General features: G+C 33.6%; 1 protein-coding gene and 2 pseudogenes across 1 annotated transcript; 2 read left to right on the top strand and 1 right to left on the bottom strand.

Annotated features, from left to right (window-relative positions):
* Positions 1 to 20,997: 20,997 nt before the first annotated feature.
* On the top strand, positions 20,998 to 52,940 carry LOC127557067 (creatine kinase U-type, mitochondrial-like; annotated as a pseudogene).
* On the top strand, positions 52,926 to 55,678 carry LOC127553339 (ubiquitin-associated protein 1-like). The gene is given in 2 exon segments (XM_051983984.1): positions 52,926 to 53,135; positions 53,137 to 55,678. Coding segments are annotated over 2 exon segments (1,542 nt in total). The 5' UTR covers positions 52,926 to 52,940; the 3' UTR covers positions 54,484 to 55,678.
* A 15,674-nt stretch (positions 55,679 to 71,352) lies between these two features.
* The window catches only part of LOC127557066 (elongation factor 1-alpha 1-like), a 4,727-nt pseudogene continuing 3,990 nt past the window's right edge, over positions 71,353 to 72,089 (bottom strand).

Here is a 72,089-nt window from a genome sequence, read left to right as displayed (position 1 = left end):
CTTTTCCTTCCCCCATGGCCATAAACTGCATCTTTAAACTTAGAATATAAAATTGGATTTATTTTTACTCTTTTCATCTGTACTGTCAGTGGTGAACATGTTAGGTGGCACATACTAAGAGCTTAATAAAATGATTTTTGGTTAATTGTGATTGAATAATAATCTTGAAAAATAAATTCTTAACATAGAGGAATTAAGGAGAATATGAGTGCAAGTCATTGTAAATACCCCATCACTATGAGATAAATATCACCAAGTGAATTTACCACTGAAATAGCTAAGTAGAATTTAAACAAATATAATTAGATATATAAATTATATGGAAATTTGCTTTGTTTGGCTTCATATATTTAATAGATATTATGTCTCTTGCTTCCTCAAAAAAAGAAAAGTGAGGAGAAAGGAAAGGAGAAATCTGGAACTGAAATTAAATAAGAAAAAAAAAGAAATGTACTAAAATTTGGCAATAACAGTGTTAAAGTGCACAAGCAGTCAGTTGTTATAATCATTATCAGAAAAGAACTGAACATTTCAGATATATCAAAGGTAATTCTGGTGAAAAAAGGAGATTTCCTTTTTCTTTTAAAAAAAATTTCTGATTTTTTTCCCAATTTCCTTATCTCCTAAATTTTATTTTTAATTTATGAAACAAAACAAGCGTTTTCATAACATAGTACAAAAAATTATGATTGCATGTAAAATTGTAAATCTGCTATGTATAATTTGCTATTACTTTCAAATATACAAAAAATTATCATATAAATTTCTTTTTTTCTTCTCCCCTCCCCAGAGATAGCTACCATTACACACACACACACACACACACACACACACAATAAAACCTTACATTTATTATATATATAAATATAGGTTTATATGGATATATGTGTTTGTATGTATATTATTGTGCATTACAAGTGTGATATGCTCATGTAGGAATGTAAAAAGTTTAATCGTTATTAAATTCCTTATGATTTCTCTTTTCTGTTTACCTTTTTATGCTTCTCTAGAATCTTGTATTTGAAAGTCAAATTTTCTATTCAGATCTGGTCTTTTCATCAAGAACACTAAATCTTTTTTTCATTAAATAATCCTTTTTTTTTTTTTTTTTTTTTTCCCCCATGAGGGACTACACACAGTTTTGCTTGGTAGGATATCCTTGATTGGAATCCTAGATCCTTCACCACCTAGAATATTATATTCAAGGCCTTCAAATCATTCAAAGTAAAAGTTGGTAATCTTTTGTTATTCTGACTATAACTACAAAATATTTGACTTGTTTCTTTCTGGCTACATATATTTTATCCTGATCTTTTGACATATCATATTCCTAGGACTTTTCATCTGGGCATGTCTTTTCAAAAAGTGTTTGGTAGATTATTTCAATTTATATTTTACCTTCTGGTCCTGGGATTAAAAAAAAATTGTGAAGGAATATCAGGGCAATCTTCTTTGACAATTTTTTTAAAAAAGATTATATTTAAGCTTTTGTTTAGATCATGGCTTTCAGGTAGTCCCTTTCTTAAATTTATTTTTATTTAAAACTGAATGCAAAGTAAGAAAGAAACAAAATAGAAAAAAGAAAGGCAGAAATGGAAAACAAAACAAAACAAAATAAAATACTGTCATGTGCCCAGCAAAACATCATGTAGGATTCAAAATATGTAACAATAAATTTCTATTTCAAGAAAGCATATGTAATAATAATATGTAATATAAATAAATAATATGTAATAATAATAAAAGTGCTTTACACTTTTTTTATTTATTCCTTCCACTCCCCTTTTATCTCCCTTCCTTTACAAAGTAGGAGACAGTTAAGCATGGGAATATTTATACATACATATATACATGTATATATATACAATATGTTTTCAAGATATTGAGATATCTCAATAGATAGATATAATATTTTTTCAAAACATACATAGATCTATACACACATGTACCTACAAGAATATCTACACACATATGCATACACATTTACAAATATGTTGAATGCATCATAATAATATTAATATGATTGATATATAATGTAGATCTCCCTTGATTGAATCTTTAAGTTTGACTTTGTCTAGATCAATGATTTCTAGCTCCTTAACTTCCCTTCTTTAATTTCCTTTCCCATCCTTTTCTTCCCTCTTTTTTTTTTTTCATTCAATTATCTGTTTAAAGGCTTTCCAATTAAATCTGAACTAGTAAGATAGAAGGTAGGGAAGAAGTGCCTAAGAAAATACACCAGTTTCCATAATTTCCTATTTCTTCCTCCCTTTCTTTTTTTTCTTTTTTTTGACCAAATCTAGAAACAAAAACAAATCTAACAAAGAAAAGTTAGAATAGTCTGAGATAGAAAGACTAGTCCATAAGCACTGCTATAAGATGTGGCCTCTCATTAGTTATAAACTTAAAAAAAAAAAAAAAAAAAAACCTTGACTATCAGGATACAATATCTAGTAACCAATAGATGATCAGAGTAAATACTTATTTGCTCAAGTATTTAGGATATAATGATTACATGTTACCAGATTTGAAACAGCAAGGTATAACATAATTGAATTGCGTTAACAATTTCTTATTGACCATTGCTCTGATTATAGAAATCAGTTACAGGAGGAAAAAAATTGCAGTGGCATATTAACTACAAGCCAAGAAATTTTACCTCCATTAGCAAATCCTATTAACCAAAGTTTTGGACAAATCCTAAACAGATATTTACCATAACTTTATATTTATACAAATCAGTTTGCTCCTTTTAGCCAAGAACCAAGTAGCTACAACTTGATTTAAAAAAAAAAATGTCTGGAATAGTTTAGAGGGAGGGGGGAGTAGAGGATTCCATGTGGTCGCTGTTCCCCCACTCCACCTCCAAAGAGATGGAGGAGGGCAGAGGGGGAGGGAAGTCGAACTAAACTTCTCTCCAGGCTAACTAGATGCTCCAATGGCTAAAGTAACAGGAGTGGGGAGTAAGTTTAAATCTTTACCTTTGAGGACAAAAGATCCCTATCCCACCCAATCTTTAAAGTAACAGAAATCAGTGGGGGAGAGGGGGAAGGTTCCACAAAACCCACATGTCCAGCAGAGCTAGATTTAGGTATTATTTCATTTCATTTAAATTGTTGAATTTATTGGCATAAAGTTGGGCAAAGTAACTCCTAATTATTGCTCTAATTTCCTCTTCATTAGTGCCAAGTTTTCCCTTTTCATTTTTAAGACTAACAATTTGATTTTCCTCTTTCCTTTTTTAAATCAGATTAACTAAGGCTTTGTCTATTTTGTTGTTTTTTGCATAAAACCAACTCTTAGTTTTATTAATTAATTCAATAGATTTTTTTTTTACTTTCAATTTTATTGATCTCTCCTTTTATTTTTAGAATTTCAAGTTTAATGTTTGACTGGGGGTTTTTAATTTGTTCCTCTTCTAGCATTTTTAGTTGCAAGCCCAATTCATTGACCTTCTCTTTCTCTACTTTAGGCAAGTAGGCCTCTAGAGATATGAAATTTCCCCTTATTACCACTTTGGCTGCATCCCACACATTTTGGTATGATGTCTCATTATTGTCATTTTCTTGGGTGGTTATTAATTATGTCTATGATTTGCTGTTTCACCCAATTGTTGTTTAGTATGAGATTATTTAATTTCCAATTTTTTTTTGGTGTACTTTCCCCTGGCTTTTTGTTGAATGTAATTTTCATTGCATCGTGGTCTGAAAAGAATGCATTAACTATTTCTGCCTTACTGCATTTGAATTTGAGGCTTTTATGTCCTAATATATGGTCAATTTTTTTATAGGTTCCATGAACTGCTGGAAAGAAAGTACACTCCTTTCTGTCCCCATTTCATTTTCTCCAGAGATCTATCATATCTAACTTTTCTAGTATTCTATTTACCTCTTTGACTTCTTTCTTATTTATTTTGTTGTTTAATTTATCTAATTCTGAGAGTGCAAGGTTGAGATCTCCCACTATTATAGTTTTGCTGTCTATTTCTTCTTGCAGCTCTCTTAATTTCTCTTTTAAGAATTTAGATGCTACACCACTTCGTGCATATATGTTTAATATTGATATTGCTTCATTATCTATGCTACCCTTTAGCATATCTCTAATTAGATCGATTTTTGCTTTAGCTTGATCTGAGATCAGGATGGCTACCCCTGCTTTTTTGACTTCACCTGAAGCCTAATAGATTTTGCTCCAACCTTTTACCTTTACTCTGCATGTATCTCCCTGCTTCAGGTGTGTTTCCTGGAAACAACATATTGTAGGATTCTGGCTTTTAATCCATTCTGCTAATCACTTCCTCTTTATGGGGGAGTTTACCCTATTCACATTTATGGTTAAAATTACCAATTCTGTATTACTTGCCATCTTGTTAACCCCTGTTTATGCTTTTCTTCCCTTCTTTCCCCTTTACCCCTCTCCCTAGTATTATACTTGTGAGCACCACTTGCTTCTTACAGCCCTCCCTTTTTAGTATCCCTCTCCCACCCCACCCCCGCCTTAGAGTTCCTCCCCCTATCTTACCCCTTTCCCTCCCCATTTCCGTATGCCCTTCCGCTTAGCTTATTCCTTCCCTTTTCACTTTACCCTTCTCACTTTTCAATGAGGTAGGAGAAGTTTCACCATAAATTGAATATGTCTAAAATGTTTTTTCTTAAAACCAATTCTGATGGCAATAAAATACACAGTGTATTCATCCCCCTCCATTCTTTCTCTCAGCTATAATAGGTTTCCTTTGCCTCTTCATGAGATGTAGTACCTCCACTTTACCCTTGTTTTGGTATAATGCCTTTCCACCTCTAGTTTTTAGAACAAGGTATACATGTATTGTTTATACATCTTTATAGCAGAAATATAGTTCCCAAGATTTCTTTTTACCTTTTAAGGTTTCTCTTGAGTTCTATAGTTGTAGATCAAACTTTTTGATGATTTTTTCATCAAAAATAGGTGAAATTTGCTTATTTTGTTGAATGACCATCTTCTTCCCCGGAAAAAGATGCTCATTCTGGCTGGATAAGTTATTTTTGGTTGCATACCAAGTTCCCTAGCTTAGAAGTCAGGGAGGGCATGACCACCTATATTCCAAAAGAAAAGAAAGTGGGAGAGGTAAAGGGCTGAAACTATGAAAAGGTGTACTTGAATTACACGACAGAGCACTTGAGGCTAATTACCTATGTGATGTGAGATAATGGCTCTACATACATATATTTAGATAAGATGGTGATGTGATGGCTTTCCTCACCATTGGAGCTTGCTGAATGTTTGGTGGTGAAGTAATCATAGGCAAGGATTGGAGGGCTGAGGGAGAGAGAAGTCGTATTTACTTGGTGGCAGGATGAGGAGGAGAGAGGCTGGAGACTCTGGACTCTAGAATCCAGAATACATTTTTGGCAAGCTATATGGCAACTTGCTTTCCTCCTTCATTTCTCCCTCTAAAGACCAAGAACTTTGTTTGATCCTGACTGACTAATCCTGAGATCCTCCAGGGAGCTAATCCAGACATTATAAATATCATGGTTCGTTTTATAGATGTGACATTTTTGGGCAGCAGTCCTAGTTCTTTAGATTGTCAGTATATTTTATCTCCCATCACCTGTAGGTTTTTATTATAACTGCTGATAATCTTGAACAATTCTAACTGTACTTTTAGAATATTTGCATTATTTTTGTTTGTTAGATATTTTCCTTGTAGGATTTCTTTGAGAAAGTTATCAGTAGATTTTCTTTTTCTATTTTGACTTTTCCTTCTATTCATTTACTCCCAGGCAATTCTCTTTGATTATCTCTTGAAGTATTGTGTCAAGGTTCATTTTTTTTTTTGGTCACAGCTTTTAAGTCATACAATTATTTTTATATTTTCTATTTTTGAACTGTTCCCCAGATCTATTATTTTTCTTATAAAATGTTTCACATTCTGTTCTATTTTTTCATTCTTCATATTTTAATTTATTTGTCTTATGGCTTCACTAACTTCCCTTTACCAAATTTTAATTTTTAAAACCATATTTTCTTCTTTAAGACTCAACTTTTATAGTTAAGTTAATTTTTCCCTGTAATCTTGTATTACATGGATGGTTATACATACATTTTTAGATCAATATCTGCTATTTGATTTTTATAGTCTTTTTTGAGGTCTTTTTAGGCAGGTAGCCATTTAAAATTACTCTTTAGTATAGAAGAGACTTTTTTTTTTAACTTCACTGTCCTCTCAAGATAAGACCCAGTCTTTCCTATTCTCATAGTAAGTTTCTGTGTTTAGATTCTTTATTCTCTGCCTGTTTATTTTTTTAAAAAAAGAACTATTATTGTAAATACCTTTTATCCTAGTATGGGGAGGAAGGTACCTCCAGCTTTCCTAAAGCTTTCTCTTCTTTTCTGGAACCTGAAACCAAAAACATTATCCTCTGAAAGTATCCACAACCAGCAATATCACTTCTCCACTGTTTCTGTACTTACATGCTAGGCTGTTCTTTTCTTGCCCAGAGCCATACCTTAGCAGCACAACTGGGCCTGGCATTGCTAATTAGCTGAGTTTCCCTAACGTCTCCTGGACTCAGGCAATCTACTTTCTCTATGTGGGTGTTAAAATTTCTTGTGTTTAGGATCAAGACTATCTTAACCTCAGTTAGGGGTATTTTTTTTTAAATATTCTTGTGTTGTCCCAGCATAACCTCTGTTCTGTCCCAAGTCTTATTTGTTTTTCATTGATCTATATTCACCCTGAAGTGCAATTTAGTTTTGTTTTTTTGGGGGAGTATCTACAGAGCTTGGAATATTTTTATCCACTCTGCCATCTTCCTAGAATACTCCTTCAGGGTATAGTCCAATATTTTAAAATTATCTCTCCTGAATTTATTTCCAGATTAGTTGTTTTTCCAATGAAACATTTCCTATTGCTTTCTTTTTTTTTTTTTTTTTCATTTTTTGGACTGTTTTCATTGTTTCTTTATTGCTCATAAAGTCATTAGCTTCCATTTTCTTAATTCAAATTTTTAAGGAATGTTTTATTTAATGAACTTTTGTATTTCCTTTTCCCTTTGGTTAATGGTACTATTTAAGGAGTTATATTCTTTTGTATATTTTCTTTTTCATTTGGCCAACTCTGCTTTTTAAGGCATTCTTTTCCTCATGTATTTCCTTTGACATTTGGCCTAGTTTGTTTTTTAAGATGTTATTCTCTTCAGTTGTGTGTGTGTGTGTGTGTGTGTGTGTGTGTGTGTGTGTGTGAGAGAGAGAGAGAGAGAGAGAGAGAGTCTCCTGTGCTAAAATGTTGATTTATTTTTTCATGATTTTTTTGCTTCACTTTCATTTCTCTTCCCCGTTTTTCTCAATCTTTTTTATTTGATTTTTGCAATTATTTTTGTGCTCTTTGAGGACCTGAGGCCACTTCATCTTTTTCTTGGAGGTTTTGAATGTAGGAGTTTTAACTTTGTCTTCTTCTGAGTTTTTTTTTTTTTTTTTTTTTTTTTTATTCCTTGTAACCATGGTAACTTTCTATGTTCAAAATATTTTTCTGTTGTTTGCTCATTTTCCCAGTCTCTAAGTTAACTTTTAAATCTTTGTAAAAGTAGATCTCTGTTTCAGGACGTAAGGTTTACTGTCCCAAGCTTTTTAAGGGTCTTGTACAGCTGTTTTCAGAAATCCTTCTAGGGACAGAAAGGTTTTCAGTTCTGCCAAAAGATATGTACTTAGGAGAGAAGTATTTGCTATTCTCCTGGTTTGTGCTTTAGTCTATGAGTGATCACAAACAAATTTTTATGCCCTGGAACTGTGAGCAGGTCTCCTCTTCTCTGGTGTTCTAGTGCTCTACTCACCCTGGGACAGTCAGTCAGGACCGTAAGTGATAACCACTAGCAAAGAGACCCTTACAACTTCCTTTGGACCAATTGTTCCACCTCCTTATTGTACTTGAGCTGAGAGCTCAGGAAGCTGCTGCTGTTGCTACTGCTACTGATTCAGTAACTCCCAAGGACTGCTGCTGATTGGCTTGAGCTGAGGTTTTCCTGGCATAGCCTATGCAGGACTGTGCTCCACTCTCCCAAATGCAACCAACCCGAGATGGAAATCGTATAAGTTGTCTGTGCTCTCTGTGGGCTTATCGGTCTGGACGCTGCCACCAGTGTCAATGATTCAGAACTTTAAATTTTCTACCTGGTTTGCTAGAGCTGCATTATACTGTCATGGCCCATGCTGGATTGTACTCTATTCTTAACTATGGTGTGACAGAGCTTTCCTGCTGACCTTCTAAATTGTTTAAGTGGGAAAATTGTTTCATTTTGTCATTTTGTGGGCTCTTGTGTTACAAAATTTGATATATTTGAGTTTGTCAATACCTACAAAAAACACACAATGAAGCAACATCAAAAAATTTAAAAAGTAAAATATACATTTTTAAATATACTGATTTATGCCCCTGAGAAATGCAGTTAACCTCTCAGTATTCTAGAAAATACTGCAAGAATATAAGCTGCACAGAAGCCACTAAATGGTATGTTAAGGAGTTTCTCTGTCAAAAGTTCCCTGTACTCAGAAAATCATATCTCTATCTTAATTTACCTATCTTTCTATCTATCTTCATCACAAATCTATCATTTATACATATATACATACACACACACACACACACACATATATGTATACCTGAAATCTCTGTGTAGATAAATTTATCATAACATGTGTATTATGAATAATACAGATTATGAAAAAAACAACAAAACTTACATTCTGTAGACAGCAGACCTTTTCAAACTATTAAGAATTTCACTTATGATTCTGTATTTTAAAAAACCCATAAGAAAAGGAATAATTAACAGCTTATTTATCTGTTTAGTGGTAATCTATTTAATGTTTATTTAAATGCGGATTGTCTGATTTGCATTACTCTTTCAAGATACAGGGGAAGTATTAGATATTCCTTCTATTTTAGAAACTTTTCCAATGGTAATTTAGCGATGTATAAGTCATTTACATGATTTAAGTATTAAAAAATGAAATAAAAAAAAAATCTGTAATTCTGGTTATATGTTTACCAGAAAGAGAAGTACTTCAGTCTCAACTGATTTGTTGCAAAGAAAAGCATGTTCATTGTAAATATAGTTTGCTATGTGACTGTATTCAGAAAAAGTAGAATTTATTTTGTTCTTTTTAAAAATTTTCCTTTCTTTGATCCAGAGCCATAGCCTCTATTATAAGGCTCTACCTTTATTGACCATTCAGAGATGTGTCCCTTTCAAAAATAAAATGAGCAATTTAAAAAAAAAATAAAGACTCTTTTGACTTGATTATAATTTTTTCTGAATTAAATGTAGTTCATCTGGCATGTGACAAAGCCACAATTTTGGGTAAGGTTACATATTTCTTTTTGAGTTATCTTCTCCAGTAGAAGGGTGGGAGATGATATCTATTTAATCCAGACCTAATTTATAAATCTTAAAAAATGGGAATTGTGAAATATATAATGGAAATTTCATAATGTCAAAAGCCCTGGTAATAATCCTCATCTTCATCTGTTTGCACATTTTTGCTAAAATAAACACAACATAATTATCGTAAATAAATTCATTGGCTTCTTTTCTCAGGAAAAAATACATTTTGAGTGCATTGTTTTATAATGAATTTTGCTGAGACTACAACATAAATTGAACACAGCTGGTCCATCATACAGATGGCTAGAAATAATTGCCGAATATGCTTCAACCCTTGAATTTAATTCAATAAAAAGAACATTGTAATTGCATATAGCTCAAGAGTTTACTTGCACAGTAGATGGTCTTTTTTAAGGGAAAGTGTTTGAATCTAGGACACAAATATTATATAATGATGTTGATTATTTCACATTCTATCCTCAGTAAAAGTAATAGTAGTCAGTTAAATAAATAATTATGATGTCAGAAAGACATGAGAAAAAAAATGGCAATATCTTAAAATCATCCATAAAGTCTGTTATATATCAAATGAGATTGGAATCATGCTACTTATCATAAAATTTGCATCTTCGCAATATGCTATTCCTTTCAGATAAAGTCAGAGTATTTTTTTTTTAATTATAGACCATTATCATTAATAGTGTGGGAAGAAAAATATCATGAAGTAAAAAAAAAATAATTGAAAGAGGAGTCATTCTACCTATTATTTCATCATTTTAAGAATCTGAATCCATCTTCTTTATTTTTTTCCCCTTAACTGTTATGAGTTCAAATGTTGGAGTTCTTGTTCTTCTCAAAACACAGCCGGTTTAGCTTAGAGCCCTCCGGATGTCTCCAAATCCAAAGGTTCTGTCCTTCAGCCTCTGCCTCTGCTTTCTTCAGCCTCCGACCAACACAGAGATGGAATGAATCTCTTGTCTCCTTTACTTGGGACTCGGCTAGCTTTCTGGTGAGTCTTTCAGACCAGCTTGGTCTCAGTGGGGGGCGTGCAGGAGCCCAGCCACCAACTACTGTGGTGTGAGATGAAGATGAATCTGGTTGTCCACTGAACTCTCCACTCGTAGCTTTATCCTCTGAAAACTCTTCGTCTGCCACCAGCCAGCCAAGTGGAATATATTCTGCCTTCTCTCAGAAAGAGGGCTTCTGGCATAATTCTGCTGAAATCCGTCAAAGTGCTCTCTGCACCAGAGTCGCTCCTCTCGAGTCCAGCTGAACTCTCCTCTGCGACCAGCCAGCCAAGAGGAAAAATATATTCTGGAATGGCTCTCTCGCCTTATATGTGAATCTTCTGAGAGAATGGGATTATGGGTTTTCTCCCATAGTGCTCTCTGGCCCAAAGAGCTTTAAGGGAGGTGTGAACTCCCTTGAAGTTAGAAAGTTTACTTTATGAAGCTGGCATACTTGTGGACTCCAATGAGTAAAGGTGTGAACACAAGCCTTGTATTAATTAGTTCTACTTAGTACCTTGTTTCAGGTTCTGCCCAAAACATCTTCTTGTAAGATTAGATCAACTCTAATTAGTTAGCAGTTAGTAAGGATTCCAACACTTAACTATTTGTAATCCTCAAGGTAAAGCTTTCAAAGTATAGTGGCATAGGGGCAGCTAGGTCAGATCAGAAGGATTTGAGTTCAAATTGGGTATCACACATTTAACATTTCCTAGCTGTCTAATTCTGGCCCAGTCACTTAACCACAATTGCCTCAGAAAAAAAAATGAAAACAAACAAACAAAGTTACTAAGCATACTGGATTGAAGTCTATTTCTCAACTATTGAAACATATCTAGAATATTCAATTTTATCTACAGATGACAAGTATGTTTCTGACTAAAAGTCAACACTCATACATGGTTAAAAAATACTTAAGAATTTTGGTCGTGAAAGGACCATTGTTGAATATCAACTGTTTTTCTTTTTTATATTATATGTTAAAAGGGCACCCAAGTTTTCTTTTAAATTCTAAATTTATTTGATTATTTATTTATGTTATATGATGTTTGCTCTTACAGCATTTTCTGACTACTTTCTGATTCTAAATGAATCTTGTTCATTCTGTAGCATACTCTCTTTTAAAATCATCTTTACAAATAATTTACAATGTTTTTGATATTTTTGATGTCAAAGGATTCAAAATGTAGTTAATTTCAGACATAGATAGATATATAGATGCACACCCTCATAGATTATGATATATAATTATGTGTGATTGCATGTATGGGGGGATTGCAATATAATGTTTTTTCTCAATGTCATGGATTGATATTATAATTTCACAATTTATAATTTTATATAAATTATACGTACAAATTACATATATATGCATATATATATAAATTATGTAATTTATATACCTTTATATAATTTGTAAATATTATAATTAATGTGATTTAGAGATTCATTTTTATCCAGTTGGTTTCTCCTGAGATTCGGCTCGTGCTTGCTTTGTGTTGAAAAACTGTAACTGTTGTCTAACAGTGATCATATAATTTCTAGCCCATTGTTAATACATGTTGTGTGATACAGTGCTATAAATCCATTTGAGGCCAAGAATCAATGTCACCATAAATTGTTCTTATTATTGTTGTTATTCAATCATTTCAATTATGTACAAGTCTTTGTGACCCCATTAAGGATTTTCTTGGCAAAAACATTGGTGTGATTTGCATTTATTTCTCTAGCTCATTTATAGATAATTAAACTGAGGCAAACAGGATTAAAATATCTGCCCAGGTCATACAGATAGTAGATATTTGATGCCATATTTGAACTCATGAAGATAAGTCTTCTTGGCTTTAGGCCCAGCACTTTGTCACTTAACTATCCATAAAATGTTTTAAGCAAAATATATTTATCTTTACTAAAATGACAAACAATGTTATGTATATGCTGTTTCATAGCCATATCCCATAGCTTTTGCTTCTTTAGCAATACCTTTTAAATATAAGTTGAAAAATCAAAATTTAAGTGCAATGTATTTATATTTAAATAAATGAAAAACCAAAGGGTAAAATCTCTTACAGTTGGAATAATTTTTACAAAGTTATTTTGGACAAAAGTATACTTGTAAGTGTTTAAGGACTCTGACAAAATTCAAGTATCAAGATTTTAATTTTATTTTGCATCATTATAATGTTCCCCATCATTTTTTAGTCTAGATAATTAACAAAATAATAAATCAAATCCTGATTTGTTAATTCCCAAAGTATATTCAAAGTGAACATTTAACAATTAGATATAGGAGCCAACTCCCAAATATGTCTCTGTTACTTTCCCTTTCTTTAAAATGATATTATGCTTTTAGAATAGTCATTCTAGTTTCCTCCTAAGCTTTCTTAAGCAAATAAAAAGATGTTTTCATGATTTGTAATTAGATTGTTGTCACTCTAGCATCTTTTTTTGGTAATTAATAAGACTAGATTCATTGCAGTGAACTGAAGACACAATTTGCCAGGATGACAGGTTACCAATTGGAAGTAAATGGCTAGTGCCTTGCCGGGGTGTGGTGATATAGCTCATAGTTAATTTTAGAGATTATATAAAGAACATAGTTGAAAGAGGTTATTAATGTATTGTGTATCAAAAGATCAAAAAGATTAAGTTCAATGGAGGATATCAAAAGACAAAAGGGAATAGAATGGACATCAGGACCCACTTTTGAAATGATATTTTTGTTCATGCATATTTCTTAGGTATATGTCTTTTCACTAGTGTACTACTCTAAGTGGGTGTTGACTTGTGTTCATTTATGCTGTGTGTATTTTGATAACAGTATATGTTAGTTTTGTAGGAGAGATACTTTTAGCTTTTTTCCCTCCTAAATAATTTTGATAAATACTTTTGCTTTGAGCAATAATTGTGTGAATGTAATGTCTATTAAAGTTGAATATCATGGTAAAAGCTCAGGAGGTAGATAGTTTGGGAATACAAATCCCCAAAGTAGCTTTGACTTGTAGTAATAGTACTCCAGTAAAGTTAGCCAGTAAATTAAGGGATGACAGAGAAAATATGATACAATTCCTTATCAAATATCCCCAATTATATCTTATCAGTTTAATTTCCTTATCTTTTAAACTTTTTTCTTTGAGGAAAATGAAACAAGTCCTACTTATCTTGAGTAGATAAGAGTAATCTGAGCATAACTTATAAGTATACATTTAAGAATTCTATTATAAACATTTTATTATATATCATGAGTTATTTTTTGTTATAAAGTACACATATTAATGTTTGGAGTTGCATTATTTTCTTGTCTCCAAGCTCAGCATTCACAACTGCCTACTACTTTGGCCATATAAGTGTTAATGACATTTAATTAAATTATTTGCCCCGATGCAAGGTTCTCAGGGTAAGTTTTCTGAAGTTTATTTCACATAATATTATTTATTTAAACTTGGAAAGAGTCATTGCAAATAGCACAAAAAGAGTGGTGATAATTGCATATGGTAGCTGAACTAAACAAACAATTTTAAAATGTTTATTTTCCAATTATTACTTTTGAAAAAAATCATAATTTATCTTCACACTGACGTAGCCTTTGATGTTTGTAAACAAACCAAAAAAAAAAAAAAAACTAAAAAGAATCATCTTATACTCAGCAATGTTTTACACATATTCATTCATATTATATGTATTTGTGTATGTATACATGTTCATATTTGTGTGTAGAGAGGATGTTGCCATATGATGTTTTATGGTACAATTGATTAGTTTTTGCTTCTCTCTCCAACTTTATTATTTTAATTTTTTAATAATAGCTTTTTATTTTTAAAATGTGAAAAGATTTTCCCCAAAATTTTCTCCCTCTTTTCCACGTTACATCCCTGGATAGCAAGTATTCCAGTACAGGTTAAACATGTGCAATTCTTCTAAACATATTTCCATATTTGTCATGTTGCACAAGAAAAATCAGAACAAAAAGGGAAAAGTGAAAAGGAAAAAGATGCAAATAACAAGATAAAAGGTGAAATTACTATATAATGATCCACACTCAGTCCCCAAAGTTCTCTCTCTCAATGCAGTTTGTGCTCTCCATCACAAGCTTATTAGAATTGATGAGTCACCTCACTGTTCAAAAGAGCCATGTCCATCACAATTGATCATCACATAATCTTGTTGTTTCTGTGTACAGTTTTCTCCTAGTTCTACTCACTACATTTAGTATCAGTTCATGTTAGTCTATCCAAGCCTTTCTGAAATCATTCTATTAGTCATTCTTATAGAACAATAATATTCCATTACAAACACATACCATCACTTATCCAACCATTTCCCAACTAATGGACATCCATTCACTTTTCAGTTCCATTCCAGGATAAAAAGGGCTCCTACAAACGTTTTTGCAAATGTGAGTTCTTTTCCCTTTTTATGATCTCTTTGGGATACAAACCCAAAATAGACACTGTTTGATCAAAGAGTATGAACAGATTGTTAGCCCTTTGGGCACTATCTCCAATTTTACTATGTGCAAATAACAGAAAGCATTTTTTTGTCGGTTGGCCCAATCATTTATCTGTTCTTTTTTTTTTTTTAACTTATTTATGTTTATTTTTCAAATCCAAATACTTTGTATCAAGTTTGATAATCAAAAAGCTTCCCCATGGAACTTACATGTGTTGCACATGAGAACGTGTTAAATGTCAAAATGGGAAATAATTGTAATTTCCTTGAGGAAAATGTAGCTTTACAAACTTTAATCCTATGCCCTCTCAGTACATTAGGCAGCATATTTAATTCAATTGAAGTTTCAGATCCACAGTTCATTGTATTAAATATATATATATATATATATATATATATATATATTTAATTCCTTATTATAATTTTAGAAAATCAACAATGTGTGTGGGTTTTGGAGAAAATTACATATTTTCAGTACTATTTGTTTTCTTGCAGACATATTTAGAGGAAGGATAACAAACAAAATAAGTAAAACAATTCAAATGTTATAAAAGATATTTTCATGTGTCTACCAAACTGGCCAGTACCTTAATAGAAATAAAGTCAGCTGCTATCATTACAATGAGAGCTCTCTAGGTTGTCACACTAATTTTGCTTATGATAACAATATTGTAAAGTGAAAAATCCAAACTTCTTTCAAATAACTAGTCTCATTTTCCAATCAAAACAACATTAAATAAACATCTTATTACATAATTATTCCATGTCATCATCTTAAGTTTTGAAGAAAGCCTGGAATTGTAAAAAGCAAAAGCTGAAGTAGCATCAGAACTCTGACTTTTCAGATGAAAGTGAGAGATTTAAGCAGTTGCTCATGATCGCACAAGACTGTCAGTTCTTCTGAAATTAGGTCTGGGCCTAATATTTTTATTCATGAGATGAAAGTATCTAAACTCTCTTTAACATATTATTTTAATCTAAAATATTTTACTTGAATTTTAATTTAAGGGAGAAAGATATATCCCTTTGAAAGAATTTTATATTATATACAGTCCCCAAATCTGTTTTCTCTGAAAGAAAAATAGTGATTATTTTGATCCTCTTATAATAATCTCTCTTTTAACCAATAAAATTATGTCTATAGAAGGTTCAATCAATAATTTACTGACGGGGGAAAAAGTAGGTCAGATTTCAAAACAAGTTTGCTTGTTTTTTTTTTTTTTTTCATGAATGATAAAGATATTTTATTACTATTTTAGAAGTAATCCAGATAAAAGGATTCTAGTTAATGTCAGAACTCAACAAAATTCAAAGTGATTACATAAATAAGAACATCTATTTTTGTAACCAGAAATATTAACATATTACAATAAAATTAATTGAGTTATTTTAAACTACAGAATGTGGATTACAGCATGTGAATCAGATTGATTGTTTCATAAAAAAAGAAATTGTTTTAACTAAAATAATGTTATATTCAAGATAATTGAAGTGACTTTGATTTAGTCATTATAATGTAATATTATTAATTAAAATTAAAGTTTAATGAGCATGTAATATAATATGGGATTACAAAAGGGGTCAAGCTCTATAAATATCTGAAACAATCTAAAGTAAACAAACATACTCACATGATGAGTTACAAGGATACCTGCGTTCTCATTTTAATTAGATAAAAACTGTACATGAACAATAGATTTTCTATGTATTCTCAGGTAAGTCATTCTCTTTATCTTCTGTTTCAGTTTCTCAGGAATAATGGGAAAATCAAATCTGTTTTTATTTCTTAAGATAGTTCTTGCATCTTTTTTTTTTTTTTTTGCACAGGTTGATTCAACTTCAGGGAAAGTCAATATAATGAATATGATAAAAACATAACATTTTAAGCTACATAATATTAACAGATGCAGAGAAGGCTTTTGATAAAGTCCCACAAAAACATAGTTTTATGCTCAAAAATACAAATAGTAGACTTAGAAGATTATTTTGGTATGATTGTTTGTATGTGTGTGCTTGTGTGTGCATGTGTTTAGGTATCTTGGTATTTATTGTTAATTGGTTCTAGAAAGCAAGACAAATGGTGAAAATGAGGAGTATGGAAGGAATTTTATTTCCATAATACTCTTCACTAAATTTCCCAAAAGGGCAAGTGGGGCTTTTCAGAGAATGAAGCCAGCCCAGTCCAGCCCAGTCAAGATCCTTCCTTCTTGACCTAACTCATTTTTTGAGAGGAAATTGACCTTTATACTACCTCACCCCAAACACATTTTGTCCAAAATTCCTTGATTAGGAGTGTTTGTATTTAGAGGAGGTGGGCTGGATGTGCAAGAAGAGTCTGTGATACTATACACTTTGTTTCCTGGGGCTCAAGTTTAACAGGAATCCTGGATCCTCCACCATTGCCACAACTTCAACTATTCTCACAGTGCTGCTATTCATACCACTTCCAGTGCTCCTGCTCTTGTTGCTTTTCATCCTTCTGAGTATGTAGACCCCTCCTTTGCCCTTCCTGTATTACCATTTTGTGATCCAGGAGATTATATTCTGCCAACACATAATCCTGCACTAACTATCCTGCAACATGACCTCTGACAAATTGCATCATGAGTCTCTTCTATTCTTCATAAGCTCAAAATTTTAATTTTAATTTCTCAAATTTTACTAGACTGCTTACTTCCTCCCAAGATACACTTGTGAATATATATGTATATGTATAAGATACAAAAAAAAAAAAAGAGCAAATGAACCTGATAGAACTACGAAGAAGCAGAAAAGAGAAATATGAATTTCAGAATTCTTTGATATGACATAATGGAAGTGACAATTTTTTTTCCGCCCAGTGTCACATTAGAAGAAGTCAATAAATTTTGATACCCAATATTTAAAATATATTTTCCAGTTACTGATATTTTATTCAAAACCATTTAAATGCAGAGTGGGAAGGTTTTAATAATTTTACAAATCTGATCAGAGTTTTCTAGTCTGACAAAAGTCACTGAAAAATACCTTCTACTAAAAGTAAATTAAGAGATGAGGATAAAATTGAAGTAATTGAAAGGAAAAAGGTTTAAAAGACTGGCTAATATTTGGCACTCTCAGGAAAAGACAGGGAAAACTAAAATTATTATATTTTTAGCATGTATCATATAAAATTTTCAACACCATGTCCAACATTAAAGAACGTGTAGAAATTTAAACCCACATAAACTAAAATAAGATTCATCAAAAACAAAACAAAACAAAAAAAGGTGGGGAAGCCATTAATAAAGTAAGTAAAATGAACATACAATAGTTATATAATGATTTATATTTTATTTCAACTGTTTTAGAAATAGGAAATATTTTAAATTAATTAAATTATACATTTATAATTATGCTAGATTGTTTTTTAATTCAGAGGATAAGACTTCTTTCTGAATTTATCATGGGTTAGTATTTTATTCTTTTAATAAAGCAGTTCAATGGACTTCTGATAAATTCTATAAACTAGGAGTAATAATACCTATATTACATATGTTATAAAGTTGTTTTCTTAAAAGTTATTTATATATATATGTATACAGACATACATGCATATATCTATGTATAAGCATAGTAATTATTTTTATGTATTCATAAGTATTCTATCACAGTTTCTCATCATGACATGGAAATGACCTTAAATTCTTGAGGTCACCAATTTTGAAAAATTTTGATTATGAATACAGATTACTCTTAATTTTTTTTCCCACTGAGGAATTGTTATTTAAATAACAGACACTTGAAAGTTATCTTCCAAATCAGAAAGACATCTGTAATTTGTTTCAGTGATTAGAAGACTGTATTGATGAAATCACACATATTGATGTTATTTTTTTAAATAAATATAAACTATAAGTTGCAATACCTGTTGGCCAAAGATAAAATTTTTATAATATTATAACTTTGTATATACTTAATAAGTTCCTTGTGGCCAAAAATTGTCTTAGACAGAAAAAATATTTCATCATGACCTTTTGTTAGTTCTGTCACTCTAAAATTTGATTTGAAACGTAAATTTTTTTGTTGTTGTTGTTTTGTGGGGATATGTTGGAAAAGTTCAGCAAGATTATGAAGGTACTAGATGTGGGAACATTGTGGAGGTCAGTTTGTTGAATCCCAAAGTAAGAGAGCAAAGTGAAAAAAGTGGGGACACGTATTTTTAATAAGCATGACTTACATAGTAACATGATGCCAAAAAACATTGAAAAAGAGATGTTTGAAAATTAGGTAGAGATCCAGGAGGCAGTAGTGCCACAAAAATCTACAGGGAAGAGATGCCAACGGGAAGATTATGATTCACAGTTTCAATGACTGAGCAGAGTCAAAAAAAGGATGAGAAATAATAAAAGTAATTATAGATGGCAATTAAAAGATTATTGGTAATTTTGGAGAAATTAATTAACATATGCACACTGAGGTTAGAAATCAGAATGCAGAAAAAGAAATAGAAAGACATTTTGACATGCATTGTATTCAATATTAAGAAGGATTTTAGCCATGAAAATGAAAAGAAATGTAGGATAATAAAAGGTGGATCAGTTGAGGGGTTTTTGAAGATGGAGGAGATAGAAGAATAGTCAGTGGGAAAGTAACCAACAAATCAGGAGACGTGGAAAATTAATTACAAGTAAATTATTACAGAAATGGCAATCTGCTGCAAAAGACAAGACTGAATTGAATAACTTGTGCATATAAAGGGCTTTGAGTCAATGAGAAGAAAAACCATTTTCATGTGGATCAGAAATGCAAGAAAATATAATGAGAGAAGCCAATTATATATTTTAATTTGAAAAGAGAGCTTTTTAGCAAATAACATCATATTTAAAGGGAATATGGATTGTTCTTCTCAGTCTAGATGGGGCAACATGGCAAACCCTGAAAACTTTGAAGTAAAAGAAAAAGTTTGAAAAACCCACTGTTATATGTTGGGTGGTGAATTGATTAGGGAGATGTAAAACAAATTGCTGCTATGAGGTTCATATGATAGAAATGAGTTAAAGTTGAGGGACTCAGAAGTGAGGTGTCTGAGGGAATGATCCACATATATGATGAAGTTTTAACTGTGAATTAGGCATTAAAATCGTTGTTGAAGAAAAGTGAGCATAAAAGGAGTCAGTAAGCAATGCTACTAGAATCATGAATGGGAGATAATGCTTACTGAACGATTTCAAAGAGGTGGATTACTAAATGGTTGTATTAAAGGTGATTTCTAGACATAAGTAATGAGAAATAGGTAAGTTTTCACTACCACTGCAGAGATTGTGGAAAAGAAAGAGCAGAGAAAGGAAGAGAATACTCTTGCAAACCATCTTCAATCAGTGTTCCACAGAAAGTAACCAGACTTTAGCCATTTGATCAGCTCTGGAGTCAGGCTTTCTTTTGGCTCTAATTTCCACTCGATTTCAAATCACTTCGTCTTCTGCTTCTGAACCTACAGCATGGGTTCTGGTCCAGCCTGGGTCCCTTTCCAGCTCTGGATCTAGCTTTTGACCTCTAGTTCACTTTGGGCTCAGCTCTAGGTAGTACATCAAGTACCGACCCTGAAACCATTACTAAATAGTTCTCCTGTTAACTTTGCCTGCTCAGGACTCAAGGTTTCTTGCTGTGACTGGCACGGGGTCCTTAACTGCTGGGTACCAGCTTTACTATGATCCGCTATGAGCTGCCAGCAAGCTGTACCCACCTACTATAAAGTACCCTGACTTTCAAAAATAACAACTGTATGGCTAGTCATCTGACTCCAGCTTTTTGTGCCTGACTCTGCAACAAGACTATGCCCACAGAACAGACAAAGACCAGTGTATCCAGACAGATGTGGACAATTACAATCACCCTTTCATTAGGACTGTGGACATAATAGTGGGAGATGAAGAGATCTATGAGGTATTTGCTGAGTTTTTTGACTGGATGATCCAAGAAAGACATAATGTCTATGATCTCTGAGCAAAGAAGCATATCACAAATGCCAGCAAGATTCGAGCTGGTCACTTTGATGAGAGGTAGATCTTACTCCAAAAGTCCAAACTGGTCTAAGCATTGAAGACGCAGTCTATACCCTGCATGTAAAAGAGCTGAGCGACAGGAGGTGGAACTGTCTGTAGAGGATGCCCTGAGAGGTTTGGGGTAATGTGGTTGGACTATATTCTCAACTCAGTGAGATGAAAGAGGCTGAACAATTTATTGATGACCACTTTCTATTTGAAAAGCCTGTATCTCCTGATCTGACATGAGCAGGAATGGCCCCAGACTGGCCAGAAATCTGACAGAACAATGAAAAAAGATCCTTGATCTGGGTGAATGAGAAGGATCCTACACAGGTCATTTCAAAGGAAAAGATTGGCAACATGGGGGGAAAAAATGTTGGAAAGATTCTGTGAGGGTTGAAGGAGATATAAGCCAAGAATGTGGCTGGAAGTTCTTGTGAAATGCAGTTTGGGTCACATTCTGACTTGTCCTTCTAATTTGGAAACTGGACTTCCAACAGGCATGCGTGCCAAACTACCCCTGTTAAGCAAATTAGAAAACCTAAGGCAACAAAAACCAGGAAATGGTAGCGTTGACAGCAGCCACAGGCAACACTTTTGACATTTCTAACTTGGATCAGCTAGGAAAATCAGAAGTGGAGCTTGTGCAGTTTGTTCTTGATGGGGTCAATTACTGATTGATTATGAAGAGCAGTTAGAGTACAAAATATTCATGTGCCTGCACCCATTGTCAACCCCAAGAAAGAGCTTTCCAATTACTCATAGGTCTTTTCAAGCTGTCAGTCAATTGCTCAGTGAATACCTTCTCCAGCCAGGTGAATCTAACCTTGACTCAATAAAACCTTCCTTCCTACTCCCCTCCTTCTTTCCTTCCTTCCCTCCTTCCCTTCTTCTTTCCTTCCTTCCTTCCTTCTTTCCTTCTTTCCCTTCTTCCTTCCTTCCTTCCTTCCTTCCTTCCTTCCTTCCTTTCTTCCTTCCTTCCTTCCTTCCTTCCTTCCTTCCTTCCTTCCTTCCTTTTCCTATCTTTCTTTTTTATCTTTTTTTTTCTCTTTTCTATATTTTAATAAAATATAGCTTCAACTAAAAAGACTATACATACGGGAATCATGTTTCACAAAAATAGCAGTATTTGTTTAAATTGCTTTTGATTTTTCATCAAGACAGGTTATTTCCTTAGTTAAGGAACTCTTATTTAAATTTTTCCCCTTACAGAGACATATTTTGTGATGACCACATATTTAAAATCAGCCGGAGTCAGGAATTCAGGTTAAGGGAAAAATCTTCAATCTTTATTCTCAGTAGAGAGAATTCTCAGTAGAAGTGAAGAAGGATTGCGATAGCAATATGGGCAGCTGTGACAGGAAGCCAGCTAGCAGAGGGGGATCTGAGATGAAGGGCCTTCACGATAGCAGTACAAGCAGCTGTGTCAAGACGCCAGCCAGCAGTCTCCCTTTCCGCTTCCCTTTCCACTCCCCTACCTCCACTCACCAAAATCGTCATTTCCTATACAACACATCAGGACTTGCACAAAGAGTGGGTGAGGGCCATTATTTCTCCAAGTATATATATTAATGGAGTATGGTCTAATTACTATTTAGCCTCACGTATTTGGGACCTCAGTGAATCAACTCAAGCCTCAGCCCATTACATCTCCAGCTTTCTTTTGTTTTAGAACACAGGTGGGCATGCCATCCCTGACTCCTCAGGGAAGTCAGAGCCCCCAAGGGGAGTTGATCACACCCTCCCTGACTTATCAGGAAAGGAGGTGAAAGCACTGAAAAGGAGGTGATCATGACCCCCCTGACTTCTCAGGAAGGGAGGTGAAAGCACTAAAAAGGAGATAATCACGCCCTCCCTGACATCTCAGGAAGGGAGATGAAAAGCACCAAAGGGAAATGGGGGTTGCTAGTGGGTCTCTGGGCTGAAGGGTCCTATTAGAAATAGGTATGCACAAACACATAAGCATGGGAGATATTACACAAGCACATAGTAATAATTCAGAGGCTATTAGTGATGACTGTCCATTCATATCTTTTATAAGGCTCAGCTAAGTTAAAGCTGGTCACTGAAAAGGCAAATCTTTTCATATCCTCCTTATCCAGAGGAATGGAATAGAAACAATCCTTGATGTCTATAACCCAAAGAGGCCATTCTCTAGGAAGCTGAGTAGGAGATGGAAGTCCAGGCTGAAGAGTTCCCATAATTTCCATCTGTTTATTCACTTTTCTTAAATCAGTGAGCATCCTCCATTTTTCAGATTTCTTTTTTACAATGAACCCTGGGGAATTCCTAGGACTTAGAGAAGGCTGTAAGTGCCCTTGTTCAAGCTGCTCCTGTACTGTATTTAATAAGGCCTGAATTTTATCGCTACCTAAGGGTCACTGTTCTATCCACACTAGTGTATCAGTTTTCCATTGGATAGTAACAGGTGAAAGTGTTGGCGGTCCTTCAACAGCAGCCCTGCTTAAAACCGAAGTACTCATTTTTAACCCTAATTGCTGTAAAATGTCTCTTCCCCACAGATTGATGGGTACTTTTTCAATTATAAAAGGACTAAAAGCTCCTGTTTTGCCTTCAAAAGTCCATCTCATAGGGGGAGCACTAACTTCAGCTGCTATTGATCCTCCTACTCCAGGCATGTAGGTGTCTGCTTTAATCTTTGGCCAGTGACTGGGCCAATTGGCACCTCTAATGACTGTACAATCTGCACCTGTGTCTACCAATCCATCTAATGGTAGGCCATTTATATAGATTTTAAGCATAGGTCAGTCAGCTGTTACAACTGTTGTCCAGTATATTCCTGGATTTTGTGGTCCGGAGTCAGAATCTGGGCAACTATCACCAGGTTGCTTATTAGGATTCTGTATGAGTAAACCTGATGCTACTACTTCTCCTGGGTGATGTCACACATTGTCTACATGTATTAGTGACTGGGATATTATCTACACATTGCCCAGTTTCCCACATCAGTGTGTGGATGGACACTGTTTTGTAGGTACAAAGAGGAGGTGAAATGGTCAAGTCTACTGTGCCTGGAGGCAAGGGATCCATAGGCTGGAGAGGAACAGATTTCACCTTTCCATGAGGTATCTCACTTGTCCCAACTGCATACAGCTCTATTCTCCCCAACTGTAATTCCTTTCTCCCATCAGGTTACTTCCTGGCTGGTTGATTGTATAATCCCCTTCTCCCATCATGTGGCTTTCTGGCATGATTTCATATCTGGGTACTGGACTTCTAGGCACTCTTTGGGTGCACCATTGGCTGCCATCATACCCCAAGTGTTTTGTTTTGTTTTTTTTTTGCCTTGGGCCCTGGGGCTGGGCCCCTCATCCTGTTTCCCTGAATCTGTCTATATTCTGAGGCCCAATGGAAGCCTCTGTTGCATTTTGGACATGGGGCATTGGGTCTTGTTCTCCCACCCTATTTTCTCATTCTGTCTCTATACCAGCATTGAGCTTTCAGATGCCCTACTTTTCCACACTGAAAGCATCTATGATTCTCTCTGGAAGTCCCTTGCCAGGAGGGACTCTGTCTTCCCATGTTGGGATCTTGGGAAGTCTGCATCATAACCTGGCTATAAAAAGCATTTGTGCCCACTGTGGCACAGCGTCTTATGAGCTCCTTTAAAGGAGCATCCTTGTGCAGTCCTAGTATAATTCTTCTGCAAACCTCATTAGCATTTTCCTTAGCATGTTACCTTATCAAAATGTCTGTTATTACATTTTCCCCATTTGTTCTTGTGATAGCTGTCTGCAAATGTCCCACAAAGTCAGCAAAGGGTTCATTTGGCCCTTGTGTTATTTTTGTGAAGGCCCCACCCTTGTCATCTTTATTGTGGAGAGAAGCCCACGCTTTGATAGCATTAGCAGCAATTTGCTCCTATGCTGCTAGAGAATAATTAATCTGTACTGGGATGTCTGCATAGGGACCTACACCTGTTAGTAGGTCACAAGTGATTGCAGCATGAACTCCACTTTGAATATTTTGTTGGGCTTGTATCCTACAGAGCTCCCTATATTCAGAAAGCCACAAGTAGTTTTGTCCAGGTTCTAGACATATCCTTGCTATAGATTTCCAGTCATTAGGGGTCAAGATTTCAAAAGCCAAATTCATCTTAACATAAGCTGATGTAGCCCCATAAAGAGTGCAAGCTTTTTTTAGGTCTTTGAGGATTTCTATATCAAAAGGACCATATCTTCTACTTTCTTGACCTGAAGAATTAAACTATTGAATTACAGGAAAAATGTGGTGTTGAAATCCCAATACATTTCTCCCTTCCGTTTTGGCCTTAATTAGTCCCTTTTGCAATCTAGTCATAGGAGCGGCTGGATGCTAGTGGGGAGGTGCTGGTGCTGTCACTGCCCCCCACCCTCCACCCCCACTATTCCTCCTCCCTCCATCCCGGAGGGTGGAGTTGATGGAGAGGAGTCAATTACCTGCTCCTTAGGTGGGGCTGAAGCTGCCTCAGATTCACCCCACCCTTGAGCCTCACTTAAGTCTCCATGCCCTGTAGGGATATGGTCATTAATCTGTTCTTTGTCTTCCTCCTTTATCTCAGGCTTCCCCATTTGGCTATTCCTAGAGTTTTTTTTTTTCCTTTTCTTCTATAATTTATAAGGTATCTTAAGGCCAACTGTATTATATTGTATAAATAGAATGCCTAGATGGAAATTGAATGAGGACCATTTTCATTGTAATATGCCGAGAGCTGTTGACCAATCAATGTCCAATTATCTGGAGAGATTTGCTCTTCCTCTAAGAACCAAAGGGAGATACGTTTTAATGTACCAAGAAGTCTAGCTGTCTGTTCCCAAGTTATAAGTAGCCCTTGATCTTCTATCAGCCTAAGCAGGCTTTCTATAGCGGCACTCCTGGGTGGGGGTGGGGGTGGAGGGGTTTGGGTGGGGGATGGAGGGGTTGTGGTGGGGGATGGAGGGATTGTAGTGGGGGATGGAGAATCTTTAGTTAGGATCTGTCTCATTTCAGCCAAAAAAGGTTACTAGTTTAGTCTATTATACTCACTTAAGTTCCTGGTCATTGGAGACTTCTTCAGTGAAAGTTGGGTCCTTGGTTCCCATGCTTGGGCGCCAAGTGTGATGATGGCGTATTTAAAATCAGTCGGTGTCAGGAATTCAGGTTAAGGGAAAAATCTTCAATCTTTATTCTCAGTGGAGAGAATTCTCAGTAGAGGTGAAGAAGGATTGTAATAGCAATATGGGCAGTTGCGACAGGAAGCCAGCTAGCAGAGGGGGATCTGAGGTGAAGGGCCTTTGCTATAGCAGTGTGAGAAACTGTGTCAAGAGCCAGCCAGCAGTCTCTCCCTCCACTTCCCTTTCCACTCCCCTGCCTCCACCCACCAAAATCGTCATTTCCTATACAACACATCAGAACTTGCACAAAGAGTGGGCAGGGGCCATTCTTTCTCCAAGCATATATATTAATAGAGTATGGTCCAATTACTCTTTAGCCTCACATGCTTGGTACCTCAGTGCATCAACTCGAGCCTCAGCCCATTACAATATTTTATTAAAAACATGTATGCAAGTATAAATCTAAAGAATTGTCTAGTATATTGATTATTTTGTTGACTTTCCCTGAATCAAATTCTATGTGTCACAGATAGGATTTGAACAAATATTTTCCTCATTTTGAGTCTGCTCTTTGTAACCTATAATGCTCTTTCACTGTCAATTAACGTATGCCTAATATCTTACAAAAGTAAACATATATTTTCAATGAAGGCAGCAAACAGGTACATGGATAAGATTATTAAACCCAAATAAATGTTTTCTCAAACTTAAATTACTTCTACTTTTCTCATACACTGCTCACATACTACTAATGTTCTTTTCTGGATGGTTCACAGGTTAAAAATCATTGAAAATAATGTTTCCATTTTGCTTGCTGCAATGGATTTAGAATGAAGATTAGTTATATATTTAAATATAATAGCAAAAACTCCTTCACCTTGCCAAATGAATTAAGTCCCCCAAATTTGTCTTGTATTGTCAGTGAAGTTGTATGTCTATTAAAATATAAGAACATTCTATAATAATCCCATAAAATTTCATACTTAATAACATGAAATTGTTTAGGTAAAGAAGCACATATAAAATCAAATGATATTAGTGAACATGTTTATCTCTCTCCCTCAAGAAAAAAAAAAAAAAACACTTTTTATATCTCTATGTAGCATATAAAGTAGTTTGCCTTATGTGATATAGCAGTGTTTTAAAAATGAAAGCATGAAGGACACAAAGGAGACCAGATGTATGGGACCAAATTATCCTGATCACTCTTGTGTGCAGAGACTAGTTGGAATTCCTACTATGATTTAATTAGTCATACTCAGTGGGGATGTCACTACATCATAATAATAGAAATCTATCTATGTAGTGCACAATGTCAAAAGTTAAAGTTCTACTTTCATGTTAGTATTGACTACAAAGATGTATTTTGTTTACTAAGGGTAATTATTATCTCTGACTTAATATATTGCTAAAAAAAAAAAAGAACTAACAAAGTAAAGAGAGAAAGAGCCTGAAGGAAATAAAATAAGTAACAAGTAACTCAACTGGAATTTTAAAAAATTTGCTCATGAGTCTAAGTTGACAAGAGACTGAAATCTCATGTTTTCAAAGATGCTTCTTTTGCATAAAATAGAATAGCACCAACTTCTTTTATTTCTTTATTTTTCCACTATTTCTATTAAAATAATTTTATTACATGGGGTTTTTAAGTATCCTTTTACACTTTAGTGATATCCAAAAAATGTCAAATTCTGATAGTAAAATGAGGGAGAAAAATATACTTCTAAAACTTTGAGTTCCAGATTGTCTTCTCTTTTTACCTTTGCAAATGTATGCAATTCAATATAGGTTATACATATGTAGTCACACAAAATATTTGCATATTAGTTAAGATGTAAAAGAAAACAGATTCCCCCTCCCCCCACCAAAAAAAAAAAAAACACTCAAGTATATCAACTCATGAAAGTCTTTCCATATGTTTTTGAGAGCATCTTGCTTATCATTTCTTATAGGACAACAATATTCCATCATAATCATATACCACAAATTTATTTAGTGATTTCCCAATTGATGGACATCTGCTCAGTTTTCAGTTTCTTATTTTTATAAATTTGACTCCGTTCTTAATTTTTTGGAGAAATGAGGCCTTTATTAAAGAAATTTATTATTGTACATCTCTTTATACATATATGAATATATGTATATGTATACATGTGTATTATTATTATTATGTATTACAACTATCATCTTCCCATATAAAAGCTAAATAATTTAACCTTATTAAGTCCCTATTATTTCCCTTTTCTGTGTACTTATTTAGGCTTCTCTGCAATCTTCTATTTGAAAGTCAAATATTCTATTTAGCTCTTGTCTTTTTATCAAGAATGCTTGAAAATCTTCTATTCCATCAAATATCCATTTTTATCCCTGAATGATTTCACAGAGTTTTGATCTGTAGATGATTCTTGGTTGTGACCATAGCAACTTTTCTCTTTACAGTATCAAATTTCAACTCCTCTATTTCTCTAATGAAAAATGTGCTAAATCTTGTGTTTTCATATCTGTGGTTCCATGATTTTTGGATTGTTTCTTTCTGACTACTAGAAATATTTTCTTCTTGACCCAAGAGTTCTTACATTTGGCTATCATATTTCTGGAGTTTTCATTTGGGAATCTCCTTCAGGAGGTGATTGGTGGATTCTTTCAAAGTTTCTTTTACTCTGAGTTTCAAGAATATCAGAGCAATTGGACTGGATAATTTCTTGAAAGGTGATATCAAGTCCACTTTTCCTCCTCCTCCTTTGCTTTCTCTTCTTCCTCTTCCCTCCTCCTCTATCGCCTCCCCTTCTCCTCCTCCTCCTTTTCCTCTTTAACTCTCTATCAGGATTTCTCTGCTCGAGTATTTCTCTGATAGACCCTTACTTCTCTGTTAGGACCTTGCTACTATGGAAGTCAAGCTGCAAATAGGTGCCAATAAAAACTTTGTTTTTTCCACTCAAACATTTCATGTTCATAATTTTTTCTACCCTTTTGATGAAAATGAATCATTCTCTTTTCCTTTCTTGTTTTCTCTCTTTTTCTCTCTCCTGCACGATTTCTCTCCTCTGACTTGCTTTGTCTTTTTCTTTTCCTCTCTCTCCTGAAATTTGTGGGTAGTCAAAGTTTCTGTTCACATACTTACAATGCACATGCATATACATGTACACATATATACTCATATACTTCTAAACATGAATACTGAATTCAAAAAAATTCTTAAAAGTCATTGTAATCTAAACATGAGAATGCAAATTTTGACATCTTTCCAAACTTCAATTTTTTTTTACATAACTGGCTTATCAAATATGTTTGTTGAGATATCCTTTTTGGGTATAATTGTGTTGCTGTTGTGTGCACACAGGCACACACACACATCCTTTTCTGATGTTCCACATCATATTCAATAATCAAGATTATTTTTGAGTGGTAAATTCTGGGAAAATACTATTTAATATTGTATTAGAAATGCTAGCTTTGGCAATAAGAGTTGAGAAAGAGATTAAAGGAATAAGAATAGGCAATGAGGAAACCAAATTATCACTCTTTGCTGATGATATGATGGTATACTTAGAGAACCCCAGAGATTCTACTAAAAAGTTATTAGAAACAATCCACACCTTTAACAAAGTTGCAGGATACAAAATAAACCCACTTAAGTCATCAGCATTCTTATATATTACTAACAAAACCCAACAGTTAAGGTACAAAGAGAAATTCCATTTAAAATAATTACTAATTGTATAAAATATTTAGGAATCTATCTGCCAAGAGAAAATCAGAAACTTTATGAGCCAACTACAAAACACTTTCCACACCACCAACTGGAAAACATATTAAATGCTCTTGGATTGGGCAAGCAAATATAATAAATATGACAATACTACCTAAACTAATCTATTTATTTAGCGCTATACCAATCAGACTCCAAAAAAACTATTTTGATAACCTAGAAAAAAATAACAACAAAGTTCAAATAGAAAAACAAAAGGTAAAGAATTTCAAGGGAATTAATGAAAAAAAAATCAAATGATGGTGGCCTAGCTATACCAGATCAAAAATTATATTATAAAGCAGCGGTTAATAAAACCATCTGGTGGCTAAGAATTAGACTAGTTGAGCAGTGGAATAGGTTAGCTTCAAAGGACAAAACAGCCAAAAACTTTAATAATCTAGTGTTTGACAAACCCAAAGACCCCAGTTTTGGCGATAAGAATGTATTATTTGACAAAAATTGCTGGGAAAATTGGAAATTAGTGTGGCAGAAACTAGGCATTGACTCACACTGTACACCAAAATAAAGTCAAAATGCGCTCATGCTCTAGACATAAAGAATGAGATTATAAATAAATTGGCAGAGCATAGGATAGGTTACCTCTCATACCCATGGAAGAGGAAGGAATTTATGACCAAAGAAGAACTAGAAATGGCTACTGACTACAAAATAGAAAATTTTGATTATATCAAATTGAAAAGTTTTTGTACAAACAAAAGTAATGCAGACAAGATTAGAAGGGAAACAATGAACTGGAAAAATATTTTTACCGTCAAAGGTTCTGATAAAGGCCTCATTTCCTAAATATATATAAAATTGATTCTAATTTATAAGAAATCAAGCCGTTCTCCAATTGATAAATGGTCAAAGGATATGAACAGACAATTCTCAGATGAAGAAATTAAAACTATTTATAGCCATATGAAAATATGTCCAAATCATTATTAATCAGAGAAATAAAAATTAAGACAATTCTGAGATACCATTACATACCTGTCAGATTGGCTAGAATGACAGGGAAAGACAATGTGGAATGTTGGAGGGGATGTGGGAAAACCCCTGTTGCATTGTTGGTGAAATTGTGAACACATCCAGCCATTCTGGGGGCAATTTGAAACTATGTTCAAAAAGTTATCAAACTGTGCATACCCTTTGATCCAGCAGTGTTTCTATTGGGCTTATATCCCAAAGAGAGACTAAAGAAGGGAAAGGGACCTGTATGTGCCAAAATGTTTGTGGCAGCCCTGTTTGTAGTGGCTAGAAGCTGGAAAATGAATGGATATCCATCAATTGGAGAATGGTTGAATAAATTGTGGTATATGAACATTATGGAATATTATTGTTTTGTAAGAAATGACCAGCAGTGTTAGGAGTTCAAATGTTGGAATTCTTGTTCTTCTCAAAACACAGCCGGTTTAGCTTAGGGCCCTCCGAATATCTCCAAATTCAAAGGTTCTGTCCGTTAGCCTCTGCCTCTGCTTTTTTCTGCCTCCAACCAGCACAAAGATGGAATGAATCTCTTGTCTCCTTCACTTGGGGCTCGGCTAGCTTTCTGGAGAGTCTTTCAGACCAGCTTGGTCTCAGTGAGGGGCGTGCAGGAGCCCAGCCACCTACCACAGTGGTGTGAGATGAAGATGAATCTGGTTGTCCACTGAACTCTCACTCGTAGCTTTATCCTCTGAAAGCTCTTCGTCTGCCACCAGCCAGCCAAGTGGAAAAAAATGTATTCTCTCTTGCCTTGCCGCGGAGAGAGGGCTTCTGGCGTAACTCCACTGAAATCTGACCGAGAGCCCCTGTCTGTTTCTTTTATCCAAGAGGGAGGAATTGTGGGATATGAGAGAGAGGGATTATGGGTTTTCTCCCATAGTGCTCTCTGGCCCAAAGAGCTTTAAGGGAGGTGTGGACTCCCTTGAAGTTTGAAAGTTTACTTTGTGAAGCTAGCATACTTGTGGACTCCAATGAGTAAAGGTGTGAACACAAGCCTTGTATTAATTAGTTCTACTTAGTACCTTGTTTCAGGTTCTGGCCAAAATCTTCTTGTAAGATTAGATCAACTCTAATTAGTTAGCAGTTAGTAAGGATTCCAACACAGCAGGATGAATACAAAGAAGACTGGTGAGACTTACATGAACAGATGCAAAGTGAAATGAGTAAAACCAGGAGATCATTATATACCTCAACAACGATAATGTTTAAGGATGTATTCTGATGGAAGTGGATTTTTTTTTGACAAAGAGATCTAACTCAGTTTCAATGGATCAAAGATGGATAGAAGCAGCTACACTCAAAGAAAGAACACTGGGAAATGAATACAAACTGCTTTAATTTTTATTTTTCTTCCTGGATTATTTATACTTTCTGAATCCAATTCTCCCTGTGCAACAAGAGAACTGTTCAGTTCTGCACACATATATTGTATCTAGGATATACTGTAACCTATTTAACATATATAGGACTGCTTGCCATCTTGGGGAGTGGGTAGAGGGAAGGAGGAGAAAAATCAGAACAGAAGTGAGTGCAAGGGATAATGTTGTAAAAAATTATCCTGGCATGTCTTCTGTCAATAAAAAATTTATTTAAAAAAAAAAAGAAGAACTATTTGGTACTTCAGGGTGAACATGAACTAGTGAAAAATCAAAAATTGTGGCAGAACAAAGGGTCTCCTGATACAACCCAAGAAGGATTTGGTGATTACAGAGGCAGTAGGGCAAAGATGCTGCAGGCTGTCAGCACTTACAAGCTGCGGGAATTCTTAGTTTGGGATTCCAGGTCAGGTCAGAGGAAAGAGCTGAAGTTTACTTAGAAGCACCCTATGATTAGGGAAGCTTACACTAATATATTTTATTTTAAAATTAAAATTAAATTATTTTTAATAAAAGTAATAAAAAATAAAATTAAAAAATGAAATGCAAAGAAGAATGAATCCAACCATAGAAACTTAATTATGAAAACAGTAAGGAAGTTAAGGAGCACAATTAAAGCAAGAGTCTGCGAGTTTAGTAATCTGTGTATGCAGGGGGAGGTGTGTTTATGTATTTATGTATGTGTATGTTATATGTATGTATATTTTTACATAGCTATACATTATGCTTCTTAACTACAGCCTATTTGGGAATTGTGAGAGGGAATAAAATGGGCAAAAAAAAAGTTTATAGCAGAGAACAAAAGTACAATTTACAAGGAATTAAGGAAAAGATGGACATGCATGAATATATTTTTTGAATTCCTTTTCTGTTTTTCTTATTCTGTTTCTTTTAAATAAAATAAATAAAAATAACTAAGTTTGGCAACTCCTGTCAGAATTTATCTTTTCATTGATAGGTTTCTCAAGGTCACCTTTAAGCTATGAAAACAAAATAAAATGTCAGGATTCCAAATTATGTAAATTATTAAATAGATGTCACTAGAATTCCATTGTCATATTATAAACATGTTTTTGTAGCTATAATTTTGGAATAATATTAAGCAAAGATATGAGTTATATGAGAAATGAAAAAAAATTTATTTCTTTCTGTTTTTGTTCTCCTTCAAATTTTGCACATGATGACAGAACATATGGAAGATTTTTCTACTTGCAGGCATCTGCTCAGTCCATCAACAAGTATTTATTAAGCACCAACTATTGCTAAGTATTGTGGAATTGTTAGAAATGCAAAGAAAGACAAAAAAAGATTCTGTTCTCAAGAAACTTAAAATCTAATAAATGCCAAAGCTACATAGACATGAGGATTAATGTCACATGCTTGTATCTCTGCATCCAAGCATGGTTTAATGGATCTTTCTTTACTAAACTAAATTTTTTGTTTAATCCCATCAAATCTCAGGGTTAAAGTTATATTTCATAAAATTGGCATCATTAATTGACAAATTTCCTTTTGGGTTCTTATACTAAAGGTTAAATTTACTTTAAATGAATCTTCTTCACTCTGAAACAACTGGATTAGGGATCAGCTTCTACTGGATATTTAATCACATTACATTTCCAATTTTCTTTTTCATCAATTCACTAATCTTCACCTTTTTTTGTGTTACATAAAGTAAAACCAATAATCCAATTATATAATTGTAAATGTCAAGTTAGAAAACTATCAAGAAAGAATCTGATCAGAAATGAGAGTTGGTTGCTTTTAAATATAAAAATGGAAATAATTCAATATATAGTTTTTGACACTTTTCTGACAGAAAATTATCTATTTTTTTCTTAACTCATTGTTTAATGAATTAAGTTTGTAACAGAAGAACCAATTTATAATGAATATGGAGATTTTCCTAAAAATAGAAAATTATTGAGTATGAGTTTGGCATAATTTGGAAACTCAAATAGGAAGTTTAATTACAAATGATGGTATTAGTGGGTATTATTCATTGATATTTAAAGAAACTTTAAGATTATGTAACAGAACATTCGACTTCTGAAAGGATTAATAACACAGTGAACTAACTAGAGAGCTTTATGTGACAAAATCACCAATGAAACTTAGGTCATGTCCTATTTGCTTGAGGAAATAAAGACATGTTTTGTTCCTTAACTGTTAATACAAGATATAAATTTCATAATCTGTATAATGTGTTGTAAACTGGCGCTTGCAAAGAGATGTGTTGGACAGGATTTCAGTATAATGCTTCTCCCCTATGATTGAGGAAGAGATGTTATAAATTGATACTGAGATAACAAGATTCCTATCTATGTCAGAAATTTTTATCAATATTGCTATCATTACCCTAAGAAATATGTTCATTACCAATTGAGTATATATGCTTGAAATTGCTTTCTAATTAATCTTTCTTCTCTTTTCCCTTTCACTAAGTTAATCTCAGAATTGCCATATTAATCTTCCATTCATTTTAATAGGTTTGATCATGTCTCTACTCTTGTCAGTTGACATTCAATGATGATATCCTTTTTAGTAAACTACTGATTACTTTGCCTGACATTTTTTTGTCCTGCATAACTTATTACCCTTCCAATTTCTTTTTCCCTCTCCTTGTCACTCTGCTAAATTTATTCTAAAATCTAATCAACTTATTATTTTACTCAGTTCTCCAAAACTACCTTTGATTCTCTTGTCTCTATGGTTTTATTCATGTTTATCACTAAGAATATAATGTAATCATTCCCTGTTTTAAGTTTTAAGTTATCAATATATTAAAAATACGTAGCTGAGTAATGACTGTGTAATATAAAAAGACTTAGAATGCCTCTACTTCAGGAGATTTATGAGAAGGCAGGTAAGAATCATACAAAATGAGAAAGCATAGCTAAGTTGTGATTAATGTCATGGGAAAAGGGGATGATTAACATATAAATGAACCACATATCTATGGAGCATGGATTATTGAAATATTAAGTCATGGTTTCATGTTAATTTTTCTTACTCCTTTTCCCCACTAATAAGAAACTGTAAGCTCCAACATGGAAAGGTTCTTCTTCTCATCTAAATTTAGTAACTCCACTCTCAGAACAACATTCTATACATAATTACTACTCTATATTTGTTGAAAAGAATCTAATTGGTGAATTTTTTATAGTACATCATTTTTATCAACAAGTTTGAAGTGGTATTTGAAAATAATAATAATATCAAGGGGAAAGATCCATGTTAGATTCCATAATATCCAGAAAAAGAAATGTAGAGCTGAAGAATGTATATTTTAAAATGTTAAATTTTTAAATTAAAAATTTTAATGCTCAAAAATATGGTACATATGATCTCTTGGCTAAAGATTAAGAATAAAAAGGAAAACATGTTTAGGAAGAACAGAAAGCATATAAAAGGTGATTTAAAAAAAAAATCTCCCAATTTTCTTTAATAAATTCAATGAGAAAAGAAAGGTGTCAAACAAGATAATATTAATGTGAAGGATTTATTGCAAGATTGGTATGTAAAAGTTTATGATTAAGACTAAGTACACTTTACCTCAAAATATCAGGAAATTAACCAAATTATTAAATCTATTAACAAGAATTTGTACTTCTTTATTTTGTAGCATGAGTATGAAAATATGAAAAATTACGGAAAAGGAAATGTATCATTGTAAGGAAAATATCACAGAAAAATCTTAACATATTATTGAGCAAAAACAAAAAGAAAAAACCCAACAAACTTAATGGATTGAAGAAAATGAAGAGGTATCAAAAATGTGTGTAAAAATCTTGTGAAAAATTGGATAGTATTTCAGTAACCACATTTATTTGTATGGCAATTAATAAATCAATTACAAAATCATCAAAATGGCAGAACATACACAGTGAGATAGATATTTGTGTTTGTGTTTAAATTAGCAAAATATATGAGCAACAAAAATGAGGACTAGATGTGTGGTCAAGTCATATATAGCACATATCTTAATCTCCTAGACAAGTTTTAATTTCACTCTACCAGGCAAGATACTTTGAAGGTACAATGATCTTTGAAGATAAACATATTTTATAAATTAAAACTTAATGTTTATTCTTCAGCCATGCAATGGTAAGCACTACTTTAATTCCACTCATGTGAATAAAAAGTTATCAAAGAGTTCTGTTGTGGGAAGCAGTAGATCTTCAGATGATTTTTTTTCTCAATATAGATAGTTTTGGAATTTTGAAAAATATACAAAATATTTTCATCAAAACCTGAAAATCAAAAATATCAGCCATACAATATTTAAACCATCTTAAAAGACACTTATAACATTGCTTCATAATCTGTAAAACAATGTTGAATATTTGTCAGAATTGATAAGGAAAACTTATGCTAAGCCATATGAACCACCGAAGAGTGTATTTTTTTATTTTTATTTTTTATTATGACAGCAAACAGAAAAAGCTAATGCACTTTTATATTTTGTGAAAATAATTTTAAAATAAATTACCAAAGATGTATAATAAAGAGTGAATCATTTAAAAGATATTGAAGGCCTTATTCTTAAAAGTGGAGGAGTTCAATAAGTATTAAATGAATGGTTATGCCTAATGCAAGTCTTTTCTGCTTCTGCTACATAAGATATAAAAAAAATGTTGCAATGTAAGTAAAACACTGCAGGAAAAAAGAGAATAATAAAAATATCCTGCCATAATATATCCAAGAATATGATTATCTGGACCTGATGTCACAGGCCAAATGCACATATCTGCATACACACACATAATAAATTTATTTAAGTACATGTCCCTCCAAAAAAAAAAAGTATTCATTTAAACAATAGCTTAAACAGGTAAGAAAGAGGAATAACGATGTAAAATCATCACACTTCCCACAAGTTACACTTTTTTTGAATAAAATTCTATTATGCCCTTACCCTCATTAGCATCTCCCCATCTCTGAAACTTCCTTTTGCTTGTTTTCCTCCCCCTTAAATTGTAAACTTCTTGAAATGAAGAATTGTGATGACCGTGTTAGTACCCTGGATACCTTACAATCACCTGGAGTCAAGATAAGCAAAAGTCCTTAGTCTTTATTCTTGGTCTTTAGAGGCAGGATTGAATTGGATGGAAGCAGAACCTCTGCGACCTTCCTTCTTTGTCTCCTGTCCAGGTGACTCTGGCTAGTCTTACTCCACCCCCTAGTCCCTCCTACAATTCTCTTTATACACCAATTATCGAGCCAGCACAAGATAGTGGGAAGGGCCATTTTCCAAGTATATGCTTATAGAGTATTGTCCAATCGGTAATTAGCCTTAAGTGCTAAGATATCCGGACTTCATTGCATGAACTCAAGAGTTTTAGCCCTCTGCAAAGAATTATCTATTTTTTTGTGTGTGTGTTTATATCTCTTAGAACATTGCCTGGCATAGTAGTTTATTGTCTAACCGATAAAAATGACAATAATAAAGTGAAATTAACATTAGTTAAAAAATTATTGTGAAGCTCAAGATGCTAAATTAGTTTTGAACAAAATATCTCTCTATATTATATTAAGGTATAAATATACAAATATATTAGCAACAACAACAACAACAAAAATCCTCAATGATTATTTAGATGAAAAATAGCTGAAAGGGAGGTTGAGATATATTCTAGCAAAAGAAAAAAATGTCCCTCATGTAAGGCTGCCTCTAGGGAAAATTTATGATGAACTATAGACTAAAGTTATTAAAGATTAATTGTTGAAGAACTCAGAGGTGAAATAAATAGATGGCACATTCATCCCAGTGGAATTATCTAAAACATAACGATTTCAAAATGTAAAGGTTGAAAATATTACTTCATTAATTATTAAATTAAGTAGATCATACTCAAACATGTTATTTTTTTTTAAATCAGTCTATATTTTTTTAAATATTTAAATGTCTAAAAATAAGTACACTGTCTTGTAATGACAATATTTCAATATTTTGATCATATTAGTATAGAAGAGGGAAACTTCTTTCAAAAGCTGAATTTTAATCAGGCACACTAATTTTATTTCATTTTGTTTTCAAATCAATTGAAATTTGGATAAACATATTGTTTACTAGATCAAATTGTCTTTGAAATTAATATGTGGTAATTCAAGTGAATAAAGGACGAAAACAATAATACTCTTTTCAAAGATTTAATAAAGATTGACTTTTCTGAGACTATGATGTTTTCAATATATTTTTTTATTGTTATGTTGTTAATTGTGCATTATTTTTTCTTTGGAATAACAGCTGAAATATTTGCAAAGAATTACATAATTCATGATGGTAAATAGTACAAAATAAGCATGCCTTTGAAAGTTCTGCAGAATATTTTCTAAAAAAATCTACATCTTGCAACCCAGGATTGTTATATTTTTGTTCAGTACAGTCATTTCTTAGTTCTCTAAAAAGAACTAATCAACTCCAGTGGAAATACTTCATGTACTTTCAGAAAATAGCTCAAAAACATTAAAAATAAACTAAAAATAGAACCATAAATATACCTAACACCTTTTATTAAATTGCTAGCCTCTCTAGACCAAGGTCAGGCATAAAATATTTTGAATCTATTTCTTTGGGTGTTAAAATAAGGACACTGTCTCACTACTTGAAGTGTTTCTGCTGCAGGAGAGGAAATAAATCATTTATATAACTCAATAGCTGGAAAAAATCAACTAAGCCAGAAATGAACTTTTAAAGAAGATCAGAATAATAATAATAACAACAGATAATGAAAAGAAAAACAGAATTATGTGAATTTCAAGTCTTGTTATTGAAATATTAAAATGAAAAATTTCATATTAAAAATTAAATATAAAAACAGGAAAGGAATGAATTCTTCTAAATTCTTCTTTATGATATAAATAATGTTTATATACATAATAAGGGAGAGAAAAAGCCGAGAAAGAAAGCTGTGGAACAGCATTCTTAATGAACACTGATGTAGAGATATTAAATAAAATACTATCTAAGAAATTTCGATATGTTAACAATAACAAGATAGTGGAAATGAATAATAGCTGTACATTATTTGTTCAATATAATTGTAAATACAATAGATAAGATAATTATAAACAACTACATAATTGCATTAATTATGCTGAAAAAGCTTTTAAATAAATCCAAAATCAATTTTTGTTAAAGTAATACAAACTATATGGTAAATAACACCTACCAAAAATAAGAAACAAAATGCTATATAAATGAAAATGAGTATAGGTCTTTCCAATAAGATCAGAGGTAAACTAAAATGAGTTTTATGACCAGTATTGTGTAATATAGCATAAAGAAGAAGAAGAACAACAGGAACAGCAAGAAGAAGAAGAAATAGAAGAGGAATAAAAAGAAGATGAACAAAAAGAAAAAGAACAAGAACAAGAAGAAGCAGAAGAAGCAGAAGCAAAAAAAAATGCAGCAGCAGCAGAAGAAGAAGAAGAAGAGAAAGAAGAAGAAATAGAAGATGAAAGAAGAAGAAAATCAAGGAGAAGGACAAAAAAAAGGGAAACAAAAAGGGAGGGAGAGAAGAAGAAAAGGAGGGAGAAAACAAAGGAGAGAAATGAGGAGGGGAAAAGAGAAGTACAAAAGGAAAGAAAATATGAAAAAAAAGTTAAAAAATAAAAATAGAAAAAAAGGAGAGAGAGAAAGACTGGCAAAATATAATTTTAAAATAAAAGATTACAAAGATGTTCAGAAAAACCTCAAATCAGGAGGGCAACCTTTTATATACATACATACATACATACACGTATATAGATTCTTAGTATTAAAAAAAAATGATCTCTACTGACAAAGATTTCAAATTTAATTCAGAACACCCCTTCTGTCTTTGCCTCTGTCTCTCTATTTCTCTCTGTCCATAGGTATACAAAGTTTAACATGTCTACACACATACTTAATACAATCATATGTATATATGAACATTCTCATTCCATTTCTTGTTTCTCTAGTTCAAAATAATAGAACAAATTAATAGGAAAAGAAACATAGATGATACGTAAAAAATGCTTTCTTTTTTGCCATATACCATGTCTCCCATGATTTTACCATGTTTGTCTGATGCTGCACATTTTATTTCTTTTTGTTGGTGTTTTAATTTCTTCAGCAAGCAAATATTCAGTATTTGCAAGGAAATATTTCCAACTTCTTTCTCTATCTTTCAGCTTTCAGGACTGAAAAATGCATTGAACATCTGTCCTTTGGGAAGAAAAGTCCCAGGCCAGCTCACTAAGAAGAGCTATCCTTGGTATTGATAATTTCCTTCTGCTTCTACCCTGCCTTGTTGAGTTCTTGTCTTTCAATTGCATACACTGCTGTAGCTATGCTTCTGCTTAGTCCATTACAATCATTATTGTCCTTGAAAAGATCTGTTTCTTATTCTTAGCCTTGATTAAAAGTGTGTTTCATTAACATGGGTGAGTGAGGAAAGCAATGAGTGTGTTTTTAACATCTAGTATACACACACAAAAGTATGTATATAGATAGGTGTGTTCACACATACATTTATACATACACACATACACTTTTACATATATACACACATACACCTCTACATATATACACACACATACATCTTTACATACATATATACATACACACATACACCTTTACATATATACACATGCATACATCTTTACATACATACACACACACACATACACACACTATATATATATATATATAATATATATATATGTTGGGGGCCAGAACTCTGAAATAAGTATTCTTACAAGGTGTTAAGTCAGTGGAATAGATAAAGACAATGGTTACTGAGTTTAGCATGGTGATTAATAATCCAGTTCAATATATGCATTTAGTACTTAATATAGTTCTACAACATTCACACCTAGTTTAATGGAGTATATAACAACCATCAAGGACTGGAAGAGATTCATTCCATCTTCAGCCAGGTTCTTGGTGCCTCTCCTGGGGGACTGAGAGGCTCAGACTCAGAGCCAGAGAAGACAAGCTGACTGGAGGTGGGAGCCCAAGTTCCCAGAGCCAAGGAGAGAGACATTCCATCTTTGGTCAGGCGCTGGCCTCCTGCACTTCTCCCATTGAGATCAAGGCTGATCTGAAAGGCTCTCCAGAAAGCTGGCCAACCCCAGGCAAGGAGACAATAAAGAATTTGGACTTTGTATTTTAATATCTGGCTATTCTTGTAATGATTATTCTGCCTGAAATGAAGGCTGCCCCAAGACCTCCAGAAAACTAAACAAGAACACTATGTGTGTGTGTGTGTGTGTGTGTGTGTGTGTGTGTGTGTGTGTGAATGTGTGTATACATACACATACATATAGTGTTAAGGGAGAAAAATACTTCACGGTTATTTTCTTTCTGAGTTTCATTTCATGCTTTCTTTGTTTATATTTAGATAGTTTGACGTATTCACTTGTATAGCCTCTGGCCACATGCATATAATTGAAATGAAATGGATTTCAGTCAGCATTCAAAATTCATATAACATTTTGACTAAAATTATAACTTTTAACTTTTTATTAAATAATAGCCTTTTATTTTTAAAATACATGCAAAGATAGTTTTCAATATTCAGCCTTTCAAAAACTTGTGTTCCAAAATTTCCCCCACCCCTTCTAGACAGCAAATAATCCAATATATATTAAACATATACAGTTCTTCTATACACAAGTTCACATTTATCATGCTGCATAAGAAAAAGGAAAAAAATGAGAAAGAAAACCAAATCAAGCAAACAAGAACAAAAATGATTAAAAAAAAGTTTAATTATTCTACAAGATAAATTCTGTGTGAATAATTTAACCTAATTTAGTGAACCTAAAATTTAATTTAATTTAAATTAATTTAATTTAACCTAATTTAGTGAAACTAAAATCTTGAAGAACAGAAGTTGGGTTTGATTTCCCTTTTGATGATTTACTATCACTGGACTATTGGCCAAATCAAACTAAATTAACAATGACCCTTTTTCCTTTTCAGGGAAAAAAAAAATATATATATATATCTCCCTCTTCAGAAAAATAAGAATATTTATATTGCCTATCCTAGAGATAGTTTGTCATGAAGACAAAATTGTGTAAATACATATACACATATACTTATGCACATAAAGACAGTACGTATGTGTATATATAGGCTTTATGTATATGCATGCTGTTAGTTCATATAGATATGCAGTGCATATATGTAAATATTTATTGTATGTGTATGTTATATATGTATATAACACACATATATAACATATAATATAACATATAACATAACAGACATAAGAACTTACATACATGAGTGTGTGCATATATATCCATAGACTCATGAAAGGAAAAGTGTGACAATATTTAGATATTTTCCCATCTTAAATATTGTTATTTAATCATGTAATAAAATATGTAAATAGTTATAATTTAAATATAAATGATTTTTATCAAAATGCATTCTCCTTTCACCAGTGTAAATTATAATATGCTCCATAGATCTGTAGAAATTCTCCTGAATTACTCTGCCAGAAGCCATTTATCATCTGGTTACCAGGCAGATTTCTGGTGAAGCATGAGTATATCCACAATTATCCAACCTAATCCTCAGAAAACAGACATACAGTCCATCACCATATTCTAATATTCATCATCCAGGTTACACAGTGTGATGCTAGTATGTCAATGTCAAAGTTTTCTAGAACGCAAGAATCTCTCCATTCTGTATTGAAACATTAGAGTGAAGCGCTACTGCAGTAATAATATCTATCATGTAAAGAATTTAAAGGAATACAATGGGTTTTTACTATCATTATTTCATGTTATCATTTTAGCAATAAATACCCTAAAAGTGATGTTTGTGCAAATGCTACTATCTTCACTTTATTGCTAAGTTAATTGAGACTCAGAAAGAGTTAAAATGATTTGATCAATGAAATATACGTGGTCAATGTCAAAGTCATAGTTCTACTTCAGTTCTCCTGAATCTACTTCTACTATACTTCATACCCTATAAAATGCATACATTTTTATAGCTAATAATTCATCTTAAAAATCTAAAACAAAGAATAATAAATATTAATAATTAGAATAAATAAATCTTAGTAAACCATAATTCTGTGTAGAACTTGTCCTATAATTTAGTGTCTTTCATTTTCTTTTTAACAATATTCTTCAGAGTTCTTCTACTGTCATTAGCTTTCTTTCCTTCTGAAATCTTGGATTTCTTTCCACATCTCTTATTTTCTCAATGCATGAGACTTAACTTGTATCTTGTATACAGCATGGAGCAACTTTGGTATACTTTGGACTGGTTTAAAGTCATTTTACAGTCGGGTATGTTAAAATATTTTAAAAATCAATGTTAATCATTTTATTTTAAAGAAAGAAATTCTCATTTAAAAAATCTGCCTACTGCTATTTAGGGGGAATAAATTAAATGAGGTTATTGTTGCTGTTGTTTGTAGCACAGTGTGTTCCTCCAAATGCACTATGTATAGAGGAAAATTGTCTAAATTAAGGTTTGACAGCTTCATTTTTTTGTTGATGCTCTGATTCCAAACAGAACTCATTATCCTTTCCCCCATCCCCAAACTTTCCCTCTTCCAAAATTATCCACTACTACTGAAGATACTACAATCTTCCTAGATTTCTAGGCTTGTAATTTGTTTATCATTCTTGATTCATGTGTCTCCCCACATAGCCAATCAGTTAGATAGTACTGCAGATTTTATTATCACAATATCCCTCATATTCTCCCTCCTAACTTCTGATTATGCCATCTCTGGTACATCCTCTCATTACTGCATAATTGTTGCCATAACTTTCAGGGGAGTTTCTTTCCCAATTTTATCCACATGTCAGTTCATCCTCCACTCAGACATCAAAATAATCTTTATAAAGTTCAAGTATGACCAAGTCACTCTTCTTAATCATTAAACTCTGGTGGTTTCCTCCCATTTGGTGTTCAAAACTCTTTATAATCTTGTCTTTCCTGATATTTCTAGTTTTCTTCTGCCTTATACCCACTTGTATATTCTCTGATTCTTTGACATTGTCATCCAAGATGTTTTTTGAGGAAGACATTTCATTCATTTCCTTACTCTAGGCAATTTTCCTGACTTTCCTTCATTCACAAAATTTTCTCCTTTGTCTCAATTTTAAATTTCCCTGGCTTTCAGCTAAAATTCTGCTTTATACAGGAAACCTCAACTCTCCTTATTTTTAATTCCTTCCCCCCATTGATTATTTACAATTCATACTATATTGAGCTTATTTTTATGTACTTGTTGGCAAGTTGCCTTCCCATTAGTCTGCGAGTTCCTTGAAAAAAAATGAACTGTCCTTTGTCTTTTTTTGCCCTAAGCAGTTCTATGCATAAACTACTACATATCAGTGCATGCTATATAATAGACTTTTAATGATTATTTATTAACTAACTGTCCATTATTGCCTCTTGGTTGACAACTGGTCATGAGCTTTATAGAAGATATATTGACTCAGTTATTTCTTATGTCAAATGATCTCTCTTTTTTATTTTTTTTTTTATTTTCTCATTATGTGTAATAAAAAAAAAAGAATCTGTGGTGGCAAAGAAGTGGAAATAAGTTTGATACACAGTAGCTATTCTTTAATTTAATAGATTCTAAACATTAAAAATAATGACTATAAAAGATTTAATGAAGTATGGGAAGGCATAAATGGATGGATGCAGATGGAAATAAGCAGAGCCAAGAAAACAGCATATGTGAGAACTGCAAAATGGAAATATAAAAAAAATTAAGAAATGAGTTCTATGTAATATTATGATGAATCAGTTCCATAAAAGAGCTGAGAAAATTAGGTTTTTTTGTTTTGTTTTTTTTTCCCCCTCTGCTGATGTGGGAAACTAGGTGTGTGTGTGTGTGTGTGTGTGTGTGTGTGTGTAGTTGGGTGGTAAATATTCCTATTACATATGCATAAACTATATGCCATGATGTGACATATACTATTAGATTCATTTGAGGTGAAAATTGATTTTGACTGCTTTTTATTCCTCTGCATAACTTTATATTAAAACATCTAACTGGTAAAGTCGAATAGAATGGTTTAAACATATACTGAAGATGGAAAGTGATATAAAAACAAAAAAAAATAACAAAAATTAGATATTAAAAATGAATATATGGGAACACTTCTACATTGTCTCTCTTGTAATCATATTTTAGCATGGTTTTCAATTGTCTTTGGAATGAAAACCACAAAGCATGTATGTAGTATTTACAGTATAAAATATGTTTTTCTATTGATATATTGTGGGAAAGATTTTACAAATATAACTATTTTCACTTTTTAAGTGAGGAAGCTGGACATCAGAGATGTTAAATGATTTTTCAATTGAAAGAAATTCAGCATCTTTCCAGTTTGTATTTGAACTCAGGACTTCAAACTCTTAACTTAAGCTGTAGAAGATACTTCACCTTCATTATAACATAAGGCATAAATAATATCAACTATATGGTTTCATGAATTTCTATGCAATCTTATGAGTTAGCCAGGAGAAATAGCTCTTTTCTATTTTGCAAAAAGAGGAGCTGAGATACATAGATATTAGTGGCTTGCTCAAGATTTCATTCACATCTAAGTTAAAAAAATAGTATTAGAGAAAAATTATTTCAGTGATCTTTTCAGCCTCTCTCAAAAGATATATACATATACATATACATAGAGAGAAAGATATATATTATTGTAGATGAAACTATGTCTTTTAAAATGTAAAGCAATTGAACATAATAAAAATCTGTTATAACTTAGTATTATACATTGTTCTACTTGCAAAAAAAAAAATTGTGACTGAGATTTTCTATTGAAGTCACCTTTCTATAAGTTACTCAAACAAGTATTAGCAAAATGATTTCAGACATTCAAGAAAGCATCTTTTGTAGAGGGCTAGAACTGTGCACTGAGATTGGAACTGTGGGGACTGCCATGACTGCGAGTGCTTGAGGCTAACTTCTGATTGGACAATACTCTATGGGCATATGCTTGGAGTACTATTCGTACTGGCTCAATGATTGGTGTATAGAGGATTGTAGGAGGGATGAGGGGGTGGAGTAAAACTAGCCAGGGACACACTCTCGGTGGTAGATGAGGAGAAGGCGGTTGTGGAGAATCTGCTTCTACCTGTTCAACTCTGAGTCTGGGAACTGAGAATAAAGATTGAGGACTTTTGCTTATCCTGACTCTGGCTGATTCTGGGGTGTCCTGGGTGCTAACACAGTTGTTACAATCTTTAGCTTGTACAAAGGAGACAGACAAACTGTCACAAGGCTTGCCATCAACTTCTCTCTTCCTTGTTCTCTCTCAAAGTGACTCTGGCCTGTCTTATCCCTCCCTCTAGTCCTTTCCTATGATTATCTTAACCTCAAACATTGAGCCAGCACCAATGGTGAGAAGAGCCATTTTTCCAAGCATATGCTAATAATCATTGTCCAATAGATAGTTAACCTTAAGTGCTTGGCTGTCTAATTCTAGTGCACCTTTTCGTAGTTTAGACCTTTACATCTTCCACTTTTTTTGTTTTAGAACACAGATGGTCACACCCTCCCTGACTTCTCAGGAAGAGAGATGGAAAACACAAAAGTAAAGTGGGGAGTCAAGCCAGATATTGTTAGCAGGTTTCTGGGCTGAAGGGTCTTACTAGAAACAGGTAAGCACAAACTCATCAGCATGGGAGATATTACACAAGCACATAGCAATAACACACAGGCTACTAGTGATGACTCTCCCCACGGCCAGTGTGGGCTCAATGTGGTGTAACAAACATGAATTGTACATGTTAAGTAGTACTATAACAAACAAATGAATCAACATAGTTTTAAAATATTTCCAGAAGTCCTAGAAGGAAGATATATAAACAACAATCACACATACACCTCCTTCATCAGCCAAGAGATAGTTCAAAACTAATCTATTGTCCATTATTTCATGTGTCAAGGAATCCAATGATCTCCACCAGTTTTTGAAGTCCTGCAATAGTCTTTATATGTGTTAGGGAATCCAATGATTCTTGCAGATTTTGAAGTCTTGCAATAGTCTCATCATGTCTTAGAGAATCCAATGATTCCTGAGGATTTTCAAGTCCTACAGCAATCTTATCATGTCTAAAGGATTCCAGTGATTCCTGAAGGTTTTGAAGTCCTGGATCAGTCTCATTAACAATTTTTGATGTTCATGAGTCAATCGCCATAACTGCCATGCTCTTTCAGTAGTGGGCACAGTCAGTAATGGAACCATCAATGTTTCTTGGGGCTTCTCCTTTGTTTCAAGGGTCTTCTGTGTCTCTTTCCAATGGACGAGGTGAATATGGCTTGTTGGCACCCATCTGATTCCTTCTCCATCTGTAGAGATACAAGCAAACCCTCTCCCCCAAGCAGTTAACCTATCTGGTCCCTTCCATTCACCACTTTCTGCATCTCTCCACAACACCTGATGATTATCTAAAGATAGTGTTGCTGCTTGCACTGAACACTTCCCTTCTGGTGGGTTATAAAACCTGTCTGCTGGAGCCAGTGTATCTTTGTCAAAAATCAAGAAGTTACTTACATAAAGAGCTAAATTTAGAAGTTCTCTAGGGTTACTTGTGGCTCTTTTGTTTTTGTAATCAGGTCATAGGAGGGGATGATTGCTGGAGGGGAAGCGCTGGTGATAACACTGTCGCTCCCACTCCTCCTCCTCACTACACCCTTTAAGTTCACTTAATTCCTCATGCCTCTACTGATATTTCTATTAATTGCTCCTTTCTCTTCCTCTTTCTCCTCACACTTTCTTATGTGGCGGTTCTTAAAACTTTTCTTTTTTTTTTTCTATAACTTGCGGGATTCTTCAAGGCCAATTGTATTAAGTTGTACATATAGAATGTTTCCTTAGAAATTGAATCAGGACCTTTATCATTATAATATTCACATAGTTGATCTCCTATTAGTTTCCAATTATCTGTCTCTATTTCTTCTTCCTTGAAGAGCCAAGGGGACTTGCATTCTAACGTATCCACAAGTCCCTCGATCTACTCCCAGGTTACAATCAAATCTTGCCTCTTTATTAGTCTGAGTATACTTCCTGTAGATCTCCCTCAGGGTGAGGTTGGAGTTGGAATTGGGGAGAATCTTTTTCTAATATTTGCCCCATTTCAGCTAGAAAATGAGAGTTCTTAGTTTAGCTCTTAACAAAGTAAGTTCCCTGTTTGTCTATTAAAATATTGACCCTATTTCCTGGCCACTGGAACTTCTTCAATGAAATTAGGGTCCTTAGTTATGTTTGGTACTAAAATGTTCAGTTCAGGCTAACTCCCTGGAGGCCTCAGGATCAGCCAGAGTTAGGTTAAATTAAAGTCCTTGGTCTTTAGGGGGAGAAATGAAGGAGACAGACAAACTGCCATGAGGCTTGCCACCAACTTCTCTCCTTGTCCTCCCGCAAAGTGACTCTGACCTGTCTCACCCCACCCTCTAATCCTTGCCTATGATTATATTAACATCAAACATTGAGCCAGCACTAATGGTGAGAAGAGCCATTTTCCCAAATATATGCTAATAGAGCCATTGTCTCATATCAAATTCACAATTAGCCTTAAGTCTGATTCAAGTTCATCTTTTCATAGACATCATGTGATCACTTGTTGAATTATTTTCTGGGGACCTTTTTTGCTTCCTATTTGCAGCTTTTCCTTTATGTCGACATAATTGATAAATTTTTATAGGAAATAGTGATTATCATATTTGATATATTTACCTTTTATCATATATAATATTTGGCTTTAGCATATCATTTGAATACATATGATTGAAATTGTAATTATATCCATTTTTTAAAAAATTAGCCTCCCTAATTTTATTTTTAATATTATCTTCATTATAAGTCAGTTATTTAGCAGTACAGAGATAAATATTTGATCCTGATATGACTTCTTTATCAGTAACCAGTTATTCTTCATCTATTAAAATACTGCAATTTCATTTTTCTACATAATTATATTTCTTTGTTAATTATATCTGATATATTCTGACTCTCTTTTGGAACAAAGTTTCCAGGACATATAGACATAATGCTTATCAATATTCTTTGATTTTGGACTATTTTTGCTACTTAAAGCTGAATTATATTTTCCAGTACATTTTTCACTATCTTCATTTATGCGGGGCAGATAGGGGGCACAGTATATAGGATAATAGACCTGGAATCAAGAAGGATCATCTTCATGAGTTCTAATTTGGACTCAAACTTTATAGCTATGTGACTCTGAGTAAGTTACCTAAGCTTGTTTGTGTCAGTTTCCTCATCTGTAAAATAGACTGGAGATAGAACTATGAATTACACTGGTATCTCAGTCAAGAAAAACACAAATGGGGTCACAGACATAGATTCAATGTTAGAAATGTTTATATAATTTCTCTACTTTTGTTCCACACTGTTTACACTAACACTTAAGCTGAACTTAGCTTCATTATGCTTTTTAATTTTCTTATTACTTCTAGATATCATAAGGATGTTGTCTAAAGAGAACACGTCTCATGAAATAATGTCTTATTACCTTCCAATATATAATAAAACCAAAGAATAATCTTTGAAATATCTTTCCATTGAGATTAAATTTTCTTTGACTTCCAGCACCAACTATAAAATTTGCTTTGGGGTGTTTAAATCCTCTCAAAACCATGCCAGTTTCTTCTTTCAACATGCTCTGTGATCCAGTAAGACTAAACATCTTGCTGTTTTTCTACCCATGACATTCCTCACTCTGAGTTTATTTAAGAGCCAACAAGGTAAGAATGGTCTTCCTTTTTATTTTTATTTCTTGGATTCCCTGACTTTTAAATGATGCGTTGAAATTCTATGTTTTGCAGGCTTTTTCTGCACCTCCTCTTTCCACTTATGTTATTGTTCATTTATATAGTATCTATATTGTGCGCAGTTATTTGTATACTGTTTCTCTCTTAGAGTGTGTATTCACTGAAGGCAGGGACTATGTTTTGTCTTTGTATATCTATACTTAGCTTATTACGGAGATATCGTTTTTGTTGTCATTCAGTCATTTTCAATTGTGTCAGAGTATTAAAGGCTCTATTTTGTTTTGTTTTTTTCCTCAAAATCACTGGGATAGCCTTCCAGTTCTTCTTTAGTTCATTTTACAAATTAGGAAAATGAGGCAAAAATAATTAAGTAACTTGCTGAAAGGTCACAAAACTAATAAGTGTCTGAGACTAGATTTGAACACATGAAGATGAATCTTCTTGACTCTAGTCCTGTTACTCTCTCTAATATGTCATTTACCTGACATACCTACTTGTAGTAATCACTTAATTCCTATTGATTGATTGATATATCTTTTCACTTCAGTTTTCACTATAAATAACGTGATCATGATATAATAAACTTTGATTAGATAGACTCATTAATGCAAGTCAATTCTATAAACATTGATTAAATTCCTAAGTTACAAGATCTGTCTTAAGAGAGGGGATTAATAAAGAGGCAAAACAAAATCCTTACATCATAATTTTTAATCTAATGGAGGAGTTGACTTGTTAATATATATATATATATATATATATATATATACACATAGCAATCCATTTATAAAATACCTAGGAATTTAAGGAAATGGATGTACAAAAAGATTAAATGATACACTTAGGTTCATGCAAGCAGAAGTTGGTAGAGTCAGATGCTGGCTACAAATCTAATGTTTACATCATTGTACCTCAATAATGACATAGTTCAAGTCTTCCAATTATATCACCTCATTAAGGGCAGAACAATTTTTATATATATATATATATTTAGAGCATTAGTATTATAAAAGTTGTAAATTCCATGTGATTTGTTTAAGCCCCTGTCCCAATATTTTTTCCATTTAATGTCATGCATATAATATACAAAAGTGACAATATAGGATCAAGGGAAGTTTATGTTTATTTGATTTTTTTTAAATTTTTCTGCTTCATCATCTGTAGAGGATCTGTAGAGGACATTTATTTAGCTAGGTTGAGCTTGGGAGGATAGGCTCAATATTTACCACCTTAATCATATTAGGAAAAAGATATTGCTTGGTAGGATCTATGAGATATTTCATTCACCAATACACTTTTTCAGAAACTCAGGCCATTTTTACCTATGTTGATGTATTGGAACCATACTTTATGAAAATGAAGCAAACTCTTAAGTTAAATGAAATTTTATTTCTTCTGCAAAAAGGTTGTACATTTAAGAGATATGATTACAGCCAATTGAAATTTAAAGGAGGGGAATACTAGAAAATATAGATGTAAATAAATGTTATGTCTCTTTTAATAATTAAAGTGCTACATATTCGACAAGTTCCAGTGATTCTACCATTTCCAGAATCATTGTGTTACCTTTAGAACCAATAAATATACAAGAATATGATATGACATCACTTTTTCTTTTAAAATCAAAATTATATGCACCAACTTTTATAGGCATTAAACAGATTTTTTTTTAATTTCAGAAAAAAAAAAAACTAAATATCTTTTCAAAGAAAGAATATTTTCCATTTCTAGGGATATTCAGAAGAATGTATTGTACTATGTGAAGGACATTCTAAATGAAGGCTTTTAAAATTGTTTTAATAATGACAAAATCTCTTAATTTAATTCTGATCTTTTTAAATATACGACACTTTTCTAATATATGAACGACTAAGACAAAGATAATGCATTTCATTATTTTTATCTGATATTATTTCATAAATACAAGTGAAGGAAATAATAAAGGAATGAATGCATCTGTATTTGAAGATGACATCATGGTATATTCAGTAAAATATATAGGGTCATCAAAGAACTTGAGACAATCCTCAGCAAACTATTCAGTTACTAATAAATACACAAAATCATTAGCATTTCTACATAAAAAATGCCAAATGAAAAAATAACAGAAAAAAATAAATTCTATTAGAATCACAAAATCTGTAAAGTTCAGGAGGGCGTTCTACCAAGATACAAGATATAAATAAATACAATTATAAAACACTTTTGAAAGGAATAAAGGATGAGAAATGTTCAGAGAAATTCTTTCCCCACAAGTGGGCAAAATGAATATAATAACATAGTGATTCCACCTAAGTCAGCTTACAGATTTAATTACATGTCAAGGTAAAATAATTCATTCTCAATAATAAAAGTTGTAAAATCTCAGTAGAACTATGACTCATACAAAGAGGAAAAGATTCCCAAACTTCAAATTATATTTTAACTAGTAGCCATTGAACTATTTAGCATTAGTAAAAAATAAAATAAAATAAAATAAAAAGAGAGAGAGAAAGAGAAACAATCTATCATAAAAAAAAAAAAGATTCTCTAAGCAAAAATGAAAAACAGTAATATAATTGTAGATGTAGAGGTGGAAGAAATATATAGATAACATTTAATCAAAACCTTATATTTTAGAGATGAGAAAAGTAATGTCAAATATCCAGCAAATCTGACAAAATATAAATTATGACAGGAAAAATTCCATATAGGACAAGAATTGCAGAAAAAACTGGAAAACAATATTCCAGAAATTAAATTTAGATAAACACCCCACTGTACATACAATAATAAGAATAAAATACCTTTGAATTGAATGCCAATAGTTAACTAACATATCCTAAAAACAAGTGAACAAACAAAAGTTAGGGAAGTGGCATTTTAATTTTCTTCAAAATTTCTGTTGGGCATATAATTCCTAACGAAGTATGATCAGAAGTGATTAGAAAAGATAATATGAGGCACAATATGGCGGCGGCGGCGGTGGTGGTGGCTGGGCCCGGGGAGGGCAGAGCCGGAGGCGGCGCCGCTCATTCTCCCTAGGGTCTGCTGTAAGGGCTGCAGGGACCGAGCCGGAATGTTCGGCCGGCCGGCCGGCGGCTATACTTTTCAAGCCTCGGCGGCGGCGACTGCGGCGGCGGCGCTCAGATTCTAAATGGCTTCTAAGATGTCGGGTTCAGATTTTCATGGGACTTTCAGTTACCTTGATGATGTCCCATTTAAGATAGGAGACAAATTCAAAACACCAGCTAAAGTTGGTCTGCCTATTGGATTCTCCTTGCCTGATTGTTTACAAGCTGTCAGGGAAATACAATATGACTTTTCCTTGGAAAAACAAAACAAAACAAAACAAAACAATTGAGTGGGCAGAAGACATTAAGAAAATCCAGGAAACTCAATGGGAAGCTGAGCGAAAGGCTGAAGAAACAGAAGCCAAAGTGAATTCCAAGAGTGGTCCAGAGGGTGACAGCAAAATGGGCTTCTCAAAGACACACTGCCCAACCACAATGCCACCTCCCATTAACCCCATCCTTGCCAGCTTACAGCACAATAATATTCTTACCCCAACCCGTGTCAGCAGCAGTGCCATAAAACAGAAGGTTCTCAGCCCACCCCACACGAAGGCAGACTTCAACCCTGCTGACTTTGAATGTGAAGAGGACCCATTTGATAACATGGAATTAAAAACTATAGATGAGAAAGAAGAATTGAGAAACATTCTCGTTGGTACAACTCGGCCTATTGTGGCTCAGATCTTAGACAATAACTTACCCAAAGGAGGGTCTGGGTCTATATTGCAGGACCAGGAAGTCTTGGCATCCCTGGAAAGGGCTGCATTGGATTTTAAGCCCCTTCACAAACCCAACAGCTTTATCACTTTACCACAATTAGGTAATTGTGAAAAGATGTCACTGTCTTCCAAAATGTCCCTTCTGCCTATCACTGCTGTGAGCAATATCAAGTCTCTTTCCTTCCCCAAACTTGACTCGGATGACAGTGAACAGAAGACGGCAAAACTCACAAGCACTTTCCACAGCACCACCTGCCTCCGCAATGGCACTTTCTTGAATTCCTTAAAGCCCTGCTCCCAGAGCAGTGCTAGTGAACTCAATGGATACCTTGGGCTGGGACTTTCAGCTTTAAATTTGGACAGTGGCAAGGAGACACCAGCACTCTCCCCCTCATCCCAGCTGCCTTCCTTGTCTGTTTTGTCAGTATGTACAGAAGAGTCGTCATCTCCAAACACAGCGCTGACGGTCACGCCTCACAATGTCAGGACATCGCAAGTGCCCAACACCCCCAGCTGTCCCCAGGGTTCAAGTACAGCAACCTATTCGGACCTGCAAGCACTGTCCCCCAGTGAGCGGCAATGTGTGGAGACAGTGGTCAACATGGGCTACTCATATGATTGTGTCTTGAAAGCCATGAAGAAGAAAGGAGAAAATATAGAGCAGGTTCTTGACTATTTATTCGCACATGGACAGCTCTGTGAAAAGGGCTTTGATCCCATTCTGGTAGAAGAAGCTTTGGAAATGTACCAGTATTCAGAGGAAAAGACAACAGAATTTCTTCAGTTAATGAGCAAATTTAAGGAAATGGGCTTTGAACTGAAAGACATTAAGGAAGTTTTATTATTACACAACAACGACCAGGACAATGCATTGGAAGACCTCATGGCTCGGGCAGGAGCCAGCTGAGAACAGGCCCCCAGCCCACCTCCACCCTGACACGGAGCATTTCTCCCTTTGGGAGGCCCTAAGTATTCCCATCAGTCCCTGGAGGCCCCCTCCCCTCCAGTGGCTTCACATTCTCCTTAAGGAAGAGGAGAGAACGTTGTTTTGGGTTTGCTGTGTTGTTTCGGGTTGGAGGGGGACCGGAAGAGTACTTCTGTACCTTATAGAGACTTACTACCACACATTGATCTGTGTGAGAGTCTGATCCCTGTGGAAATGGGGAGGAGGAAGGTAAAGCACGATGAATGTTGGGACTTCTACGCCCTGCCCCCACTCTACCCATCCAATTAATTTTATTTGTATTTTGAGAAGTGCCCTTCCCAGCTCGGCCCTGGTTTTTCTGGGGGACTGTACATATATTAAAGACCAAACTTTGTTGGTGTGTTTTCACTCTTGCCATGAATAGGAAATAAATACAGGGGTGTTCTGGAATTCCCTCTGAGACTCTGAGGTAGTCAGTGCTGCTCTGAATGTCATGTGTTTGACCAAAACAGTCTAACACACAGTTAGACTGGCGGAACTAAATTCATATCTATCTAGCAATGGAAAGGGTTTTTAGGATGTTTATTTGATTTCACTTTTTTTTCCTTCTTACAAATGAACTCCATGTTAGATTCTAACTTAGTGTAACACTGGTTCCTAAATTTTTAAAAGTCATGAAGAATGCTCTGTTCTGCCCCTTCTGCCAGGCAGCCATTGAGCTTGCCCACACTCAGGTCTTGGCTAAATCCTGGACCTTATTGGAGCAGGGCATCTAACTCCAGCCTTTGACAACCTTCCTCTGGCTTTTTTTCCCAAGAAACTATTCAATTGACACTTTAATATTCAGTGTGAAACAGGAATTTCTTTGCAAGCACTTTCAAATGGGGTTGGGGGAATGAGCCCACAATCCAGTAGCCCAGCCCTAGCTCACAGTTTTGTTTCAGTTTTACTTTCCACATCATTCTTGGGGAATAGACTCACTACTTTAGAATGATATATTTGGTAACATCTAGTAATATAGAAATCCGTCTCTTTGGTTTGTTTTGTATTATGTTGTACATTGTTAAAGCTCTAAATACAAAAAAATACAGTCTTGATGAATCTAAAGTAATTTGCTAACTATTTTGATTCTTCAGAAACTACTAATAAAAGTTTAAAAGATTAAAAAAAAAGATAATATGAGTATTTTTTTTTATTAAATGGAATTCAAATTATTTTTCATGAATAGTTTTAATACCACTATGGTGCTATGCAAATCAATCAAAAGAAAGTAAAATATTTAAATTTGACTGATATAATACATATTTTAAAAAATATATAAGCCTTATAATATGTTACTGTTAAAATCACTTATGTATATAATTTGGCATTGAATTCATAACATTTTGATATTTTATCTAATTCTTCATCATGATAACTACATAGAGGTTATCTGACCTAGTAGATAAAGGAGTGGCTTAAAACCAGGGTACATAGGTCCAATTCTTGCCTTAGACTCACACCTTCTGGTTGACTTTGGGCAAGGAATTTAACCTCTCAGTTTTCTAGGTAAGTTTCTAAGGCTATGTGTTATGGAGATAGTATAAGCTTACATTGATAGGGCAGGTTTCCTTACTGTATACCAGTGAATAACATGTTGAATTGCTATGTAACTCTTCTATCATTTTTATATTAAATGCGTCTTTCAAAGAAAGTTCATTTTTCCAAATACATCCTCAATTACATTCTGTAGTTTGTCAATGGGATTTAAATCAGTTGAATTCTGTCTACTGTGTATAGACAATCTACCTACACACACACACACACACACACACACACACACACACAGACATATACAGTTGTGTAGAGGGCTGAAACTCTTGAGTTTATGCACTGAGATTCGGACAACTGAGCACTTAGGCTAAGTACCAATTGGGCAATACTCTATAAGCATATATTTGGAAAATGACCCTTCCCACTATCCTGTGCTGGCTCGATAATTGGTGTATACAGAGAATTGTAGGAGGGACTAGGGGGTGGAGTAAGACTAGCCAGGGTCACCTGGACGGGAGACAAAGAAGGAAGGTAGCAGAGGTTCTGCTTCCATCCAATTCAATCCTGCCTCTAAAGACTAAGAATAAAGACTGAGGACTTTTGCTTATCCTGATTCTGGCTGATTTTAAGGTATCCAGCATGCTAATGCAGTCATCACACAGTTGTTATTCAGTCATTTTAGCAATGTCTGACTCTTTATAACCTCATTTGGGTTTTCTTGGCAAAGATACTGGAGTGGCTTTCCATTTCTTCCTCTAGCTCATTTTATATATGAGGAAACTGAGGTAAGTGACATGCCCAGAGTCACACAGCTTGTGTCTGAGGTCTGATTTGAACTCAAAGCTTTTTCCCAAGCCTCGAGCTTTATTTGCTGCACTACTTAGCACATATACAAGTATATGTACATATATAATATATATTTATATCCATTTCATATAATTTCTTAACCTTTTGCAGTATTTAGTATTGTATGAGATTATGATATAATATCCTATGTCTATGAAGAAATTGTATGATTCCAGAAAAAATGTTTGTCAGTATATTAATATGTAATTAGCATAACATTGATTAGAATCCATAATTACCTCACAAGACATCCTTTTGATGTACTTTGTAGTTAATTTGGGTACTTACAATACCCAAATGACAGTCACTCAAAGTTGTTCTAAAATAATATTTTTATTATCGAATATACCTTCTTCTTGATTCTGCTGATTTCATTCTTCATTATTTCATGCAAGTCCATCTGTTTTCCTAAGATCATCTGACTGTCATTTCTTACACACAGTAGAACTTTGTCAAAATCATATTCCACAACTTCTTACAAAATGAATTTTTTAAAGTAATTTTCATTTGTCTAAGTTATCTTTATAATAGGTTTAATGTTTGCAATTCTTTCACATGAGAATGTTGTTTTATTTTTTTCCCCTCTAGGAAAAACACTTTTCTAAGTAATCTTCTCAATATTATTCTAGCTCCAAAAAATCTATGTCATAGATTGTAGAGGAATCAAAAGTAATCTCCCTAAATACCAGATCCCTCTAAAAGTCTTTCTTATAAGGTGAGGAATAGTTATGTTATTTTTACTTCAATATATCATCAGTTCTTGGTGTGTTTTTTTTTTTTCATTTTTGATTGTTTTATTTACTATTCTTTTTGGTTACTAACATTATTTTATTTTTAGTCTAATTTATGGGTGGGAAACCTTTCTTCAGCCAAGGACCATTTGGATGTTTTTTATAACATTATTTTAAAGCCAAGCAGTGGAAGACTGTTCTTTCTAACTTTCATCTCATCATCCACACCAGGTGATTATGAAAATGGTTTCGCAGCCTTTATGCAACCTGTTGGTCTGAGGTTACAGAATTCATGCTATAAATGATTTATGAAGTGCTTGACTTCATCACTCCAATTATTGTAATATCAATAAGATAGTAAGATGTATTAAGGAGCTACAACTTATCTTTAAAATTACAGAATTTAAATATAAGGAAAGAGATCAATAAATATGTGTGTGGCATAAAATCTAGTAGTGGGCTAAGAAAGAATTAACTAAAGCTTTGTTAAGTAGTTTGACCTAGTCCAATCTAATCAAGATCATGTGTTCTGAGTCTATCTAACATCAGAAGAAGTATAACACATGGACATTGATCTCAGAAAATGAACTATATTAAATGTATTGGGTTTTTCCAAAGTATTTTGTGTGCCACTATAGGAAAAAAAATGGGGGGGAGGTATATAAGCAAAACTACAAAACACTTTCCACACAAATAAAATGAGATCTCAGTAACTGGAAAAATATCAAATGCTCATGGATAGGTCGAGAGAATAAAGTAAAGATGACAACAATATCTAAACTAATCTATTTATTGAGTTCTATACCAATCAAACTCCCAAAACTATTTTACTGAACTAGGTAAAATAACAAAAATTCATCTGGAAGAAGAAAAGGTCAAGATTTGAAAGGAAATAATGAAGAAAAAAGTAAATGAAGTGGTCAAGCTGTACCAGATCTAAAACTATATTATAAAGCAATGGTCATCAAAATCATTTGGTACTGGCTAAGAAATAGACTAGTTGATCAGTGGATTAGGCTAGGTTCACAGAAAAAAATAGCCAATGACTACAACAGTCCAGAATTTCAAAAAGCCAAAGGTCCCAACTTTTGGGATAAAAACTCATTATTTGTCCCAAAAGTTAGGGCAAAAACTCACTATTTGACAAACCTGCTGGGAAAATTGGAAACTGGTATGGCAGAAATTTGGCATTAACCCACACCTAACAACATATACAAGGCAAGGTCGAAATGAGTTCATGATCTAGACATAAAAAAATGATACTATATACAAATTAGAAGAAGAAATGATAATTTACCGCTCAGATTTTGTGGAGGAGGAAAGAATTTATGACCAAAGAAGAACTAGATATCATTATTGATCATAAAATTGATAATTTTGACTATATTAAGTTAAAAAAAATTGTACAAACAAAACTAATGCAGACAAGATTAGAAGGGAAGCAATAAATTGGGAAAACATTTTTCCATCCCAACTATCTTATAAAGGCCTCATTTCTAAAATACATAAAGAATTGACTCAAATTTATAATAGTTCAAGACATTTTCCAATTGATAAATGGTCAAAGGATATGAACAATTTTTAGATGAAGAAATTGAAAATATTTGTAATCACATGGAAAGGTGCTCTAAATTATTATTGATCAGAGAAATGCAGACAACTCTGAAATACTACAACACATCTGTCAGATTAGCTAATATGACAGGATAAGATAATGACAAATGTTGGAGGGGATGTGGGAAAAATGGAACACTGATACATTATTGGTGGAACTGTGAATGAATCCAACCATTCTGGAAAGCAATTTGGAACTATGCTCAAAAAGTTATCAACTGTGCATACCCTTTGATCCAGCAGTGTTTCTACTTAAATTATATCCCAAAGAGATCCTGAAGGATGGAAAGGGACCCGCATGTGCAAAAATGTTTGTGGCAGCCTTTTTTGTAGTGGCTAGAAACTGGAAACTGAATGGATGCCCATCGATTGGAAAGTGGCTGAATAAATTGTGGTATATGAATGTTATGGAATATTATTGTTCTGTAAGAAATGACCAGCAGGATGAATACAGAGAGGCTTGGAGAGACTTACATGAACTGATGCTAAGTGAAATGAGCAGAACCAGGAGATCACTTTACACTTCGACAACGATATTGTATGAGGATGTATTCTGATAGAAGTGGATTTCTTTGACAAAGACTCAGTTTCAATTGATAAATGATGGACAGAAGCAGTTACACCCAAAGAAAGAACACTGGGAAACGAATGTGAACTATTTGCATTTTTGTTTTTCTTTCCATGTTGTTTTTACCTTCTGAATCCAATTCTCCCTGTGCAACAAGAGAATTGTTCGGTTCTGCAAACATATATTGTATCTAGGATATACTGCAACATATCTAACATATATAAGACTGCTTGCCATCTAGGGTAGGGGGTGGAGGGAGGGAGGGGAAAAATCGGAACAGAAGTGAGTGCAAGGGATAATGTTGTAAAAAAATTACCCTGGCATGGATTCTGTCAATATAAAGTTATTATAAAATAAAATAAATTTTTTAAAAAATAAAATAAAATAAAATAAATTAAAAAATAAATAAATAAAATTTAAAAAAGAAATTAAAAAAATAAAAATGAAGAAATGACCAGCACAATGATTTCAAAGAGGCTTGGAGAAACTTACATGAACTGATGCTAAGACAAATAAGCATAAACAGGAGATCATTATATATGGCAACAATGAGGCCATATGGCAATCAATTCTTACATACATGGTTCTCTTCAGCATTGAGATGATTCAAACCAGTTCCACTTGTCCAGTGATGAAGAGAGCCATTTACACCCAGAGAGAGAACCATGGGAACAGAGTGTGGAACACAACATAGCATTCTCACTCTCTGTTGTTATTTGCTTGCATTTTGTTATCTTTCTCAGTTTTTCTTTTTCTTCCTTCTTGATCTGATTTTTCTTGTGCAACAATATAACTGTATAAATATGTATACATATATTGGATCTAACATGCATTTCAACATATTTAATATGTATTGGACTACCTGCCAGCTAGGGGAGATGGTGGGGGTAAGAAGGGGAAAATTTGGAACAAAAGGGTCAATGTTGGAAAACTTACCCATGCATATGCTTTGTAAATAAAAAAAAGCTTTAATTACAAAAAAGAAAAAAAAGGAAGGGAAAACTTCTCTGCCTCTCCCACCAAAAGAAAATCAAATATATCTAATCAGAGTCTTAAATTTACAGGGTGGAATTAAATGAATTATATATTTATATGTATATATATATATATTTCTCCTTCCACCAAGCTTTCATATATATGGGTGGAAGGAGAAAGGAAAAGAAGAAAAGAGAAGGGTATATTCAAAGGTACATAGCATAAAGATTAACAAAGAGAAGTGTGATCAGTCAGATTCACTGTAAATACGGTATATCTAGAATCAGAAGGCCAGGGTCCTAGAACAAGAGCTAGAATATCTGAGCTAGAAATGACTTGTAATTAGACAAATAAATAATTAATTTGAAATCAGGGCAAAAACAAGGCAAAATAAAACAATGACCACAAAACCTTCCTCAACAAGGAAAGTTCTACAAAAGTGCAATAAGTGTATTCAAGAAATAATTGATTATCACTGATTAGAGTTCTTAAATCAAAGGTTGGATGATCATTTGTTTAATATAGTATAGAAGAAATTCATCTTCTGGATATAATTTGGATTATTTGATAACTGAGGCCCCTTACAATTTGGAAATTTCTATGTGGCCCTAGTTTTTTGTGTTTGAAATCTCATGAATGGCCTGGTAAATTTTCTTCTATTTGGTGTTTGTTTAACATTTCTGGTTTTCCTAAATATAAGGTTCTTTAAAATTCATTTGAGCTGAAAGACCTATGTTTCTGAGGAAAGAGAAAAGACCAATTAGAAGTTCCTCATTGAACTAGTTATTTCATTTGGAATTTGAATCATTAAAATATTATGAATAAGGTAGAGGGGGAGTTACCACCCTAAACACTCTAAAAAGTTGCATAAACACATGTTCAGTTAAAGAAAATAACAGGAAGAACTGAATGAAAGTTATCATTCTGTCTACAATTTTAAAAAAAATTAAACAATTCTATCTCCATATATATTTAAAGGTAAAATTGCACTTTAATACTAAAGTGTGTGACAACAAAGAGAACTCCCAAATGATAAATAATGTAAATATTTTAGGTTTACAAAATCAGGAATAAATCAAGCAAGAAAATAGCTATAGACAAAGTTCTGATTTTGATTTAGAAAGATAATTTTATCAAATCTGGCATATTAGAAATTTTATATGGTAATGTCATGATTTATAATCCCTAAAAAACCTGAAAAGTGACATCTTTAATTTAATATGTCCAAAATAAATTGAACATTAATCTTTATTATAGTACACTTACACCAAAATATCAGTATTCATTATTTTTAAAACTGACATTGTGATTTTAGTTCATTTTTTTTGACAATAGTCATCTTGTAAAGTGTTTATATGAAAGGTGGCAGAATTTGAAGTGAATAACTGAATTATGTTGGAATATTTTCCCATAAGTAAAGCACTCAATGACTAAAAAAGTCAGGTCTCATTGCCAAAGCAAAGTGGATAACTGTGATAATTACTGTGTAAATATGAAGGCAAAATGTACTTACACATGAATAGCTGTGTAATTGATGTTACACAATCAAATGCCTATGAATTGCTTCCTTAAATGTTCATTGTGATAATGGTGTCTGGGACTTGGAAGAGATCTTCAAACATTTAATCCAATGCTTACCTGCACTCTAAATTCCCTCTTTAATATCTCCTTCTTAAGAGTTCTCCAGTGTCATTTCACACTTCTGCTAAATGGGAGCTAACCCTTTACATTTTAGGAAAGATTTCATTTGGTTGAGCCAAAATTTGCCATCTGACTTAAACATGCTGGTAATATTGTTATCACTGCTGCTGCTGCTGATGATGATGATGATGAAGCAGTGGAGGAGGAGGAGGAAAAGGGAAAAAAAAAAGATGAAGATAACAAAAGGACCAGGATGTGAGAAATATTATAAAGCATGTCTTTAAAGATGAGAATATAGTTGATCCAATCAAGTCAATATAATGAAAGTTAAAAGACAGGCAGCTTGAAAGTTATGCAGATAGGCATGAAATATTTAAAGAATAAGAAGGGTGGATTTTTATCATTTATCAGAGTGTCAGAGCCTTGGCATATTCATAAGACCTGAGAGAGTTTTACTCTGTTACCATTACATTCCAATTCATTTACAAAATCTCAGTACTAAAAGATATAGGAAAATGGCGAAATAGGTAAGTTTATTTAATTTTATAGCTTAAAAAAACAAAATTCATATGAAAAATATTTGAAGAATAATTTTAAGGAATAACAATTCCTTATATAACTTTTGATGATAATTTTCTGGAATCTCTGATTAAAATGTCTGAATGCCATAGGAAGCTGCTGAATCTTTGAAACCTTAATCAATTCTCAATGAGTGCTAAGTTTTGAGGCAAATGGTTGGAAGGTTTTAGTGCCTTGACAATAGTAAGGGAATTGTTAAAAAAGAAAGAAAGAAAGAAAGAAAGAAAGAAAGAAAGAAAGAAAGAAAGAAAGGAAGGAAGGAAGGAAGGAAGGAAGGAAGGAAGGAAGGAAGGAAGGAAGAAAGAAAGAAAGAAAGAAAGAAAGAAAGAAAGAAAGAAAGAAAAAAGAAAGAAAGAAAGAAAAAAGAAAGAAAGAAAGAAAGAAAGAAAGGATTATGATGATGAAATTGATGACAAAAATAATAGCTATTCTGTGTGTTTCATTTTAAAGTTTGTAAAGTGCTTTACACATGGTAACTAATTTCATTTTGTCAACAGCCCTAGGAGATAAGTGCTAAAATTATCCCCATTTTATAAATGAGGAATCACAGACACAAAATTAGGCTCACAAAATTATAAGTACGAGAGGAAGGATTCAAAATAAATGTTTTCTTGACTCCCAAGACTAGCACTCTGACTACTAGACCACCTGGCTATTGATTTAAACTGACATTTTCTTTAATCCAAGTCATACAGGAACATAAATTATCATATGCTTAATGTGACCTTACACATCAGTATATTAATATGAAGAGATATTCTAATGGTCTAAATTATTTCCTGGTCACATTGAGAGGATAGGCTTTCAGATGTTTATCTGACATTTTACAGATTATGTTAATTATTCATCTGTCTGAATTTGTCCAATGAAAGATATTTTTATTTTATACTCTACTTGCTTGAACTTAGTGCCTAATGCATTCAGAATGATTCTCTAGCATAAAACGTAATTTGATCTCTTAGTCTCGGTTCACTAATTAATCATTTCAATCAAATTGTCATATGAAGGAGACACTTTTATTTTTTTTTTTGTAATTTATACCTTTATTTCCACTGAAAAGAAACTGCTTAAGGGTAGGAGTCTTAACTTCACTGTTAGTCTTCTGAAGGGCTAGACTCAGTATTCAGGTGTTCAATATCGCTTCCTGATTCTAGAAATCAGAAGATATACATAATTGTTTTATATACATGTTGATAAGGGAAAAGTTTATCAGGAGTTTTTTAAATGTCAACAGAGAAGAGCAAGGAGTGAAATAGTCAATATAATGAAACATTACCATGAGTCCCGTCTAACTAGGAATGTTCATATCAAACAACAGATATAAATTTGGTTCCTTAATAAAAATTTTTTAAAAATAGACATTTTAATTGTCATTTATTAAACTACATATAAAGCCTCTTCAAATCCAAGCAGCTAAGAAGAAAGCATTTACTATGCACTAGGAGCTATGTTCCGTATTGGAAAGACAAACAAAAAGTAAATTTAACCCCGTTTTCAAGAGATTCAAAATTTAATGGAGGTGATGGAAGAATATTTACTTAACCTCCCTAAGACTTCATTTTCTCATGTGTAAAATGGGAATATGGGTTTTATTGTTGTCTATGACCCTTTCAGCCCTAATCTGTCCACTAATTTTTTTGGAAATTTAATATTTAGCATGAAGATATTTTCTGTATAAATACCATTTTATAATAGATAGCAATGTGTTTGTTTTTTTATTTTTTTAATATTTTATTTTATTTTATAATAACTTTATATTGACAGAATCCATGCCAGGGTAATTTTTTTTTTTTTTTTTTACAAAATCATCCCTTGCACTAGCTTCTGTTCCGATTTTTCCCCTCCCTCCCTCCACCCCCTCCCCTAGATGGCAAGCAGTCCTATATATGTTAAATATGTTGCAGTATATCCTAGATACAATATATGTGTGCAAAACCGAGCAGTTCTCTTGTTGCACAGGGAGAATTGGATTCAGAAGGTAAAAAACAACTCAGAAAGAAAAACAAAAATGCAAATAGCTCACATTCGTTTCCCAGTATTCTTTCTTTGGGTGTAACTGCTTCTGTCCATCATTTATCAATTGAAATTGAGTCTTTGTCAAAGAAATCCACTTCCATCAGAATACATCCTCATACAATATCATTGTCAAAGTGTAAAGTGATCTCCTGGTTCTTCTCATTTCACTTAGCATCAGTTCATGTAAGTCTCTCCAAGCCTCTCTATATTCATTCTGCTGGTCATTTCTTACAGAAAAATAATATTCCACAACATTCATATACCACAATTTACCCAGCCATTCTCCAATCGATGGGCATCCATTCAACTTCTAGTTTCTAGCCACTACAAACATGGCTGCGACAAACATTTTAACACATACAGGTCCCTTTCCCTTCTTTAGTATTTCTTTGGGATATAAGCCCAGTAGAAACACTGCTGGATCAAAGGGTATGCACAATTTGGTAACTTTTTGGCCATAATTCCAGATTACTCTCCAGAATGGTTGGATTCATTCACAGTTCCACCAACAATGCATCAGTGTCCCCGTTTTCCCGCATCCCCTCCAATATTCATCATTATTTTTTCCTGTCATCTTAGCCAATCTGATGTGGTATCTCAGAGTTGTCTTAATTTGCATTTCTCTGATCAATAATGATTTGGAACACTCTTTCATATGAGTGGTAATAGTTTCAATTTCATCATCTGAAAATTGTCTGTTCATATCCTTTGACCATTTATCAATTGGAGAATGGCTTGATTTCTTATAAATTTGAGTCAGCTCTCTATATATTTTAGAAATGAGGCCTTTATCAGGACCTTTAACTGTGAAGATGTTTTCCCAGTTTGTTGCTTCCCTTCTAATCTTGTTTGCATTAGTTTTATTTATACAAAGGCTTTTTAATTTGATATAATCAAAATTTTCTATTTTGTGATCAGTAGTGGTCTCTAGTTCATCTTTGGTCACAAATTTCTTTCTCCTCCACAAGTCTGAGAGATAAACTATCCTATGTTCCTCCAATTTATTTATAATCTTGTTCTTTATGCCTAAGTCATGGACCCATTTAGATCTTATCTTGGTATATGGTGTTAAGTGTGGGTCCATGCCTAATTTCTGCCGTACTAATTTCCAGTTATCCCAGCAGTTTTTATCGAATAATGAATTCTTATCCCAAAAGTTAGGATCTTTGGGTTTGTCAAACACTAGATATTATAGTTGACTATTCTGTCTTGTGAACCTAACCTTTTCCACTGATCAAGTAATCTATTTCTTAGCCCATACCAAATGGTTTTGGTGACTGCTGCTTTATAATATAATTTTAGATCAGGTACAGCTAGGCCACCTTCATTTGATTTTTTTTTCATGAATTCCCTTGAGATTCTCGACTTTTTATTGTTCCATATGAATTTTGTTGTTATTTTTTCTAGATCATTATAATATTTTCTTGGAAGTCTGATTGGTATAGCACTAAATAAATGGATTAGTTTAGGGAGTATTGTCATCTTTATTACATTCGCTAGGCCTATCCAAGGGCACTTAATATTTTTCCAATTATTTAAGTCTGACTTTATTTGTGTGGAGACTTTTTTATAATTTTGTTCATATAATTCCTGACTTTCCTTTGGTAGATAGATTCCCAAATATTTTATGCTATCAACAGTTATTCTGAATGGAATTTCTCTTTGTATCTCTTGCTGTTGGATTTTGTTGGAGATGTATAAAAATGCTGAGGATTTATAGGGATTTATTTTGTATCCAGCTACATTACTAAAATTGTGAATTATTTCTGATAGCTTTTTAGTAGAATCTCTGGGGTTCTCTAGGTATACCATCATATCATCTGCAAAGAGTGATAGTTTGGTTTCCTCATTGCCTACTCTAATTCCTTTAATATCTTTCTTGACTCTTATTGCAGAGGATAGTGTTTCTAATACGATATTGAATAATAATGGTGATAGTGGGCAACCTTGCTTCACTCCAGATCTTCCTGGGAAAGATTCCAGTTTTTCCCCATTACATCTGATGCTTACTGATGGTTTTAAATATATGCTCCTGACTCTTTTAAGGAAAAGTCCATTTATTCCTATGCTCTCAAGTGTTTTTATTAGGAATGGATGTTGAATTTTATCAAATGATTTTTCTGCATCTATTGAGATGATCATATGTTTTTTTTTTTATTGTTGTTGTTGTTGTTGGTTATTGATATAGTCAATTATGCTAATAGTTTTCCTAATATTGAACCAGCCCTGCATTCCTGGTATAAATCCTACTTGTTCATAGTGTATTATCCTGAGGATGATTTTCTGTAATCTTTTTGCTAATATTTTATTTAAGATTTTAGCATCAATATTCATTAGGGAGATTGGTCTATAATTTTCTTTCTCTGTTTTCAGTCTTTCTCTGTTTTAGGTATCAGTACCATGTCTGTGTCATAAAAGGAGTTTGGTAGGACTCCTTCAATCCCTATCTTTTCAAATAGTTTATTTAGCATTGGAGTTAATTGTTCTTTAAATGTTTGGTAGAATTCACATGTAAATCCATCTGGTCCTGGGGATTTTTTCTTAAGGAGTTGGTTGATAATTTGTTCTATTTCTTTTTCTGAGAGGGGACTGTTTAGGATATTTACTTCTTCCTCTGTTAGTTTGGGCAAGCTATATTTTTGGAGGTATTCTTCTATTTCATTTAAGTTGTCAAATTTATTGGCATAAAGTTGGGCAAAGTAACTCCTAATTATTGCTCTAATTTCCTCTTCGTTAGTGGCGAGTTCTCCCTTTTCATTTTTAAGAATAACAATTTGATTTTCCTCTTTCCTTTTTTCAATCAGATTTACTAAGGGTTTGTCTATTTTATTGTTTTTTTCATAGAACCAACTCTTAGTTTTATTAATTAATTCAATAGTTTTTTTTTTTTTACTTTCAATTTTATTGATCTCTCCTTTTATTTTTAGAATTTCAAGTTTAGAATGTGACTAGGGGTTTTTAATTTGTTCCTTTTCTAGCATTTTTAGTTGCAAGCCCAATTCATTGAGCTTCTCTTTCTCTATTTTATGCAAATAGGGCTCTAGAGATATGAAATTTCCCCTTATTACTGGTTTGGCTGTATCCCATACAATTTGGTGTGATGTCTCATTATTATCGTTTTCTTGGATGAAATTATTAATTATGTCTATGATTTGCTGTTTCACCCAATCATTCTTTAGTATGAGATTATTTAGTTTCCAATTATTTTTTGGTCTACTTTCCCCTGGCTTTTTGTTGAATGTAATTTTCATTGCATTGTGGTCTCAAAAGGATGCATTTACTATTTCTGCCTTACTGCATTTGAATTTGAGGTTTTTATGTCCTAATATATGGTCAATTTTTGTATAGCTTCCATGAACTGCTGAAAAGAAAGTGTACTCCTTTCTGTCTCCATTACATTTTCTCCAGAGATCTATCATATCTAACTTTTCTAGTATTCTGTTTACCTCTTTGACTTCTTTCTTATTTATTTTGTGGTTTGATTTATCTAATTCTGAGAGTGCAAGGTTGAGATCTCCCACTATTATAGTTTTGCTGTCTATTTCTTCTTGCAGCTCTCTTAATTTTTCTTTTAAGAAATTAGATGCTACACTACTTGGCGCATATATGGTTGTGAGTGATATTGCTTCATTATCCATGCTACCCTTTAGCAAGATATAGTGCCCTTCCTTATCTCTTTTAATTAGATCAATTTTTGCTTTAGCTTGATCTGAGATCAGGATGGCTACCCCTGCGTATTTGACTTCACCTGAAGCATAGTAGATTTTGCTCCAACCTTTTACCTTTAACCTGCATGTATCTCCCCACTTCAGGTGTGTTTCCTGTAAACAACATATTGTAGATTTCTGTATTTTAATCCATTCTGCTAATCGCTTCCTCTTTATGGGGGAGTTTACCCCATTCACATTTATGGTTAAAATGACCAATTCTGTATTAGTTGCTATCTTGTTAACCCCTTTTTATGCTTTTCTCCCTTCTTTCCCCCTTACCCCCTTTCCCAGTATTAAGCTTGTGAGCACCACTTGCTTCTCACACCACTCCCTTTTCAGTACCCCCCCGCCTTAGATTTCCTCCCCCTATCTTACCCCTTTCCCTCCCCGTTTCCGTATTCCCTTCCACTTAGCTTATTCCTTCCCTTTTCACTTTTCCCTTCTCACTTCTCAATGAGGTGGGAGAAGTTTCACCATAAATTAAATATGTCTAAAATTTTTCTCTTAAAGCCAATTCTGAAGGCAGTAAGATACCCACTATATTCATCCCACTCCATTCTTTCTCTCAGATATAATAGGTTTCCTTTGCCTCTTCATGAGATCTAGTACTCCCACTTTACCCTTTTTCTGGTACAATGTCCTTTCCACATCAACTTTCTAGAACAAGGTATACATGTATTCTTTATACTTCTTTATATCAGAAATATAGTTCCCAAGATTAATCTTTACCTTTTTAGATTTCTCTTGAGTTCTATATTTGTAGATCAACCTTTTTGTTAAGTTCTGGCTTTTTCATCAAAAATAGGTGAAATTCGCTTACTTCGTTGAATGTCCATTTTCTTCCCTGGAAAAAAATGCTCATTCTAACTGGGTAAGTTATTTTTGGTTGTATATCAAGTTCCTTAGCCTTTCGGAATATCATATTCCAGGCCCTTCAATCTTTTAGTGTGGATGCTGCCAAATCCTGGTGATCCTTATTGTGGCTCCTTGATACTTGAATTGGGTTTTTCTAGCTGCTTGCAATAATCTTTCCTTCGTCTGAGGGTTCTGGCATTTGGCCACTATATTCCTTGGTGTTTTGATTTTAGGATCCCTTTCAGAGGGTGATCGATGAATTCTTTCAATGTCTATTTTATCCTCTGTTCCTATGACTTCTGGGCAGTTCTCTTTGATAATTTCCTGGAAAATAGTGTCCAGGCTCTTTTTTTCATCATGCTTTTTTGGGAGTCCAATGATTCTCAGACTCTCTCTCCTGGATCTGTTTTCCAGGTTTGTTGTCTTCCCCAGAAGGTATTTCACATTCTTTTCCATTGTTTGATTTTTTTGGATTTGCTTGACTGATTCTTCTTGTTTCCTCGAGTCATTCAGTTCCAATTGTTCAATTCTGATTTTTAATGAAGTGTTTTCTTCACTCACTCTTTTAAAATCTTTTTCTAATTGTCCCATTGAGTTCTTTTGTTCTGTGGAATTTTTTTCCATTTTGCCAATTTTGTTTTTTAAAGAGCTGTTTTCTGTTTCCAGTTCACTAATCCTATTTTTCAAGGATTTTATTTCTTTATCCACTCTCTCTTTAACTGAGTGGGATGACTTCTCCAGACTCTCTTGCCAAGCCTCCCTCTCTTTTTCCCATTTTTCTTCTAGCTCCCTTGTGAGAGCCTTTTTAATTACTTCTATGAGGTTCATCTGTGCTGAGGAACAGATGATCTCCTCCTTTGGGGATTCACCTGGAGCCTGTCTGTTTTTAGTCTCCTCAGGATTTGGAGTCTGCTCTCTTTCTGTATAGAAGCTGTCAAGGGTTAAAGTCCTCTTCAGTTTTTTGCTCATTATGTCAAAGAATCAAGGACAAACTAGCAAAAAGAGAAAAAGAAATCACCCCTTATTTGGAGTCTGCTTTTTGAAGGGAGGGGCTGGGTGGCATTACCGAGCTTCCTCTACAGACTTTGGGGGCAGCACCAAGGCACTAGCCGTACTGCGCCTGCGCTCTGAGATCCCAGAGCGTGCTGAGTCACTGTGTGTGTGTATGTATATGTGTGTGTGTGAGGGGGGGATGGCCCCATCCCGAGAGACTCCAGCTGTTTGGGGTTGTATTCTTCGCCCCGGTGTTTTTAGTTTCTCTGCTGGGCTGCTGGCTTGCTGCCGGAGCAAAGTATCCAAACCTGTAGCAAAGCTCTCTCTGCAGAGACGGCTGCGATCACACTCCACCCCCTCTCCAGTCTGCTCTGCTGTGAGCAGCCTTCCGTGCTCTCAGCTGCTTGCCCACACCCTGTGCCCAATCCAAAACCATCCCAGCCCTCATGCAAAAACAGACCTTTCTTGGCGAATCTCAAGGATGGCTTCTCTTGGTAACTATTTTTGGGTTTTTTTGTTTTTTTTTCAGTCAAGCATCAATTCAGAGGCTTGTAATGAAATGGAGCAGAGAAAAATGCGGAGCTACACAGCTATGTTCCTCCTCTCTGCCATCTTAACCGGAACTCGTGTTTGTTTTTTTTTAATAGTGTCAAACTAGTCACTGAAACTCAAATATATTTATAAGGGAAATTAATAGTTGCCCTAACTGAATTAGTGAAAAAATGCTAATGAAGGTAGCCTAGCTAAACCTAAAACTATATTGTAAAGCAATGGTCATCAAAACCATCTATTATTGCCTAAGGAATAGAATAGTCAATCAGTAGAATAGGTTAATATCACAGGACAAAATGGGCAATAACTATAACAATGTAGTGTTTGACAAACCTAGAGACCCCAGCTTTGGGGATAAGAACTCACTATTTGACAAAAACTGCTGGGAATATTGGAAATTCGTATGGAAAAAATTAGGGCTTGACCCACACCTAATACCACATACCAAACAAGACCTAATTGGGTTCATGATTTAGACATAAAAAGCGATATTATAAGCAAATTATAAGAACAGAGGATAGTTTATGTCTCAGATCTGTGGAAAAGGAAGTTGTGTCCAAAGAAGAGGTAGAACTTATAACTGAACTCTAGATAGATAATTTTGATTATATTAAGTTATAAAGGTTTATGCAAACAAACTGATTCAGACAAGATCAGAAGGAAAGCAATAAATTGGGAGATCATTTTTACATTTAAGGGTTCTGATAGAGGCCTCATTTCTAAATATATAGAGAATTAACTCAAATTTATAAGAATCCAAGCCATTCTTTAATTGATAAATGGTCAAAGGATAAGAACAGACAGTTTTCAAATGAAGAAATCAAAACTATTTCTAATCAGATGAGAAGGTGCTCTAAATCATTATTTATCAGAGAAATGCAAATTAAGACAACTCTGAGGTACCTCTCATATTGGCTAAAATTACAGGAAAAGACAAGGACGAATGTTTGAGGGGATGTGGGAAAACTGGGACAC

Source organism: Antechinus flavipes, chromosome 3, assembly GCF_016432865.1.
Source record: "Antechinus flavipes isolate AdamAnt ecotype Samford, QLD, Australia chromosome 3, AdamAnt_v2, whole genome shotgun sequence".
Lineage (NCBI taxonomy): Eukaryota > Metazoa > Chordata > Mammalia > Dasyuromorphia > Dasyuridae > Antechinus > Antechinus flavipes.
Note: the sequence above shows the minus strand (reverse complement) of the source record. Positions and strands in the feature narration are given on the sequence as shown.